The sequence below is a fragment of the Magnolia sinica genome, chromosome 15 (genome assembly GCF_029962835.1).
Source record: "Magnolia sinica isolate HGM2019 chromosome 15, MsV1, whole genome shotgun sequence".
In the NCBI taxonomy this organism is placed as follows: domain Eukaryota; kingdom Viridiplantae; phylum Streptophyta; class Magnoliopsida; order Magnoliales; family Magnoliaceae; genus Magnolia; species Magnolia sinica.
The window spans coordinates 71,372,925-71,445,013 of NC_080587.1; the positions used below are offsets into that span (position 1 = coordinate 71,372,925).

General features: G+C 41.1%; 2 protein-coding genes and 1 long non-coding RNA gene across 3 annotated transcripts; 2 read left to right on the top strand and 1 right to left on the bottom strand.

Moving 5' to 3' along the window:
- Positions 1 to 32,464: 32,464 nt before the first annotated feature.
- Positions 32,465 to 40,304, top strand: LOC131227501 (large ribosomal subunit protein eL21z/eL21y). Its single transcript, XM_058223286.1, has 2 exons — positions 32,465 to 32,773; positions 39,748 to 40,304. Exons 1-2 carry the CDS (start codon positions 32,537 to 32,539, stop codon positions 40,003 to 40,005), a joined length of 495 nt encoding a protein of 164 aa, XP_058079269.1. The 5' UTR covers positions 32,465 to 32,536; the 3' UTR covers positions 40,006 to 40,304.
- Positions 40,305 to 54,586: 14,282 nt separating this feature from the next.
- Positions 54,587 to 56,139, top strand: LOC131227351 (uncharacterized). Its single transcript, XR_009162222.1, has 3 exons — positions 54,587 to 54,700; positions 55,209 to 55,480; positions 56,046 to 56,139. It is a non-coding gene; the product is annotated as an uncharacterized LOC131227351 (long non-coding RNA).
- A 3,248-nt stretch (positions 56,140 to 59,387) lies between these two features.
- On the bottom strand, positions 59,388 to 60,598 carry LOC131226987 (putative defensin-like protein 157). Its single transcript, XM_058222675.1, has 2 exons — positions 60,541 to 60,598; positions 59,388 to 59,560 (listed from the first exon to the last, which is right to left on the bottom strand). The coding sequence occupies exons 1-2, from the start codon at positions 60,596 to 60,598 to the stop codon at positions 59,388 to 59,390; spliced, it is 231 nt and encodes a 76-aa protein (XP_058078658.1).
- Between the last annotated feature and the right edge of the window lie 11,491 nt (positions 60,599 to 72,089).

A 72,089-nucleotide genomic window follows, 5' to 3' on the forward strand; every position in this document is an offset into this window, starting at 1 on the left:
GTCTAGCTCTAATCACCGGTCCCAAAAGCGGACCCAAATTTCTTGCAACACTTGTTATAGGGAGGCCTTGCAACAGAAAGCTCTATGAGGCCCACCTGACGTTGGCATGACATCCACTCCAACCATCATTTGTGTTAGCTCATGTTAGGATTCGAGCCTAAATATCAGGCTCATCCAAATCTTAGGTGAGCCACATCACAGGAACAGTAGGGATGGAGACATCCACCATTTAATCGCTCTTCGGGCCATCATGATGTTAATATGCCATCCAGACGTTCATAAGGTGATTGCTACCAAGATGAATGGACATATAAGCCTAATCCAAAACTTCTGTGGGCCCAGGACGTTTTCGGTTGTGGGTGTCTCTGCTCTACTGTTTTCTGTGGTGTGGCCCACTTAGTATTGGATCGGCCTGACTTTCATGCTTAAAGCCTTACCATGAATTGACCGCCAGAGTCGATTTCGCACTGACTTCACGTTGGGCCCACCGAGTTTACTTTATCGCACGGGGCTTCCCATGACAAGAAAGTCAGATCACGACCCGCCTAATCTACAGGGTGTGGAGCTATATGGGGCCCACTGTGAAGAATGTGTTTTATCCGTGCCGTCCATCTGTTTTTATAACTCATTTTAGAGTATGAAGTCAAAATTGAAGTGTATCGAAAGCTCTTGTGTACAACACTATATGAAACATTAGGGATTGAACGGCTATGGTTGAAAATTTCCTGGGGGCCACGGTAGTTTTGATTCAAGTTAATATTTGCGTTTTCCTTCATCCAGGTCAGTATGACCTTATGAACAGGTTGGATTACAAATAAATATTACTGTGGGTCTTAGGAAGGTTTCAATGGTGGAGGTCATTATCTTACTGATTCCTGTGGTGTGGTCCACTTAATCTTTGGATATGTTTCAAATTTTGGTTCATGATATAAAATGCGATGGAAAAACGGATGAACAGCGTGGATACAATATATACATCACCATGGGCCCACAGAGTTCGTACGCCACCTAGCTACGTGGTGTTGGGTTCACCAGGCAATCCGTGTTCATCCGTCCGTCGCGAGAATAGAAAGAATGCAACAGGTTGTAACTGGTCAATCTCGTGCGAAGAAAAAGCTGTTGAAACGATGTACGACCCTCTATGCCTATCCACCGTACCAACGTGGCATTAGTTTGAGTCGCACATAATGTGGGCCCACCGTATGGATGAACCTTCCCTAGAATCTAGTCTGGTAGGCTAGTCAGGTGAATCACATGTAAAAAAAACCAGAAAAAGAAAAAACAAATGAGTGGTTTGAAGAAAACGCACCTGATCCCCTTCCATAGATTGCTAATTCCACACGCGTATAAGGTAGTATACAGGACCAATCCCAACCGTACCTTTGTTATGTGCATGCTCCAACTATCTCCAACTTTAAAGATGAACCCAGTAAAACATAACTTCAAAAATCACAAAAGGTTTTTTTTTTTTTTTTTAATTTCTTTTTTTTAAAAAATGAGATAGAGAGATAATTTGATGATTTGAAAAATTGAATAAATGAAGTCTATTTATAAACTGAATACCCATTAGAAATATGTTGGGTCCATTGGATTTAAATTCAACTAATGCAACCACCGGAACGGACACATCTATTTATTTAAAAAACAAAGGAAGGTAGAGTGCCAATACACTCGCAATACACCGTAGGTGCATGTATACTTGCACCCCCGTTTTGCACTACATCTCACTTATAACCTCTTCGTATTCTTTTTATACTTTTAATGTGAGATTATTTTTAATATAAAATACATGGGAGACAAAATTTAAAAGAAAATTTTGATGGAAGTTTTAGTAAAAATTTTAAAATACCATTTACAATTACATTAGTGCACGCGGTCACATATGCAAATATGAAATACATGGAAGATGTCTAGACTCCACTCGTGAAAATTTCTTCGAATTAAGAAAAATACTTGTATGGAATTTACATTTCAATACTTTTTTGAATTTTTTTTCCCAATGCCACCTCATTAATTTATAATTATCATTTCACTACCTTTGCATTTTGATGGCGGTTGGGTGGTCCCACCAGAAAATGGGTGTGTTGCTTCGTTAGGTGCCATCGTAATGTTTATGTAAAATCGACATCCATTGTCAAGTAAGTCACCTTGTATGATTATGATTAAGCACATGATTGGAAAATGTATAAAAGGCAATGATGACCCTCTAAATAGTTTCCCTTGGTATGTCTCACACGAATCACCAAGTATGAATATGTCTTTTGGGCCACATGCTTAAATTTTGGTCTGACATTTAATGGTTGGTGTAGATTTTATATAATCATCACAATATGCTTTGTAAAAATCATGGGTCGACATCTTTCTTAATAATTTTTTTTTTTGGTGTGGGCCACCTAAATCACAAGTCAGTTTGATTTTTTTGCTCTAATTCTAAAATGAGATTAGCATCTAATGGTCAAAGTACATTTCGCATGTACATCATGGTGGGCCTGCCAAAAATAACTCATCCATCCCTTCGCAACTATAGAGATCTCATCGGCTGCGCCACAAGTGAATTTTTTATGAGCCCACCTCTGTGTTTATGTAAGATCCACTTTGATGAGTAGATATTCAGTCACGTAGACACAAAATCAGGTTGAACTGTGATTTTGATGGGCCATATCAAAGAAAACATTTTGGAGAGAAAAGTACACCCTTAATTCTTACATAGAAACGGTTTGGAAGGTGAGTGTTGCTCTGTACACTAGTTTCAATCATATGCTCCACCTAAGTCAGGGATGAAGCTGATTTTTGGGCCGATGACGCATTTGTTTATCACGGTGGATTTACATGAACATCATACCCACCACTATTTGCTGGAACATGACTGTAACAACTGAAAAAATAATTATACCAATTAATGAGATAGCTTTTTGAAAACCATTATAAAAAATGTGCTAAAATATAAATATTAATTAGTTATAAACAATGTCGCAAGTCCAGCTGGTTGGATTATAAGTTACCATCCACTTGGAAATGTTTCAACCTACCTTTTTGGAAAAAATAGGCCCTATCTGCTCATCGAGTGGACCACACTTGTATTTTGCTATTTATTAATGGCTGCCCATTATTTTCAAGGTGTGGCATACCTTATTTGAATCACTTTTCTTGACTTTTTCTGACTCCCTGTGCATGATTCTAGTGGATGGTACAGGGAAACTTTTTGCAACGTTTTTTATACACAAAAATGGACGTCTTGATTTCAAATCCACCTGCTTAACTTTTCAAATCCTCCTGAGATGAGGGTTGGGTAGTACTTGGAAAACAAAGAAAATAAAAGGAAATTATTTATTACTCTATAAAAGAAGAAAAGAGAAAGCAGCCTTTTGTGACCCACCTAAGAGTCTTTTAATTTGACTGATTTTTTGGATCTTTGTGTGACTCACCTAAGTCTTAATTTAACTGATTTTTTGGATCCTTGTGGGACCCACCTAGGTCTTAATTTGACATTTTTAGGATCTATGGTGAAAATGTGACAGTGGACCTACCAAGGGATTTGGATTCGGTAGTGGAAATCGGATTGTCTACTCAGTTACTCAGTAGGCTTTTATTATACTGAGTAAACTTTGTTGGGCCCTGATGTAGAGCGGGACGCGGACAGTTACATGGCCAAGATGGATCAGAAAAGGCCCGGTCGACGACAGAAGTGATCCAGACCATCGAACCTTAAATCGAGCGTATCTTGCAATCCGGAATGAGTTATCTAACGTAAAATATATGATTTTGGGGTATAACGAGCTACTGAAGCCAACCAACCCGCTATGCCGGGTTGCGCAGCCCGGAATTGCGAAAAACCCCTAGATCGATGGTCGTTTCTCCATTTTAATTTCTTTTTTACTATAAATAGTAAGTTTTAGTTTGATTATAACTCTTCATCCGTCAGGCTTTAGGAGTTGCGCCCAATGTGAAAAGAGCTTAGAATAATTAGGAGAATGGTTTGGTGAAGCCAAATAGGACACTTACTATTTTTGGCCAAAAACCTTGCGCACTAGTAGACATCACGACCGTCTATAAATAGTAAGTTTACTATTTATAGTAAGTCGTGGATTCTAAGAGTTTGAGTTGTAGTTTGATTCTAATTTCTTTCTCATTGCTTGGTACCCCTATTTAAAGGGTTGTGAACTCGTTTTTATTCATCAATTACTCAATTTCAAATTTATTAGAATTTATTTCTATTTTCTGCTTTCTTTCCTCGTGGATTTGAGAAGTCTTTGTGAGGAGTCCAGAGAAGCTCCGTGGATTCGGAGTAGTTATCCTCATCACGTTCATCCCTGCGTCAGGCCTGCTGTGAATGTGTGTGGTTTATCTACACTGTTCATCTATGTTTCCAGCTTATTTTAGGGGTTGAGTTCAAAATTGAAGCATATTCAAAGGTCGTGTGGATCATATTCCTGTCATATAAAACAGAGGAAATAATGATTTCCACTATTCAAACCTTCCTAGGCCCACAGTGATGTTTATTTGTCATCCAACCTGTTCATAAGATCACACAGACATGTATGAAGGGAAAACAAAAATATCAGCTTGATCCAAAACTTTCGTGGGCCTTAAGAATTTTTAAACGGTAGACATTCAATTCAAACTGTTTTCTATGGTGTGGTCCACTTTAGCTTTGGATATGCTTCATTTTTGTGTTCCACTCATAAAATTATCCAGTAAAATGGATGGACGGAGTGGATAAAATACATAGATCACGGTTGGCCCCATAGAGTTTACTAAGCACGCATTCAGCTTCCTCGGTACTGACCCCTCCGGTACCCATGTTGGTGCTACTAGGTGCTGGAAGAGGTCGCTGAACCCTACCATGATGTATATGTCTCATCCATGCCATCTATCAATTTTCTCAGCTCATTTTAGGGTATGGGACTAAAACCAAAGGAGATCCAAATCTCAAGAGGACCACACCATAGGAAAGAATGGTGATTTAAGTCCCACCATTAAAAACTTCTTGGGACCACAAGTGTTGGATCAAGCTGATAGTTTGTTTTTTTCCCTTCACCTAAATCTGTGTAACCTAATTAACCTGTTGGATGACAAATAAACATTACAATAGACCCTAGGAAGTTTTTAATTGTGGTCATTCAATCATCATTCTTTCCTGTGGTGCGGCCCACCTGAGATTTATTCTGCCCCAGTAAAATTGATGGATAGAGTGGATAAAACACATACATCATGGTGGGGTCCACAGCACTTACCACAAGTAATGTTTTCGGTGTGCCGAACCAATTAGTCAGGCTAGCACAATCCTTTCAACCTGAGGATGGAAACTATTGGCCAATGATGCATTTTATATATGGTTTGTGTGGATCTAAAGGTCGCAAAATGGACTGTTTTTGTGACTCTACTGACTCTTTTCTATTCTTATGTGTGTAGTTTCTTCCGCGACTTTTGCATCATACATGTTTTGTAACTTGTTTTGATCCAAGGTTTAAATAGTAGTTGAATATGTTTTCATGTATTGTTGTTTAATGGTATGGTATTACAATTTATTAAAATGATTTTTTTAAAAAAAAACTATGGTTTATATTAGTGTGTGCATGGGTATGCATGAGGGGCACAGATTGGGTACTACCCCACTAGAGATGGACGGTCCTATCAGGGCTCCGTGGGCCCACCGTAATGTATGTATTTCATCCATGCCATTTATCAACTTTGACATATCATTTCAGGGCATGAATACGTACCTAAAGGAGCCAAATGAAAGGTTTGAGTGGACCACACTACCGGAAGGAGTGACCCGATGACATTCACTGTAATGTTTATTTGCCATGCAACCAGTTCATAAGGTCACACAGACATGGATGAATGGAAAAGATAAATATCAGCTTTATAAACTTATGTGGCCCTCGGGACGTTTTCAACTGTAGGTGTTTTTTAAGCTCATGTTTTAAAATGATTTGTCAAAATAGATGAACCCCACGGAGCCGTTGCCAGGATTGCCTGTGTCTAGCTAGTTCCTGGTGCAAGTAGTACCCAATGCGCGACTGCTTCCAGCCAATGGCTGCCATGTTTCCATCATGATATTGTACACCAAGGTTTAAAGTATACCTAACAAATTTTCTCGGATCTAATAGATATTGATATGTTTAGTATTTGTTGACATGAAGTATCCCGTGATCCCCACCATTGAGTTCGAGGTTGTTGGAGTTGCATTTGGTTTGGCAGTGGATCATGAAATCTTGAGGATCTTCTCCATTTAAAGAATGGGAAATTTGTTTTGAAATCGTCCACTTCTGGTATATGCTTCAACATGAATCACATCTCCATTTAAAGAATGAGAAATTTGTTTTTAAATTGTCTTCTTCTAGTATATGCTACAATAGAATCACACAAAGGTGTTGTTTGTTGCTTTTGACGGTTTGAATACAGGTGTACCAGAATTGAATTTGTGGCTCAATTCAAACCGAAGAACTACGACCTTGTGGGCCAAGATAGGCAGATATGGAATATATAACTGAGATCAAATGAGATTAGTTGCGTATTCAACCACTCGCTTAGTCTGTAAAATAGGATAAGGAGATATTCAGATGGTAGAGTGTAACGCCCCACAACTTTGGTACGCTGGTGTTACAATTTAAACTTGTGCTGGTATAATATAGAGCCTAATTAATAAATGATTTTAACTTAAACCAATATAGGAAGAAACTTTCAACCATCTGTTGAAACCGTCCATCAACGCCTAGACAAGTCACCAAAGTTCTCCTAAGAGCTAAGAGAGACCCTACACTAGCCATAAGGATAAGCCTAACTGACCATCTTAAGTTTAGAATAACCTTCACCAATGGATGAAAGATACCTCGTTTCAACACTGAGGTCTCGGCGTCGATTCCCTAGTGGGGGTGGCTAACAATGAACTGTGATCTGACAGTGGGTGTACTAATAAGCTAACAAAAAAAAAGAAAAAAAAACCTTCACCAATGGATAAATAATCCGGTTGTAAAGTAATAGGGACAAATATAATTATGATCATCCCACGGGAGCTAGTAAGTAGCTAACTAACCAACCCCCACCATTTAGGGTTTCGTGGGACCGTGGAATGATAATCTTAAACCAATCCAGCCATGGGATTGTTAGAACCTTACTATATAGAGTCTGGGATCTCGTAATGCAGCCCACCTGAGCCTTAGATATGACCAACCTCAAACCAAGGGCCCTGGTGGTGGCCCTTAAGGGTGATGATCAGATCAGATCTTCCACGGACCTCATGATGGGCCCCACATTCATGGCGAGTGTACACTGGAGATGTGCACCCACTTAACACCGAGCGCGGCATCGGGTCAAACTGCATTTGACCCAATGGAAATTGCAAAGAGTGGAGAATTTCTCTCCCGTTTTTCCCACCAACCTAGAAATTTGAACTGGATGAAGCCGTCCACCTAAATGAGGGCCCACCATCATGATCGGAACCGTCCATCTTGACCGGATGGCAGATCCGACCGAACCCAAGATGACCTACCGGGCCTATGCAAGTGTGCATGTACGCACAATGAAGATAGGATGGTTGTGCGCATCGGATTCTTTCTAAAAAGAAGATTAAGAGGGCTGCCACGTTGGCAATCCGACCCAGCGTTCCGCCTTTGATCTCGGCCGTCCACAGAGGGGGCATGCCAGCGTTCCCTTTAGTGCCAAAAATGGGCAGGCACTTGCCTACGGGATGAAAAGGACAGAGCAGGCATTCCGTTTCGGGAAATCCCACTGGTGCAAATTCGGGCCTCTCACTGTGCCACGTGGAACAATCTCTACCTTCCCCTCTAGGGCAGCGACCTCTTTTCTAGGGGAGAATTCCTCATCTCATAAGAAGGTGCAGCCGGCGGAAAATCTCATGAGATAGGTGAAATGGTGATGGATGCTGGGAAAAGTGGGCCCCGCAGTGATCATCGACACCATCTGACTCGTCTAAACAGACCAAATTGCCTAGTTAAACTGTAGACAAAAATCAGCCATTAATGACCACATCATCTTCTCCGTCTAACCCGATGACCCACCATCATGACATGGACCCTACTGGCTGATAAAAAGTGCTTTTCCAATGGGCCACCGTGGTGGAAATCCATTCCTTACAATGGATTGGTCCCATGCATCTGAGAAACTAGGATGTGAGCATGTGTACAGCTGCACCCATCTCGACCGTTCACTAGGACAGTTGGAGTGTGCTTCACATCTATCAATAAGACCTACTCACCTCGGGATCCCCACCAAAGCCAGTGAGAAAGAGAGGAGTGTCAGGAGTAGGATTGGACTGAGTGGACTCGGTGCCGCATTACACCAACTCGGACCGTTTTAGCTCGGGCCGAGTTGGCTCAGTACAGACTTGTAGCACCACTGCAAGAGAGAGAGAGAGAGAGAGAGAGAGAGAGAGAGAGAGAGAGAGAATAGGGGAAATGAGAGAGAGAGTGAGTGAGCAAACAAAGGGTAGGTGCAAACTCGGTGCCGCATTGAGTTGATCTGGTCTGTTCGGATTGAGCCGAACCAGTGCAGACCAGTAGCATCTTTGTAGAGAGTGAGAGAAAGCAGGAAAGAAGAGAGGGAGAGAGGGAGGCTGTTGAGCATTCACACCAGGTTGAACCGGTTGGAGCTACCATCATTGCTACCAGCATCCCTGACTGGTCCGGAGCTATTGCAGCAACTGTATGAGTCGTTGGTTCGGCTTAGCAGGCGTTGAGATTTAGGTAACATCGAGCACTCCACCTCCATTAGTTCACCACCTTGTGGAGGCCAATGACACCGGCTGTAATCGAGGTCAGTCGACTCTCCTGGTCGTGGCAGCAGCTGCCCGGAATCATGGCCGGAGTGCGACTCTTGCTGGGCCAAGCCAAGGCCGAAACTGAGTCAAACTCAAGCAGCCACAAATCTGGGCCGAGATCTGGACCAAACCTAGCTATAGATCTGGGCTGAACCCAGCCACCAATCTGGGCTGAGTCTGGACTAAACCCAGCCACAGATATAAGCTAAATTCAGCCCACAAATTTGCCACCAGCTGGGGTCGCTGACCTCCATTGCTCATGGGCCTGATAGATGGTCCGGCCCAGCTCAACGCATGAATGGCCAAGTGATCAAGGGCCCAGACCTCTAGCCACAAACATGCTCCATCCTATGTAGATGGCCTCAACTGAGTCACCTCGGCTAAGTCGACTCAGACTCGAAGCTAACCTAGTCAACTACTCATTTCATTGTGAGGATTAGCTGAGTTCCATTTGACGTACAAACCGTAGTGGGTGTGCACATAGGTAAAAGTCTAACCAGCTCATATGATGAGAGGTTTGTGGTATATATAGCTACTAACTCCATTATAGCCACGTGACCTTTTATCCCGAATCTCTATCAAATCAGGCACGACAGGAAGAGTTGGATTAATCAGGGCGAAACACAGTCAAAAGGCGAGATGTCACGCCCCAAACCCAGAAATCGGATTCACAGGAATTTCGATCGTCAAATCCGGTGCCGATAGCCTCTGTAGTACCCCATTCTCAGCTCCTAGCGTCCAAACGCCAAATTCTGATCCTAGGATCCTACAAGGAGGATTTTTCAACGTACATTTAACTCGTAATAAGCATAATCATAAGATTATCCAATCCACAAAAACAACATCATCATCACATATCCACTAATATAATCATTTGAGTACAATACTAAAAGGAAAATACATATATATATATATATATATAAATAAAATAAATCAAAGCTCCAGAAGACCGCTGCACGCCCCAGGCTCAATGCTGCTGCAACCTAACATCACCTGCACGCATCTATCGTGCATAAGCTTATAAAAAGCTTAGTGGGTGGTATAAGTGTGTGCACAAGATAAGTGTCAAGTAAGAAATATCAGAGTAATCAGAGTAAACGGAAATACTAATAAGCCCATAAATCATACAATATCAGAATGATGCGAAAACATGCTGATGGGCCCATAAATACCATCAACCTTATCCAAACTATGCGATGCAAAAATATAATAAAAACAATATCATATATTGATGAAGCAATGTAGATCAGCTATGCAAATAAGGAGTCATAGAGTCAAATATCAGATGTCGAGGCTACAATGCAATATGTAAATCCTGCCGAGTCCGTTTAGGCCATATAAGGGCAGAAACATAATAAATCTCAAAATGCCATATGCGTACGGATGTATGCAATATACGATGCGAATGAAATGACCAAGCTAGAGTGTGAAGTCGGGATGATAGTACGTAGTATCGCAGGCTATGGGGTCCACCACAAGGAACTTCTATCCAAACCAGTCCCATACTTAAATTTGGATAGTCTGAATTAATGTGGTAAACTCCTGATCTCAAGTTAGTCGCGCGCCCAACTGAAATTCTGGCCTTGCGAAGATACACAACAATTAGTTGCGCACCGCCAACCCGAGTGGATTGTAAATGAAATGAATGAACGAGCATATAACTCCTACTCAATAAGTCCACATATCAGTACGGTTCCTCTCTGAGAAATCACCGGGGTCTATTACACTCCAAACCAGGTTGCCGCCCCATCGCGTGCAATAAGGTGAGTGGAAGAGACCTCACTATCCGCCTGCCAATATCGGGCCCGGCTCATCGATAGCGGACCCATTCCTCGAGCTGGTCAGACTCAGCCTAGCATTGGCCCCTCCTCTCGGGCAGGTAAGGTCGTACCCCCTTCCAACTGACCACGACATAGTGGGAGACGCGACCTAATGGTATACGGCCCTCATGCGCTCATGCATTCACTCGGTCTAGACGTTGGAGCAACCTCTGGAACCAAGAGGGTTTAGGAACTTTCACTCAGGGATATCTATAGCACCCCATGTAGAACAGATTTTCGGTGTCCCCTCTGACCATCCACGAAATACCTGTGGAGGCTACGGCCCTGATGTCGCTAGGGCGTACAGTAATCACAACACAAATGCAAGATGCATGAGTCATACAATCCAGTCAGGCATCAATCCTACGCATACCATGTACTCATGGGAGACAATCTCCGCCTATCAGGGAGTCTCATAACAACATGCCCAATGACATATGTCACGCCCCAAACTCGGAAACCGGGCTCACAAAATTCCCGATCGTCGAATCCGGCGCCGACAGCCTCCGTAGAACCCCGTTCTCTGCTCCCAGCGCCCATTCGCCAGGTTCCGATCCTGGGATGCTACAAGGAGGGTTTTCAACATCAGTTTGATTCGTAATAAGCATAACCAAAGGCATAACCCACAAACAACAACCAAAAACTCCATCACATTTCCACTATAATCAAAAACTTTACAGGTACAATGAGCATAAGGGAAATACAATGAAGATAGACCAAAAACTCCAAAAGAAGATCAGCCACGCGTCCAAGCCTCAGCGCTGCTGCGATCCAACGTCACCTGCACGCAACGGTCGTGCATAAGCTTATAGAAAGCTTAGAGGGTGGTGAAAGTGTATGCTCAAGGTGATAATGTAGTCATGCAGTATCAGAGTAATGCGGAAAATGCTAATGAATGCTAAGAATCCCATTAGCCGTACCAAGGCCATGCGGTGTAAAGAATGATGTCGGCCATACCAAGGCCATGCAATGCGAAATGCAAGTCAAGCATACAAATCCTCATCTAAGTCCACATGTCAATACGGCTCAAATCTGGAATATCACCGGGGTCTAGTACACTCCAAGCCGATTGCCGCCCCATCGCGCGCAATAAGGTGAGTGGAAAAGACCTCACTATCCGCCCGCCAATATCGGGCTCGGCGACAATAGCGGACCCATTCCTCGAGCCGGTCGAACTCAGTCTAGCTTTGCCCCTCTAAGTGTAAGGCCGCACCCCTTCCAACCGACCACGACAGGGAGGGAGATGCCGCCTACTAGTATTCGGCACTCGCCATGTATCCACTTGGCCTAGACGTTGGAGCAACCTCCGGTACCATAAGGGTTTAGGGACTTTCACCCAGTGGATATCTATCGCACCCCATGTAGAACAAAATTTTGTTATCCAATCCCGCCAACCACGATACATCCGTGGAGGCTACGACCCGATGTCGCTAGGGCGTATAGTAACCATATCACACAATGCGAATGCATGAATCACACTATCCAGTCATACAACAATCCCGCGCGTATCACCCCCTGTACGGGAGCCCCTAAACAATCTGCCCAAAGGCATATGCTATGATCAATCATTCCTCATATCAAGCATACGTATGATGCATATGATCATGAATCATGGAATTAAACATGCTATATAGGATGGATGATGTACATAACAAAGGTGGGCCTAGACGGCCTACACATAACACGCACGAGCTTAACAATGGGCCTTAGGGAAAGTCATAATGCGGACATTTAACCACACTATACTTGCAATGTGGACGTCGAACCACCATTGCTCCCAAGGCATAGCCCTGACGTAAACATCATTACATAAATTGTGTAGGGATCGTACATTGCAATGGACCTCAGGCACGTCCCATTGGGCCTTAAATACGTCAAATGGGCCATATCATATGGGCCTTGTATTCATCAAGTGAGCCACATCATTGGGCCGCACCAATGGGCCTTATGTGCATTACAATGGACTATAAACTGTGGGCTTTAGAACGTATCAAATAGGCCTAAGCTTATGGGCCTTACATATGTCAGATGGGCCTCGACAGTTGGGTCCCATATATGCATCAATGGGCCTACTCACATGGGCCTTATATATATCAAATGGGCCCCGCCAATTGGGCCCCATACGTGCATCAAATGGACCTCAACCCATTAGTCCCATTACATTTTAATGGGCCTCGACCCATGGGCCTTATATATAAATCAAAGTGGGCCTCAACCATAGGCCACAAGTAATGAAATGGTCCTCCCACGCCAATAAAAAATATATATATATATATAATATACATACAGTACATATAATATTATATATCATATAATATTATATATATATGTATATATAAACACCACACCTGCACGCACCACACACGCACGTGCCCATGGAAAAACACAAACATCAAAGCTGGCCCCACCGTCTGCCTGGACGGCGGCCAAAACACATGCATCATTGTGGGCTCCATGTGGGGCCCACCATAACGTTTACATTCCATCCAATCCATTGATATTGACCCGCGGGCCCAAAAGAATTGGGAGAACGAATTTCGGCCGGATCCAAAACTTCTGTGGCCCGGAAAAAGCGCTCAACCTCACCGTTTCCTTTCGTGTGGGCCACCTAAGTTTGGAATGCTGATATTTTGAGCGGGCCTACATCGTGAGGGGCCCACCTCATGAATGGGTTGGATGACATGTAAACATTAAGGGGCCACCACAGCCTGGTGGTGGCGCGCCGTCCGCCGGGAGCGCAGGGGCCGCCGCTGACAAAAGAAGCAGGCCGTGGTTGAGCCTCCTTTTTTTTTATTTTTGTTTTTGATGGCAATGTGCAGGTGGGGTCCATATCCAAATAATCCACTCCATCCAATGGCCCTATGGCTCAAGACAAGCAAACCAAGCCCAATATTGGGCATATTTCAACGTATAAAAAGTTTAGGAAAGGTTTCAATGGCGTAAACCACCATTTGCTACGGTATGGCCCGCCTGAAGGTCTGATGGATCCCATCTTTCAGGTCAACGGCTAAAAAGAGCTTGGGAAGGGAATGGATGGTGTGGATTTAATACATGCATCAAGGTGGGGCCTACATGAGTGGACCATTCCAAGCTTAGGGAAAAAGCTTGCATTTGTGTTCCTTTTCCAGCAAACGCCCAGCGTCCCTGGACGCTGGACTTGGGCACAAATGTTGGAGGTGGGCCCTGCTTAGGTGGGCCACCAAGTCATAGGTACTACACATATAAGATGGGCCCCACTTATAAATGGTTTGGATAGTATACCTACCTCATGGTGGGGTCCATTCAAGTGGGCCACACAAACTCATTATCATTTCAAAAAAAAATAATAACTAAATAAAAGAAAATAAAATAAAAGAGAGAGGGATAGAGAGATAGAGGGTGGGATCCGCGTGATGGAGGGGCCCCGGCACTATGGGCCCTCCCTTGCACTAAATCGAGGTTAGTCGACTCTCCTGGTCATGACAGCAGCTGCCCGGAATCGCGGCCGGAGTGCGACATTTGTTGGGCCAAGCCAGGGCCGAAACTGAGTCAAACTCAAGCACCCACAAATCTGGGCCAAGATCTGGACCAAACCCAGCCACAGATCTGGGCCGAGCCCAGCCACCAATCTGGGCCGAGTCTGGACTAAACCCAACCACAGATATGGGCCGAACTCAGCCCACAAATTTGCCACCAGCTGGGGTCGCCAACCTCCATTGCTCATGGGCCTGATAGATGGTCTGGCCCAGCTCAACGCACGAATGGCCAAGTGATCAAGGGCCCAGACCTCTAGCCACAAACATGCTCCATCCCGTGTAGATGGCCTCAACCAAGTCACCTCGGCTAAGTCGACTCAGACTCGAAGCTAACCTAGTCAACTACTCATTTCAGGGTGAGGATTAGTTGAGTCCCATTTGACGTACAAACTGTAGTGAGTGTGCACACAGGTAAAAGTCTAACCAGCTCATATGATGAGATGTTTGTGGTATATGTAGCTGCTATCTCCATTATAGCTATAAGACCTTTTATCCCGAATCTCTATCAAATCAGGCATGGTAGGAAGAGTTGGGTTAATCAGGGCGAAACATAGTCAAAAGGTGAGATGTCACGCCCCAAACCCAGAAATCGGATTTATAGGAATTTCGATCGTCAAATCCGATGCTGACAGCCTCCGTAGTACCCCATTCTCGGATCTCAGTGCCCATATGCCAGATTTCGATCCTAGGATCCTACAAGGAGGATTTTTCAACGTACATTTAACTCGTAATAAGCATAATCATAAGATTATCCAATCCACAAAAACAACATCATCATCACATATCCACTAATATAATCATTTGAGTACAATACTAAAAGGAAAATACATATATATATATATATATATAAATAAAATAAATCAAAGCTCCAGAAGACCGCTGCACGCCCCAGGCTCAATGCTGCTGCAACCTAACATCACCTGCACGCATCTATCGTGCATAAGCTTATAAAAAGCTTAGTGGGTGGTATAAGTGTGTGCACAAGATAAGTGTCAAGTAAGAAATATCAGAGTAATCAGAGTAAACGGAAATACTAATAAGCCCATAAATCATACAATATCAGAATGATGCGAAAACATGTTGATAGGCCCATAAATATAATCAGCCTTATCCAAGCTATGCGATACAAAAATATAATAAAAACAATATCATATACTGATGAAGCAATGTAAATCAGTTATGCAAATGAGGAGTCATAGAGAGCCAAATATCAGATGTCGAGGGTACAATGCAATATGTAAATCCTGCTGAGTCCGTCTAGGCCATATAAGTGCAGAAACATAACAAATCCCAAAATGCTATATGCGTGCGGATGTATACAATATGTGATGCGAATGAAATGACCAAGTTGGAGTGTGAAGTCGGGATAATAGTACGTAGTATCGCAGGCTACGGGGTCCACCACAAGGGACTTCTATCCAAATCAGTCCCATACTTAAATTTGGATAGTCAGACTTAATGTGGTAAACTCCTGATCTCAAGTTAGTCGCGCGCCCAACTGAAATTCTGGCCTTGCGAAGATACACAACAATTAGTTGTGCACCACCAACCCGAGTGGATAGTGAATGAAATGAATGAATGAGCATGCAACTCCTACTCAGTAAGTCCACATATCAGTACGGTTCTTCTCTGAAAAATCACCGAAGTCTATTACACTCCAAACCAGATTACCGCCCCATCACTCGCAACAAGGTGAGTGGAAGAGACCTCACTATCCGCCTGCCAATATCGGGTTCGGCTCGTCAATAGCGGACTCATTCCTCGAGCTGGTCAGACTCAGCCTAGCATTGCCCCCTCCTCTCGGGCAGGTAAGGCCGTACCCCCTTCCAACTGACCACGACATAGTGGGAGACGCGACCTAATGGTATACGGCCCTCATGCGCTCATGCATTCACTCGGTCTAGACGTTGGAGCAACCTCTGGAACCAAGAGGGTTTAGGAACTTTCACTCAGGGATATCTATAGCACCCCATGTAGAACAGATTTTCGGTATCCCATCTGGTCATCCACAATATGCCTGTGGAGGCTATGGCCCTGATGTCGCTAGGGCGTATAGTAATCATAACACACAATGCAGGATGCATGAATCATACATCCAATCATGCATCAATCCTGCGCATACCGTGCACTCGTGTGAGATAACCTCCACCTATCAGGGAGTCTCATAAGCTGCCCAATTACATATGCAATGGTCAACCACGTTTCATAACAAACATGTAGATGATGCGTATGACATGTATCATGATGCTATGCTGTCACATACTCATAATCGGTATCAATAACCAGCCTCGGCAATCGGCCTTGACAACGTAGACATCTAACCAACATTGCCACCAAGAAGTGGCCCACATAAAGCCTAACATATAGTGGACCCTTGGCCTCACATGATGGCCTAATACACATCACAATGGGCCTCAAATACGGGCTGCATATACGTCATACTGGGCCTCAAACACGGGTCACATATACATCATATAGGTCTCGATAATTGGCCTCGACCATCGAAATGGGCCTTAACAATCGGAATCAGCCTCGATATTTGACCTATACAATCGGCCACGATAATCAGAATTAGCAAATCGGTCACGTCAATCGGAATCAGCAAATCGGTCACGACAATAGGAATCAATCGATAATAAGAATCGGCAAATCGGTCACGACAATCGAATCGGTCGATAATCAGAATCGGTAAATCGGTCACGACAATCGGGATCGATCGATAGTCAGAGTCAGCAAATCGGTCATGACAATCAGATCGATGGATAATCAGAATCGGCAAATCGGTCACGACAATCGGGATCGATCGATAATTAGAGTCGGCAAATCGGTCACGACAATCGGATCGATCGATAATCAGAATCGGTAAATCGGTCACGACAATTGGGATTGATCAATAATCAGAGTCGGCAAATCGGTCACGACAATCGGAATCGAACGATAATCAGAGTCGGCAAATCGGTCATGACAATCGGCACCGATAATCAGTAGATAAACAAAGCGGGATCCATAAATGATCAGTCGATCAACCATAGTATAAGAATTGACACCTGACTATGGTTATATCAAATCCGATAGCATGGAGTTATTCGTTTACGGCGAATGGGGCCACTTATTTGGGTTAATCCATGAAAAGAATGGGCCTAACAAGGCCTAAGGGAAGGTCATAATGAGGACATCTAACCATCATTGCCTATTAATGTGGACGTCAAACCAACATTGCTCCCAAGGGGTGACCTACATATGACTAAACATATAGTGGGCCCATGGCCTCACCTACAATCATGATGGGCCTCATTTACGTCACATAGGCCTCCTCATATGGACCAACATACATCTTATCGGGCCTCGAATACACAACAAGTGAGCCTCGCACCTGGGCCTCAAACATATCACAATGGGCCTCTTATGTCAAGCGGACCACAACACATAGGCCACACTATATGAGCCACACCAACAGGCTTCATTTACCTCAAATAGGCCGCACCGATGGGCCCATGTGTATCTAATCGGGCCCTCCCTTATGTATATTTGAGAGCCGACCTATTCACAAGTTAACATAGAGATGAAGTGGAAACATTATTGGGAACTAGGGTGACCCTTAGAAGTTTTGAACGGTGGATGTCACTGTCCACTATTTAAATGGTGGGGCCCACTTGAACTTTAGATCAGACTCACTCAATTTCCCATGCTGTAAAATGACCTCATAAATGGTTGGACGGCATGGATACAACACAGGCATCATGGTGGGCCCCACCGTCCACACAGTAGACGGTGTGGATAAAGCACATACATCATCAGGGCCCAAACCATGGGGATGAAGCACATACGTATGGAGTGGCTCCCACCGTCAGATGGACGGGGTGGGATACAAAATATACATCAAATATGGCCTGTGGGCTGTTGATGTCTAGAGGGCAGCTGTATATCTACAGCACGTGCAGCACTGCCTAAAATAGAGGAGAGGTGGGTCCCACTGACCCCACCATAATGTTATATATATATATATATATATATATATATATATATATATATATATATATATATAAAGCCACCTGTTTTATGCATAATTAGATAGAAGTAGGGCCCACCATCATGTATATATATAATATAATATATATATCTATATATTATAATATAATATATAATATATAAAATATAATATACTATAACATAACTAACGTCCAGGCCATGGCCTGGACGGTCACATACATCAAGGATGGGTCCCACACATGGGGTGTGCCCCATCGTCAGAGGGACGGTGGACACAATACATGCATCATGGTGGGGCCATTTTAAACGGATGGACGGCGTGGATGGGTCTATGGATCCAACCGTTAGTCTACACTTCCCTGTTAGCCACCACACTAGGGATAGATGCTAAGACCTCAACGCGAAACGAGGTATCTTTCACTCGGTCTGCCAGTGAGCTATGGATGTGGGTGTCCCACCGTTAAAACGATGTATCCCCACTCAGTCTGCCAGTGTGCTATGGATTTGGGCGTGGAAGTGGGCCCCACACGGACATGGTCCACCATCCAGAACGGTGGACGGTATGGATAAAGCACATACATCATGATGTGGCCCATTTGGAAGGGTGGAGGGCGGGGGTGGTTCCCATGGACCCCAGCGTTAGCTGACACTCTGTCAGTACAACCACTGCTGTTCACACTTCACTATCACACACGTCCAGCGTCCCTGGACGCTGGACAGTATGGATATAACGCAAGTCTCATGGTGGGTCCCTCATGGACGTGGCCCACCTGCTTTTGGATCAAGCTGCTATGTGTTTCTCATCATCCAGGCCCACTGGATGGCCTGGATAAAATAGATGGATGGCGCCGATTAAAAGGGGCATGATCAAGGTGGGTCACACCGTTTGGATGGGTGGACGGGGTGGATGACATCATGCATCAAGGTGGGCCACAAGTCATCATACATAAGAGAGAGAGAGAGATCGGAAAGGGTGGAGGGGCCCCGCCACTATGGGCCCCTCTTTAAAACAAGGCATACATCAAGGTTGGTCCCACGACAAGTGGGTCCTTAAATCACAAAACAAACTAAATAAGTGGAGATCCAAGATCACCCACATCAAGATCTCCTCTTCCTTTTTCCGCCTATAGCCTCTAGAGCTCCAAGGGAACGTTTTTAATGGTTGAGATGGACTTTGGATGGTGGGATTAGGTGGTAGGAAAGTGGGCCACACCAAGCTCTCTCATGGAGATTGGAGGAGCTTGGACGTTGGGTTGCTTGGGAGATAGATTTGAGAAATGAGATAGAGAGAGAGAGAGAGAGAGAGAGAGTTGTAAGAGAGAGAGATGTGTGAGTGATGGGTGAGGGATGGGTGAAAGGTGATGGAGTGATAAGTGTACTTGACATGTAAGGTTGCTTTGACTTTGGGGTTGCTTGGAGATAAGTGTTGTACTTGACATGTGAGGTGATTGATGAATTGATTGATGGGATGGGATGTGATTGATTTAAAAGATTGTCTTAGGTTTGCAAATGCGCAGCGTTTTCCTCGAACTGAACACGGGCCCACATCTCCTGGCTTGGGTATTGCTTCGGCGCGTAATACGCGGCGTTGGAACCGCGGCGACGACGCGATCGCAATGATACAAGTCTCGCATCGAGCCAACTCTGGAATACGGGATACGACTCAGGATCGGGCGCAAACGCCAGTTATAGATCGCGGGTCACCGGAATTCGACTGTGAGGACCGCGAAAGCTTATGAAACGGTACGGTCAAGGATTCGGGACTTACACGAGATAACCTACCACTAAATCAAGTTATCGGGTTAGGTGATGACTTTTTTCCTTAGGCTTTTCATCTCCAAGTTAGCCCAAACATAGTATTTATTTAGATTATGATTACAAGCTTAGGACTTTGATCATTTGTATTAAATTAACCAATTATATTAGTTGGCTTACATTGATCCATGATTAATATTTTGCAAACTATGTTCACATGGAATAAACACTAAACTACATGCTAGATTCCCATTTTAGTTGGTAGCTCATAAATTATGCTCATATGCAATGATCATTAAACCCTGCATTTTAAGTTTTACTTTAATTGTTAGTTCATGCTTTGGTTTCATAATCCTTTGTGACAAGTTCAAATTCTACTATCAACACATAACTTATACACCTCTACATGCCAAGGATTTCTTTGTAAGTCACTAGAATTCTAATTCATTACATTATATGTGGAAAAATGCACTATTGTATGTGAGCCACACTTGGGGTGTAACAAGAAAGATTGTGTTAGAAATAGACCCTCGACTTGGAGGTTATTTTAGTGGGAATTATTTAATGGGATTTACCATCCATGAGATGCTCTCGCCTACATGGCCGTGGGATGAATTATTTATCGATCTGATTTAACGTGGCCCACCATTCCGACTTAGCATTTATAACATACATCATTTTACCGCACCGATTTACCCTTAACCCAAGATTTTGTATTTGCCCTTACGGCTTCAACAGTTCATACCCATCCAACCATGCGGCGGTAAAATTTTCCTGTTTCAAATTGATTGATCACTTGTTGATGAGTTCTATTAAACATCGCAAGGTGGAAGACCTCATGAGCCTGGGATCGTGATAATGAGAAATTATGACTGAGCTGTCGGCCCACGTGGGGTGACGAGCCCCCCGTAATGACCATTGAGTTACTTAAATTGGCTAGTTGTAATTGGAATAATAATGGTTTGGCTAATCATGCATTCATAGCATACTGGCGATGGCGTGTGGCTAATTCTGAATGTTGTAGCACGTGCCCTTAGGTTTAGTGGGGTATCATTTCGCTAGCTCCCAGACTATCGACTATCAACCTACGTACGTGATGTACGATGGCTTAGTCATTATGCTGTACGTGATATACACACATGATGTGATGTGCTGGTAACCAGTTATATGCATGGGTGATGAGCCCAAGTCCGACTGGATGAGCATCCCCAAGTCGATGTGCATTCATGCATTTAAATAAGATTACGTCTTATTTATTTTGAATGTCTTATTGTTTTTAACTATGCTTAACTAAGGCTACAATGTGTAATCTTAAGAAAAATTCATACTGAGCTGGCCACTCATTCATCGAATATTCAACTGTACAGAGTATGCAGGTGTAGATGGAGGTAATTGCAGTATAGGCCCTGAGGCCGTGGCGGATGGATCAAAGGATGGATGCTATGAAAAAGAGCAGCAGTAGAAGGCTGCTGAATACTATGGACTTAACCAGTGGACGTAGTATTTCCTTTAGAATTTATCTTAATATTCTGAAACTTATGAGTTTTGTAATTAAGGTCCCCAATTGGATGGACCAGAATGTTGTTACTTGGTTACATGATATTATCTATGCTTGGTTATGTTATCGCACTTTGATTTTGCAATGATGTCAATTATCTGATCATTAACACTTGGGTTTTTGGGAAATGAGTTCTATACTCGGGTCCTGGAAACCCGGGTGTCACAAAGTTCGTCCTTTGATGATGGGTTACACTTTTGCCTTCCATATAAAAGGACTTTTCAATATAAATAGGAGAGACACAAGGAAGGGATTCTTATAGTCGATTGCAGAGAATGACTGCGGATCACCTTTTTGAGTGAAGAACTGAATCCAGTGTATGAGCGTAGACTTTAATTACAGCTAAGATTACTAGCTACTTGATTAACACTACAAATTGTACTGTGGAATGTAAACAACAAGCGTAAAGTAAAAGATTACACTAGGAAATGCAACTCACTTGGCTGAAAAGTAGAACAATTACACTAAGAAATGTAATTGGTTGGTAATTAAAAGAATAACATTTGGGTTTGATTGGGTTAATGTCAAACTAAATCCCCTTGCTGAATTCCTCTACTATTTATAGCCTTAATCTGGCCATCCGATCCTTCCTACGTTCTGATGGTTGCTATAACCATTCAACAATACTTGGCCTTTTGGATGTTTCTCACATTCTAACATTGTTATAACCGTTCAACACTTACATGACCTTCTAGAGACTTCCTTACCATATGTATTCCTTGCTGACTTAACCAAATTCCACTCGGCGCTCGATTAAGCTCCCAGATGACTAGTTGTCATTTGATTGACTTCTTGGAAGAATATCAGTTGCTTGCTCTACCTCCTGGATGGCTATTGGCCGCTTACTCGATTAGTTGTTTTGTCTTTGAATTTCTCTCAACTGCTCCCTTTCTTGTCGTCTTATTAGGTATGATTTCGTAAAAAGCACTCCAAGCATCCATAAATATTTTAGTCTGCAATATCTTTCATTTGTTATAACACATGTCATTTCCAATTGAATTTTCTAAGAACAGTCAGGATTACGGTACAACATTGCCCAAACCCCATCTCCCCCCTCGCTACGCTTTTGGTAAAAGGTGAATGCGATGTTAAATCATTATTTGCCACAATCAATATGATTTCTTAATGTTGAGGGTCAAATATTGCATATTAGAACCCATTTATTGCCTAGATTTACGAACATGATACTGTTTAATGGCCAATTTAACCGTGTTTGTGTTGCAAGGTGTATTTACGAGCTTGGACTAAAATAGGATGCCAAAAGTATGGATTTAATGTCCAGAATTCACCAAGGTAAGGGAAGGACCCCAGGGGACCAAGATTGACGAATTTACATGCCAGAGATCCGAGAAAATTGAGAAACTGAAGCTCCAGTGGCCTAAAAGTCAGCCAGAATGCAAGATCACAGGGTTTCCACCATCTGTTCAGCTTGAAACATCATACATGGCCTGAGGACCATAAATGAACAGTACATGTCAAATTTGGCCCACCAGATCCCTCTGGGAATGGCCCAACGGACAGATCATCCTACATATCAGTGATTTGGGGCCCACCTGGTTTCTGGATACGCTTCAATTTTGGAATGCCTTAAATGAGGCGAAAAAATGTATGGACGGCACAGATTTCTCATAAACATCATGACAGGACCCACTAGAGGGCGTACGCGTGCACAACACACGTGCACACGCGGTGCAGCAAAACAAGGAGACAGGTCAGCGAACTCCCTTCTTCTCTCCTGCGCAGGAACTAACAGCGAATGGCCCCGTCCACGTGGGTTTTTCCAGTGGGGCCCATTCATCATCCAAATCATCGATCTGGACCGTCCATTGTGTACAGAAGGGGGTATTAACTTCACCTAGGTGACCTTTTGACGCCATGCAAGTGATTGCAAGATCCTTGCCGTTAAACGCAGGATGGACGGTGGAGTGGACAACCTCGTGAGCCATACCGATTTCACTCAAAAAACACTCCTTCCCGGATGGTGTTTTGTCCTAAAACCAATGGACGGAGTGGATTTTCCACTTTGCTTCAATAAATAGGCCAACGCACGAAACAGAGTCGACTTGCGGCGACTCTGTTTCACAACAGGAAGCTGCGGACGCTGATCTGTATTGTGGGCCATTTGAGGAGCATGGAGAGGATTGTCCCGGGCATCTAGACTATCCATCAGGCTTAAAAGGGCCATATAAACATGGCCTAAGTGTCGGAATGACGGAATGAAGCGAAGGCGACTGTTGATATTCCAAACGCAGAATAGATGGTGTAACAAAATAAACTGTGGGCCACCACGGTTTTTCCCTAAATCGATCAGGTCTGAATAGTTTTTCATAAGTAATCCAATGAACGGATTGGATTTTTTCGTGTAACATCATCTGTGGCCCCACCGACGTCGCAGCGGAAGACTATAGCTGTCGCTGCGTATCTTGCGTAAAGCTTTACGCAATCCAGCTGTCCTCGCACCACCAGGAAGCCCTCCAGCTGATTCTTTCCGTGGCCTATATAAGAAAGAGAGAGCAGGGAGCAAGGGGTAATTAGGGGGATCCAAGAGGGAAGGGGAACGTGGAGCCGAGAAAGAAGTGGAGCACGGGCAAGCTTCAAAGAGTTCTTTTTCTTCTCTTTTCTTAGTTTCTGCTTATGTTTATCTGAGATGTTTAGCCTCATCATGTTCATGAGTAGCTAAACCTCTTAGCTAGAGCTAAGAGGTGAAGCTTGAAGTGTAATGGGAGAACTTTTTGCTTGTGCCTTTTGTTTATACTGAATTGATGTTGATTTTAGTTTAATTAAGAGAATGTTTTTAGTTTTTAATGGTCTGTTGTGACTAAAATTACAATGGGTCTCGATAGCTTTGAGCATATTCCTTCCCTTTTTATATTTTTGATGTCAAGAAGCCCTGTTCTTCACCATCGTCTCCTGGGCATGGTCGGATGACGGTACCCTTCCTAACCTTCATACATCATTGATTGGTTAGTAATTAGTTTAATTCTGTTGTTTACTTTGTCTCCTGGGCATGGTTTGGTGATGGAATCCATTCTAATTCATATACCTTTCATCTCTTCAAAACTATATTAAAGGAAGATCAGTTTAATTTTCATGGTTTCACCCTTCAACTGGATGAAGATGGACTCTAAGTTCAGTTGAGTTTTTGATGCAGGCATAAGATCTCCCTGATCTCTATAAGTGGATCCTCTGAATCCCTAATTTGTTTTTCCTAAATTCTTTAAGTTTTAAATAATTATTTCATCATTATTCCTCAATTTACACTCAATTTAGATTTCATCTCAGTCTAGTTCTAGTTCTCCTTAATTTCAGATTACGTACAGGTTTCAATCCCTTGGGATTCGACCTTGGTCTCACCGAGTTTATTACTACATCACAACCCTATACTTGGGGAGTGAACACTTAACCATGTAAAAATATCAATTTCGGCCATCTTAGTCGATTTTGACCATCTTGATAAAAAAATATTAAAGTCGGTTAACTTAGTCGAACTTCTTCATCTCGATCGAAAAATGACAAAATCAACCGTCTTATTCGAACTCGGCTGTCTTAGTTAAGCTCAGCCATTGTGATCGAGAGATAACAAATTCGACCATCCTAGTCGAACTCAAACATCATGATCGAAAAATGATAAATTCAGTCTTCTCGATCGAACTCAGCCATCATGATCGAAAAACGACAAATTCAATCATTCTAGTCAAACTCAGCCATCTTGATTGGAAAATGGTAAAAATTGACCATGACAATGGAAACTGTTGGTCAATCCATTCTAAAATAGAGTTTATGGCTGGGCAAGTTAGTAATATGGCCGTAAACTTGGCCTGCTACTTTCTAAACCATTTGAATAATTTGGTCATGATTCAAATAGCGTGATTCGACCATTAGAGGTGATTCATGGCTTACTTGATTTTGTCTTATACGGTGGATTCATAAGGAATGATTGCCCCTAGATATATCCTGGTCTTTCTTTTCAGGGATAAAATTCCTTACCTCCCACTCTAGTTGCCTGAACTCGGCGAACAATGGAGCGTTCCATATCTCCTAAATTGGAGCTGGATGAATATTTTGTTATGGAAGAGATATCTGCAGTACTGGTGGCACTGACACCAGATTTTCGACATAACAAATATCAACAGTTGGATGATGCTCATTTTGCTACGACACAATAGGTGTTCTTTCAGAAAACATCATATTCAAGCTTTTGGCCTGACTGGCTATCCATCTGTTGAGGGTCTCAACTTGAATTCACAGCTGCTCGGCCTGAGCTCGTAACTGCTCTTCTATATGTTGATTCACCATTCGCATGTCACGTACACAAGAAACCATTATCTTAGAAAGATCTGTAGGCCATTTCACTTTCTCATTACTTTCATACTAAGTCATGTTATGTTGTCCCACCAAGCGTGCCAAAAACTTGTTGCTAGTTGTTATCTGTAGTTTGAATGCGGGTATGCCAAAATTGAATTTGTGGCTCAATTCAAACCGAACAACTATCACCCTGTGAACGCTGGGGGATTGGCGCCGACGTAGATTTTTGTTCATTGTGGGGTGATTGGGCTAATTTGGATTGTTGACGCAGACTTGGAGTCGTCACTAGCCACTTAACTCAAAATCCCGCAATCGACTAGAACCTGCGAAATATGTAAAGCTAGAGAATTTGAAGACTCTCTAGCTTTAAGTTGACTCCTGGTCTGCGATTCGGGATTCCGAGTAAGGGACTTCGGTTACAAAGAGAGAAGGTGTTAGGTACCCTCTTTGCTTGTACAAATGTACGGTCTCTAGTTGGTGTGGTAAGAAATCTCAAGGGATGAATGAAATGGTTGAAGTAGAACTAAGCATATGCAGATTTCTGATGCGCAAGATCCAGGGTTTCGGCAAGTCACGGAGCATACGTCCAGGGATGTGTTTAGAAAGGCAGATATGATGATGCTTATGTAAAAATAAAGAAAAGTGGACTAGATTACTAGGAGTTTCTGGTGTGACAGGATCCGATGTATGGCAAGTCACAGAGTATACATTCGCTAGAGATCTAGAGAAGGAAGGGGATTGAGAAGAGAGAAGATGTTATGATGAATGCTTGAATAGAAAATGAAATGATTTTTGGCTTGCTCTCAAGTTAGTTAGAACATGGACTATACCATGATCAATTCGGGTTAGACTGTGGGGTTGAGATGGTTAGGAGGAGGCTAAGGGGTAGCCGAAAAATTAGATCTTGGAGGCTTAGAGCTCCTTCTCACCCTCACTTTCTTCCTCTCTTTCCCTCTCTCTCACTTGGAATTTTTTGGAATGAGATGTTGTTGTTGCTCACTCTCTCCCTTTCTTTCCCTCTCTCTCACTTGGAATTTTTTGGAATGAGATGTTGTTGTTGTGAAATGTGAAGAGGAGTGGGCTATTTATAGCCTTTTCTGATGACAATGTGGTAATTATTGGGCTTATGAAGGGTAAAAGCTGTAAAAGCTGGCATGACAGCTTGAGATTGGTTGAGGAGAGAGGAATGCTATGTGGCATGCTCTCATTTGCTCTTGGGGGTTGGTAAAAAGGTAAATAAGATAGGTTGAGGGGGGTAAATCCATATGAAAGTTAACTTTGGGACAAGAGACAACTGTTACTTGGAGTAGACATCTGTCCGTTCTGGAGCGGTAGTTGAATTACCGCCCGCGATAGTCCGATTATCGCCCGGGCTTAGTTTGGTTCGGGTTTTAGTCAATGGGTTTTGTTTGGTGCTCTGGCTCGTTCGCAAGTCCTTTTTCGGGCTTTTGGCCTCAAATGGGTGTGTTTTTAAGGTTTGTACTGATTTGCATGTACGCTTTGGCTTGGGTGATGGTTTAAGGTTCAGATTATGGTTTAAGCTAGAGTTAGGCTGGGTTTAAGGTTTAGGCTAGGGTTTGGGTTAGGATATGATCATGGTTCTCGGATTGTCTTAGCTCTCTCAAGATACTAGACTGAGTGGGGTGTTTACACACCCCAAGCGCTGAGATGTGCATATACGCAATATATGGCAGAGATCGGATGAGATCGGCCACCTCTTCAGCCACACACTCAGTGTGTAAAATAGGATTAGGTAATATTCAGCAGGAAGGGTTCATCCTCTGATAATGAGTTACACATTTGCTTTATGTACGAAAGGACTTTTCAGTACATATAAAAAAGAATGAGGAAGGGATTCTTACAATCGATCGCAGAGAATGGCTACAAAACACATTTCCGAGTGAAGAATTGAATCCAGCGTATGAGCGTAGACTCAAATTACAGCTAAGATTACCAGCTATTCGATTAATGTTACAATTTACACCATGGAATGTAAACAACAGGCTTAAAGTAAAGCATTACATTAGAAATTGGAATTCACTTGGCAAAAAAGTAGAGCAAATATACTAAATGTAATCAATTGGTATATGAAAGATAATGTTTGGGTTTTATTGGGTTAGCGTCACTCAAAATCTTCCTGCTGAATTCCTCTACTATTACGGCCTTAATCCGGATATCTAGATCATTCCCACGTTCTAATGGTTGCTATAACCATTCAACAGTACGTGGCCTTCTAGATGCTTCCCATGTTCTAACTGCTGTTAACCGTTCAGCAATTACATGACCTTCCGAAAACTTTCTTGCCACTTGTCATAGTAACCGATCTAAGCTTCCTTGTTGACTTGATTACTCGATTGAGCTCCTGGATGACTATCGGTCCTTCATCAAGCTCCTGGATGACCATCGGCCACTTAAATGACCTCCTGAATGAATATCGGCCGCTTGCTCGACCTCTTAGATGGCCATTGGCCGCTTGGTCGATTGCTTGGTTTGCTTTTCAATTTTTCTTAACAGTTCACTGTTTTGTCATCCTATTAGCAATGAGCACTCCAAGCATTTTTTACAATCTTTAGCCTATAATATCTTTCTTTTGAAATAATACATTTTTCAAAAATGTTCAGAAATTATATACAACAAAATATAGTGTACTGACTACTTATCAGCTTAAAAAGCCCGTGACATGGGGTGGTATTGGCGGCGAAAGATGAAATTGGATTAGGTGTGGCCCGACCTCACCCAATACTGCGTGGCCCTTATTATGGGGTCCACAATGATGTATGTATGTATTTTATATTCACATTGTCCATCTATTTTGCCAAATCATTCTATGGTATAAAATGAGCCCGAAAATAAAACAAATCCAATTGTCAGGTAGACCATTCCTTAAGGAATATTGGTGATAGAGCATTAAAAAAATTCTTTGAGATAAAAGTTTTGAATCAAGCTGATATTTTCCCCCTTCACCCGTACTTATATGACCTTATCAACAGTTTGTATTGAAAATAAATGTCACAGAAGCATTACGGTGGGCCGTATGAAGATTTTAATGGTGTGGCGTTCAGTCACCACTGTTTCCTACGATAGAGTCCATCTGAGATTTGGATCTATTTCATGTCTATCAACATGCCCTAAAATGATATGGCAAAATGGATGGACGGCATAGATATAGAATACATTCATCAAGGTGGGCCCTATAAGGGCTACACCTAAACCGCTTCCATGAAAGATTTGTCATGTACCAATCCGATTTCAAACCATGTCTTCGTTTTTTTTTCACTTGGCTGGTGCTTATCATGTGAAACCGAAGCCATGTCTTCTTTTTAACTCGGAATAGTTTGGTGAAATTATGTTGAGAGACCAAAATCATCTTCTTTTGAAATTGAGTTAATTGATTGGATGCTATTCTATGGTTAGTAATAAAATGTTAAATGAATTCACTTGTTATTTCAGTTGTTCAATTGTCACATATGGTAGAGATGGTTGGCTCGTTCACTTGTTATTTTATCTATTATAGGTAATAGACTAATTCAGTTGTTATATATGTGATGTAGGAAAAACTTGGACAACTTAAGGGAGGGCCAGGATCGCATGAATTCATGTTGTAAGGGCCAAGATTGGGAAAAAATGGCCTAACATGCTCTATAGCTTCGGATCGTTATTTACATTGCGAATCTAGTTCACACGTGTTATGTATCGTTGGAAAGCTATTGACGAAGCAAATGATATGACGAAGTCGACTAATCCTAGCAAATTTTTATTTTTAATTGTTTTTAGGATCAAAGTTCTGTTTTATTTGAAAACTAGCTACTTTTAGAACGGTAGGTTTGCTGCTTTTCATTAAAAGTGTTTGTTTGAGTTTTTTAAGAATGGTTTGCAAATTTGGGTAGATGTAAGTATTTAATTTTTAGTCCATTTTCGAATCTAGGCTTATTTAGGCATATATAGGGTTATGTATTGAATAATTCATTCAGGGCAGTCGTTCTAATATTCAGCTAAGATCAACCATTGAACCAATGGGCCGCACCTTCAGATCATCGTAATGAGACACGGTTTGGCTGGTGACCACAACACCAGTCAGCTAGCTGGTGGCAAAGCTCTATGGTCCCACCATGATGTATGTGTTTTATTCACATCATTAGATCCATTTTGCCAATTCATTTGAAGTAATGAGCACAAAAAATGAGATTGATACAAGGCTCAGGTAGACCACAACAAGGAAAAAGTGGTTTGAACTATTTTGGGCCAGGCCATAAGGCCAGCCCTATTCAAAATTCTGTTTTTCAGGCCTGAGCCTGGCCCATTTAAATGCCCTTGCTCACTTAGGGCATCAACCCAAACATAAGGGAATGCGCCATACTACAAGAAATGGTGAGAATTGAATGTCAATGATTAGAAATTTCTTAGTGCCCATTGAAATTTTGGGCAATGTTAGTATTTGTGTTTCCCTTCAACTAAGTGGGAATCAACTTATAAAAGGGCTAGAAAGAACGTAAACATCCTCTAGCCCAAGAAAGTTCTAACAATCCTACCATTTCCTCTCATGTGGTCTACTCGAGTTTTAGATATTTCTCATATACAATGTACGCCCGTAAAGCTAGGGCTAATCAGGTCATGTACTAATCCAATGGTGTAGACCGCTTGGGATTTTGGTATTGGCACATAAACCCATCAAAACCCAAGTAGTAGAAGGGTGAGAGAACAAAATTGTTGCATTTCAATCCATCTATTATGGCTTAGCACTCAGTGGGGTTAGTTGGATGTTGTTTATAAGATGGCCTTATCAAGATTAAAACTAGCCTTCACCCAAACATCCAATAGGTGGCCTTCACTTAGACATTAATCAGTTAACCTTCAATCCAAACAGGCATTAATATTAGAAATTGTCAATCATCGACATTGAGCCGTTGAGACGATAAAGAGCCATTACTTAATATGACAGCGGTTCATACAATCCAATCCCTCCATCTTGGATTTGTGGCCTTCTAACAAATGCTGATTGAAAAAATTAATGGAATGAATTGTTCACCCAAAAATGCACCCTCATCTTGATCATCCTGTCGTGGGCCTACATGCCAATTTCTTAGATGATCCCTGCCCACATTAATCATGTGGTCCATTGATGGGATGGTTAGTAGGAGGAGTCTACAATAGCTCGTGGTGATGATTTTCTAGCCGTAGAGTATTATAATTTGGTCATCAAGTAGAGTATATATATATATATATATATATATATATATAAGAAATTTTACTATAAAACTTCTCAGGAATTAATATTTTACCAAATAATAGTGAAAGTGGAGACTTGTAGGTCCCATGTGATACATGTACGACATCCAATTCATCCAAAAACAGGGCCAATCATATCATTAGGTGAGTTGCACTTGAATTTGGATGTTGAGTGTTGTATATTATCTTTTAAGAATTGGCCCACATTATGATTGGATCTTTAATATTTTTGGTCTACTAGTAGTCATGTTGGTGCACATTTGTTGGACATCAAGAATGTTAGATCGTCTGCTGGCCTAAATATGCAAATCCACCATATCCATTTAGGGCTGTCAATGGGCTGGGTTAGGTCCGAGCTGAGCTCTATTCAAGCCCAGTATGTAATTCTGAACCTAAACTCAAATCCAACTTGGACATGCGATGAGTTGAAATAGTCTAGCCCGTTTCAAAGCTCGACCTGAGTTCCCGTGAGCCCGAGAACTGAATATTTCTGTGGATAAATGATATTTTAGTGTGCCTCGTGTGTGAAAGAGAGGGAGAGAATGAAAGAAAACGAAAAAAAAAAAAGAAACATTTAAAAATGACTTCTCCATCAGGCTAGGTTTACAGGTTTTTAGGGAGCTAAGCGTGAGTCTGGCCCAATTTACAATCAGGCTCCCGATTTAAACCCGAGCTCAACCTTCGACGCTAATGCATCACCCCAAACCCGACCTAATACGGGCCAAGCCTGAAAGCCCGTCTGGACTACCCGGCCCATTGACAGCCCTCTCTCCATTGATGCCATGACCACTGCCTGAACTACATATAGAAGTTATGAGGCCTCACCAGCAAGATTAATATAAAATAGGTGAGCGTATTAGGTGAGGGATTGACCATGGGGCTCACCTTGATGCATGTGTTGTATATCTATGAGCTTATGTGGCCCATTTTAGTGCATGTCCTGAAAATAAAAATGAAGTCATTCAAATCTCAAGTGGACTATACATCGGCGATTTAATGTCTCTTGTTAAAAACCTTGTAGGGCCACAAAAGTTTTAGATGAAACTGATATTTGTGTTTTTCTTCACTCATGTGTCCTTATCAACATGTTAGATTTCAAATGGTGAGCAGTAGGAAATTTTTAACGGTGGGCGTTCAGAAACCACAATTTCCTGTTGTGTGGTCCACTTGATATTTCGATCTGCCCTAAATTGATATTGATGGATGGACGGTGTGGATATAACACATACATCATGGTGGGGTTCACAGAACATTGCCACGTCAACACATTTAATTGTTTCCCCTTGTGTGGCCCACTTGAATCGTGGATCTGGCTGACTTTTATCCTCAGGACCTAGAATCAAGGATGGAACCTGATGGACGGAGCGCACTTTACACATGAAAGTGCTGGGCTCCACAGAGCTCGAGTGTCACAGAGGATTCTACTCCATTTTAAAGTGCCTGCGTATCAAGCATCAAACTCAGCCAGAGTATCAAATATCCCGTCCCTCCTATAAAAAAAGAAAAACCCTAAACCTGATCTCCTTCGTCCCGCCGAGTCGACTCGTTGCAAAGAGATAGAGAGAGAGAGAGAGAAAAGGAGAGAATGCCAGCAGGCCATGGAGTCAGATCGCGGACTCGGGACCTGTTCTCGAGGCCATTCAGGAAGAAGGGTTACATAGCTCTGACGACGTACCTGAGGACGTACAGAGTAGGGGAGTACGTGGACGTTAAGGTGAATGGTGCCATACACAAAGGCATGCCCCACAAGTTCTACCATGGCCGTACTGGCAAGGTCTGGAATGTCACAAAACGTGCCATCGGCGTCGAAATCAACAAGCAGGTCCATCTCCTTCTTCATTTGCATTTCATTCTCTTTTCACTTCGTGTTATTACAGTTTTCTTTTTTGCTTTTATGATTCTGGATTGCGATTTCCCTCCATTTTTTATGATTTGGGGGTCTGTTTATTTGTTTGGTTGTTTTATTTGACGGTTTGGATTTCTTAAATTGAGGACGGATTGGCTGCTTAGCTTGCATAGGTTAATGTTAACCTACAACGCGATGGGTGGGGCCCACCGTGATTTGTGTATGGTAACTGATCCGTACACCATGTGTGCACTCTCGTGTTCTCCAGATGCTTGAAAATGAGGCTGATCCAATACTTGGGTGGGGCACACCACATGTAACATTGGGATTGGGGCACACAGTTAAAAAGCTTCTAGATTGTGGGGCCTAGCGTGATTTGGGCATGGCATCCAATACGTCTATCATGCCCGCACCCTTGTGTTCTCCTTGGTGCCTGAAATTCAGGCATATCCAAAACTTAGGTGTGCCACACCACAGTTAACTGTTGCAATGGGAACACTCAGTAGTGAAAAACTACTGGATTGTGGAGGGCACACCTAAGTTTGGATGGCATATATACAACATGGTTGGCCCTACACAATTCAAAACTCAGGTGGGCCACACCACATGATTTTGGAGGTTTTTAGGCATGATTTTACATGGTGTGGCCCACATATTTGTTGGATCGGCCCGATTTTTGTACGCCAAGGAGAAGATGCGGGGGTCCACATAATGGACAGATTGGATGTCATGGAAACATCACCGTCGGTCACATTACATTGCATTTTAGGTTATGCTTAACCTTACAAAGCTTTGTAGTGTATCAGGCCGCTTGTGAGATTTGGGTTCTAACTATTTGTTTTGTAATGTGGTTTAGATTTCTTGATTCTTTTGTTCCGTGATTTGTTGGTTGTTGTGTTGAATATATGCGTAGCAATTCAGTTGATACCTAGACACATGGTATGGGTGTCTAGTGCCAAAGTGTCTAGCCTGGCAAACTTAAAGAATCTAGGCATGAGGCCGCTTGCACATATAAGTAATAATTTAAGTAAATAAGTAAAATTAAATAAAGCAATGCAAGCAAAGGAAATTAGGAAGAAAATTCACATAGTTCTAAGAGGAATTTTTTTTTACTAGTAGTTCAAACTAACAAAAAATTGGTTAGCAATACATAAAAAATCACGGATATTCATCTTAGGAAATAGTAGATCTTATGAACATCACTCGTTCTGTTAGAGTATTAGAACTGAAACGAAAGGGGAAAAAAAACACCAAAGTATGTATTTTTACTTATATTGTTCATGAAACCTATAATGGAAAATGAATTGGAATATATATATATATATATATATATATATATATATATATATATATATATATATATATATATATATATGAGAGAGAGAGAGAGAGAGAGAGAGAGAGAGAGAGAGAGAGAGAGAGCGAGGAAGCCCTGATAGGTAATTTTCTAGAGTAAGAGAATGGAGGCAAGCTTGAGGGCTAACAGTGATGGACCTTTGGCTTGACAAAAGACATGTACATAAAAAAAAGGAAAAAAAATCGAGGAAGGTGAAACGAGATCTTTGTGCAGAAAAATATTTGGACACCTCACTTAAAGTGTCTGGCACATGGCACTTTTTGATGACATCAATAGGGAACTTGTCTGTGCAGATTTGACATGTCATGTCATGTCTAGGAGTGTCCATGTGTCCCTAAGTGTTGGCATGACTAGTCCTAGAAAGTTGAAGTGTCCAGTTAACACTGTAGCATCCTCAAGCTTTGAGGTTGTACATGCATGGGCCTATGGATTGGTGACTTGGGCGGTTGATCTGATGGGCCTCACACTAGTGATTTCTCCAGTGATTCCTCCAGATGGAATAATCGTAACTAATCTTTACTTTCCAATCCTTGCAAATATATAGTTAAGAAAAATTCCCACTATTGATAATATCCAACAAAGAAAAATGTATCTGCCAAATGTTTGTTTTCTCTGTTGTGATGACGAAGAGATGGCTGACCACTGTTATCTTCCTTTTTTTTTATAATGGTGATTGACTTGTTCTTCGTTGCAAGATGGCCCAGGAAGAATTCTAAGCCTAGAATTTGGCCTGGGTCAGTGTCTGACCTTTGTATATGGTGGGGGACCCAACTATTTCAAACCTAGAGGAAGAATTTCTTTGGACAATGCTTCCCCACTCAATTCTTTGGAGCATCTAGAAAGAAATGTGATAGAAACTTCGAGAATGCAATGCCATTTGCTGTTTAGCAGTGATGAGAATATTGAATTTCCTCTGTTTGGGTTGAGTTGGCTGCAATCAATGCTCTTTCGAGCCAGAGGGAACATTCCTGTGGGGCCTTTGGGAAGGAGAATAACTGGAAGAACTTCATTAGTAAAGTAGGTCCACCACATGGGTGATTAAAACAATCACATCTTTGGTTATTGGATGGGCCCTCATCACTGCAGAGTTCTGTGGTGTTTCTTACTTGGATCTGCTTAGGAATTTTAGAGCGGGGATTCAAGGAGTGCCTCCAAGGAATGTTTAGGCCCTAGAGCTTAATTTTGATGGGTTTTCTCTTGGCAATCTGGGCTCTTCCAGTTGTGGTGGTGTGGTGAGAAATGAGAGAAGATATGTCATTGTGGCTTTCTTCGGGCAGTGCGGGGACATAGCTGAGGTTGTGGCACTGAGGTGAGAATTGAGATTTTTGTTGGCTTCTCGCTCCACGATAATAGTTGAGGGAGATTCCTCTAATGTCATCCATTGGGCTACATGCAAGGTTAAACATCTCCGTGACTTGGACTGACTTGTTTTTGTCCTGAGTTGAGTCAGGACTTGCCAGTGTCAAGGGCAACTCATGAGGTTGACTCTTGTAGTGAACCAGATCGGGTCTAATTGAGTCTGAGTCGACTTGGACAACTCACATTAGATTCGTCCGATTCTTAAGACCATGGCTGCAGGAGATTAATTGGGCCTTTAGATGCTCAGTGCTTATGCTTTAGAGTAGGAAGTGATCTAGTGACATGGTCAGCAGTCAGCACGTTGGCAAAAAAGAGGGATATGATGAGGTCTAATCTCTTTATTGGGGACTACCCGATTGGGACCCGTTCTCTCTCAAAGTTACATAGCTTGCTTGAGCAGATCTCGAACTGCAAACTAGTTCAATCAAACACATTCACAGTTCGATTCATCCCAAATTGATGGGCTGGGTCATAGCCAGTTCGGTTAAGTTCGAAGTCGATATTCAATTCAATCCTATCTGTGGATTGATTCAACCTGATTCCGTTGAAGAAGAAGATATGACAGTGGTGGTGGTGGTAGGGGTGATGAAGTTGATGATGGTGAAAACCAAAATGGTAGAAGTATTAATCATCAACTGCTGTCAAGTGATGGGAGTTTTGGGGTTGGTTTGTCTGTTAGTGCAGATGCAACAGAGGAGACAAGAAGCTACCTGCGCTTGCATCTCATATTGACTCAAAGAAGAGGTTTGATACTCAAGCATAGTGTGATGGTTGATACACCATCGCTCACAAATATTACACGTCATATATTAACTCAAATTAAACTGTATTTTGGTACCATGTATGGATAAGTTGTCATCCAAATTTTAGTTTGATTAAGTGAAAATAAGGTTTGATTAAGGACATTTGTTTTGTTGAATTCGGACAGATGAATCCTTTTGGTTTCAACCGCCCATTAAATGTCTACCAATCATCTAGTTTGAAAAGATAATCAATGGATATTTCTATACACTGTCAATCTACGTTGAGCCCCAAGGTTTGGACAGTTTAATTTTGTTTATCTGCCACATGTGCGACATCCTATGTGGGGCTTGCTGCAGATGAATCATGATTCGAAAATCAGATTATTTGAACAATCCTGAACTCTGATTCATGGGCTACCATTAGATGTTTTTCATTTTCAACGATCCAACACATGTCCACCAATCTGAGAGTCAGAAAGCCAACTAAGCATAAATTTTTTTATTATGTAAATGGTACATCTAGACTGGGATTGGTAATCTGGACAGTTTAACATGAATTTATTGTATTCAACTTAGGCAATTTCTAAGTAATTTCTAGGTGCCTGTGTATTATCCTTACACTCAACCAGAGTATCAAAGTTTCTCTGCCCAAAATAGAGGACATAATTATTCCCCAGTCCTTTGGGAGGGTACGGCTGTCTGCACTCACTTATACAACCACTGTGCAATGGAGCAGATTTACCCTGATCCTAGTCATTGGGTTCCATCTTAAATGGGTCATGACCCAAAAATCATATTGAAATAATGATCTTGAATATCTTCAAGATTGCAAGTTACAACCGTCCCACTCTCATGCCTCATTTTACTAACCAGTTAGTTTATTTGAACTAGAGCATTGTACAAGTCCATGCAACTAAGTGAACTCAAACTGTGAATCGACCTGTGACTACCATCTCCATCATCAACATATCATTGTCCCAGCTATTTGGGGTCTTATCTGATTGCTTGGTGGAGATTCAACTACTGGCTGCCTACCTGTCATCAACCTTCCTTTACCCGGGGTAGGAACCTACTAGCATATTGCCACGAAGCAGAGTTGAAGTATGTTAATGTCGGCCTTTGTCGTATGAAGAACAAAGAATCTATTGATCATCTGCTTCTTTTCTGTCCTTTTATCACTCGGATTTGATCAGAATTTCACAACTGCTTCAATATAAAATGGTGTTTTCCTGGTTCGGTGAGTCATCTCTTTAAAGCTTGGCATGGGGTTAGATTGTGCAAGCAAAAGACGCGCTTATGGAGAATGGCTATTATTGTGATATGGTGGTCGGTATGGGAAGAAAGAAATGGTAGATGCTTCAGGGACATTTCAAACTCGGAAGCAGTTATAGCTAGTAAGGCTAAGTGGTTAATGATTGAATGGGCTGTTTATGTAGTGGGCCTTAAGGATTGTGATTTTCTTTTTTGTGGAGTCTAGTAGAGATTGCTCACTCGGCGATCTCTCTCATCTCCTCCGCATTGTATTTCCTTTTCTTTCCTAATATATATCGTGACTTTTCAAAAAAAGAAAAGAAAAAAGAAGTATGTTAAAATTTGCCAATTGCAATAAAAATGCTATATTCTGAGAGCAGATTCCTATGAAGGTGAGAATTGGGACTTTGCATTCGTATACTTGTTTTCAAGATGAAGCGTTACAGAACTTCTCTGTTCTGTTGTTGGGATAGGACTTCATTGCATTGGGATTCTAGACCTGAAGAGTGAGGGCGTTCCTGCTTTTGCATCATGGGTACATGTCTGTGGGTGTGATTGTGATCCACCCGAATAATTGGTTTTTTGTTTTTCAGATGAGGTTCTTGTTACTCAAGCTGCTACAGATGTAGCTAGTTGGGGTGGCGCAAGGGTTGCCTCTCAGTGCCCATTTGTGCTCACTGCTACCTGGGGTTGCAACTCAGCTCAGTTAGGTTGGGTCAGGTTGAGGGTCGGTCAACCCAAGCCCAATTGACCTCAAGAGGAGTCAGCCTGAGGTCCTACCCAAACCGAGCTACCCGATGAAAGGTATTGAATATTCAACCCCAACCAACTTGGATTGGCTCAGGTTAGCACGAGAACCTCAACGACATGTTGATAACCACATTGCTGGCATCAACTTGAAATGACCAAAATACCCTTTTGCCTTGGGTTTAAAACCTTCTGTCTTTTAAGAACAAAAAGTTTAAGCCCCTGAGAAAGCAATTGTATGGAAAATTATACCCCTGGCTACTCACGGGTCAGGTTTGGGTTGTCCTTGCCTTAACCATCTTAAGTTTGCCTTGGGCTGGTTAAGTTTGGGTTGGAGCCTGAGCCCGCGATATCTTTGCGGGAAATAACCTGAACGAAATTGTCGCCATAATATCATGGGATTTTCAAATTTTTAGTGTGATTGAATATTCCACAATTGTTTTTTGAAAATTATCCCTATATTAGTTTAAAATTTTAAATGATTCATGTATAATAACATAAATTTAAAATTATTTATTAATGTATAAATAAAAAATTGTAATTACTTATTTTTAGTGAAAATTTCCCAATAATATCTCTAGAGAAACCTCAAAATTTAAATACCTCTCGCGAAATTTCCCGAGCAGGATTTGTTTGAATATTCCACAATTGTTTTTTCAAAATTATCCCTATATTAGTTTAAAATTTATTTAAAATTTTAAATGATTCACGTATAATAACATATTAAAATTTAAAATTATTTATTAATGTATAAATAAAAAATTGTAATTACTTATTTTTAGTGAAAATTTCCCAATAATATCTCTAGAGAAACCTCAAAATTTAAAAACCTCCCGAGAAATTTCCCGAGCAGGATTTGTTTGAATATTCCACAATTGTTTTTTCAAAATTATCCCTATATTAGTTTAAAATTTTAAATTATTTATTAATGTATAATTAAGAAATTGTAATTACTTCTTTTTAGTGAAAATTTCCCAATAATATCTCTAGAGAAACCTCAAAATTTAAAAACCTCCCGAGAAATTTCCCGAGCAGGATTTGTTTGAATATTCCACAATTGTTTTTTCAAAATTATCCCTATATTAGTTTAAAATTTATTTAAATTTTAAATGATTCATGTATAATAACATATTAAAATTTAAAATTATTTATTAATGTATAAATAAAAAATTGTAATTACTTATTTTTAGTGAAAATTTCCCAATAATATCTCTAGAGAAACCTCAAATTTTAAAAACCTCTCGAGAAATTCCCCTGAGCAGGATTTGTTTGTATGGTTGCACCCTTCGTGCAAGTGTCTGGTTCTTGCATTTATTCTCTTCATCTCATTGGCTCTCAACTGATGTGTACCTTGATGCTTGTTGTTATGGTTATGTGACGGGAAGAAATTCATCTTTCTTCATCTTTTCTTTGGTGCTGACTCCATGTTGAGTTATTGCTAAGAATCCACATCCATTGAATAATGATCAGTGGCATTCAAACATTGTGTCTAGGTGGGAAACCGGATTATCAAGAAGAGGATCCACGTACGGGTGGAGCACGTGCAGCCTTCTAGATGCACGGAGGAGTTCCGGCTGAGGAAGTTGAAGAACGACCAGCTGAAGGTGGAGGCGAAGGCCCGAGGGGAGGTGATCAGCACGAAACGGCAGCCAGAGGGCCCCAAACCAGGTTTCATGGTGGAGGGTGCCACCTTAGAGACAGTCACTCCAATTCCATATGATGTCGTAAATGATCTCAAGGGCGGGTACTGATTCTTTCAATGCTTGATTTCTCTGTGATGTTTCCTTTTGGCAGTTTGTCGCTTTGAGGGCTTGTTTCCGTAGTCAGATTGAGATTTGCAATTTTACTCTCTTTTTTTTAATTTTTAATTTTTTAACAAGAGAACATCTCATTTAGTCTATTCAAATCAGCGGTGGATATTCCATAAATGTCAAGGGGCCACCATTAGTGGTGGTAGTTTTGTTAATTTTATTTTTCAATATAATTTTTTTGAATGTTGGCATTATTTGGTATTTATGGTAATTACAATGAGAGATGATTGCACAGCGTACTGAGTAAACCGTGGGGCGCACTGTGATGTACGGGTCTTATCCAGTGTCCATACGTTTTACCATATCATTTTAGGGCATGAACCCAAAATTGAAGCATATCCAAAGCTCAAGTGGGCCACACCAGAGAAAACAGTGGGAATTGGATGCCTACCGTGAAAGGTTCTTGGGGAGGGGGCCAGAGTTTTAGATCAAGCTGATATTTGTGTTTTCCCTTAATCCGTGTCTATGTGAACAGGTTGGATGTCAAATAAACATCACTGTGGGCCCTATGAAGGTCTCGATGGTGGCAGTGGGTGTCATTATTTCCACTGTTTTCTTGTGATGTGACTCACTTGAGCCTTGGACATGCTTCAATTTTTGGGCTCATGCCTTAAAATGAGCTGGTAAAACGGAATCCCTAGTTACTCAAATGCGCAATCCGCTTTCAATTACAATGCCATAGGGTGTTGTGGGTCCAACCGGGATGTATGTGTTTTATATCCATGCTGTCCAGCCATTTTAGGGCATGAACCCAAAAATGAAGTAGATCTGAAGCTCAAGTGGACCACAAAGTGGCGATAATGGTGTGGGCCCACTGCAATGTTTATTTGCCATCCAACATGTTGATAAGCTCACAAAGACTGAGGTCTTGGTATCCATTCCCTAGTGGGGGTGGCTAACAGTGAAGTGCGAACTGACAGTGGGTGTACTAACAAGCTAACGGGAAAAAAAAAACGTGACAAAGACTGCAATGTTTATCTGCCATCCAACCTGTTGATAATGTCAGGGAAAACACATATCGGGTCGATCCACTTGTGACCCCTAACAAGTTTTTAACGGTGGGCATTCAATCTCCACTCTTTCCTATTGTGTGGTCCACTTGAGCTTTATATCTGCTTTATTATTATTATTTTTTTTTTGGTTTATGCCCTAAAATGAGCTGGCAAAATGGATGGACTGCGTGCATATATAACACATACATCACAGTGAGCCCCACAGCGCCCTACCCATCACACACCAAGGCCTGGGCACACCACCTGATCTTGGTGGGGCATCTCTTTTTCACCATACATTGCAGATCCAAAATGCAGGTGGGACACCACACCCCAGGGAACAATTTACAATCGCCTAAATCCTGTATATTTACTTGGTGTGGCCGGTTTGTCCCATGATTCTGGGTGGGTGCACCCAATGACTGGATCCTACTTTCTACGGTGGGAATCACCTTCCTCAATGTCCCTCATTGTTCCCGTTGGTGTGGTCCACCAGAGGAATGGATCTGGCTGTGATGATGGGATCCAGTCCAGGCCTAACATGGGAACCCATCCAATGAAAGAATTGGATGGAGCTTGAACGTATGGTAAATTACCAGTGGGTGGATCCCTGACTGTGGGGCCCACCTTGAGGTACGTGCATTCAATCTGTTCGGTTCATCCGTTTTGACAGCTCATTTTGGGGCACCGTCCTAAAAATGAAGATCCAAATCTCAGGTGGACCACACCACAGGAAACAATGGTGATTGATCATTAAAAACTCCCTCTGAGCCACAAGTTTTGGAACGAGCTGATATTTGTGAGGTTCCTTCATCCAGGTCTTTGTGACCTTATCAATAGGCTGGATAGCAAAATCACCTGTGTCAAAATGGATGGATGGTGTGGATTTAACTTACATGATGATGGTGGGCCCTACAGTCGGATCCAACGAAGCTGGCCAGGTGATTACTATATGTTTGGACGTACATGATCATTCCCCTTGATACTTTTAGCACCTTTAAATGATTATATGCCTCGTAGATGATCATTCCCCTATAACTTTTTAGCACCTTTAAATGATTATATGCCGCCCCAAGCTTATCCGGTCAATGCCGTATGCGACACATGGCATCCTTGCAAAATGTTGGACCTATCATATGAAGATGTTCTGGCTCAAAAATCAGGCTGATCTGGTCCACTTATCAGCTCGACCACACCATGGAAGCCTATGAACGGCTATTGGTTCCTGACCAATAATCTACGACCGTGGCTTCGGTGGATTCCCGGTTACACTGAGCTGGGTCTCCCTGATTGTGGGGCTTACTGAGATATATGTGCCTTAAATCCACATCGTACATCCATTTTCATTTTCAAAGCTCATTTTAGACATGATCCAGAAAATGAAGCAGATCCAAATCTTTGGCGGACCATACCACAGGAAAGAGTGGTGATTGATTACGCACCATTAAAAACATTTTGGCGGCTACCAGAATGTTTATTTTCCATCCAACCTGTTGATAAGGTCAAAAAGGCCTGGATGAAAGGACCACACAAATATCAGCTTGATACAAAACTTTTATGGCTCACAAGAAGTTTTTAATCGTCACTCACCACTGTTTCCTATGGTGTGGTCCACCTGAGATTTGGATCTGCTTCATCTATTTATCCTTCGCTAAAATGAGCTTTCAAAACGGATGGACAGCATGGATTTTAGTAACATCCATCAAGGTGGGCCACACAGTCAGGGATCCACCCACATGGAAGGACGCAGTGTCGCCCACCGTGATGTATGTGTTTTATCCATCTTGCCCCGTCATTTTAGGTAATGATCCTAAAATTGAAGCATATACAAAGTTCAAGTGGACCACACCACATGAAACATTGGGAATAATGACATCTACCATTGTAACATTCAATGAAGGGAAAGACAAAAATATCCGTTTGATCCAAAACTTGTGGCCCCTAAAAAAATTTTCAATCGTTGGTGTTCAAATCCCTAATATTTCCTTTGGTGTGGTCCGCTTGAACTTTGGATACGCTTCAACTTTCGGCTCATTCCCTAAAATGAGCTGGCAGAATGGATGGACGGCGTGGATAAAGCACATACTTCACGGTAGGCCCCACAAACTTCTTACACCACGAAGCTCTTGGGGTTGGGTTCACCACGAAATCCGCATCCGTTGTTTCCACACCTGATCTAATATCAAGCGTTGGGCACCCATTCTTTCGAGTCATCATCACAGCCAAGAGGGGTTTTTTTTTTTTTTTTTTTCTCTTCTTTATTTGGTCCATTTAAAGCTTTTAACAATCTGATCGAGCAATGATGTGATTGTGGTGGGCCTCATGACAATGGCGTTTGCATAAACCACCAAAATAATGAGAATTGTACGGTTCTGATTGTACATCGAGCAAATCTACCTGCCCGAGAATGGACGGGTTGGATCTGACCTGAACATCAAGTGGGTCCCGTTGTTCATTCGCCGTTGGTAGGAAATCACAGTGAATGATTTGATCTCTCTGTAGTGGGTTCGGACGGTCAATGTTGCTTGGTAGAAAATCATATTCAACGGATGATCCTAGCCATCAATTTCTCCTGTTAAATCTGTTTTCATGATATTTGTCCATTGTAAAGGCCATTGTCTGTTAATGTGGTTCAGATCGTTCATTTGGTTTTACTGAACTCTAAGCCATTAATCGAAATGCCTTACAAGATGAACGATCTGGATTCTCCGCATCACATCCAAGTTGTCAATGATTGGGCGTCGGACGAAGATCATAACCATTCACCGTGGTACCGTGGCTGGTGAATCTAATTCATCCATCAGATGGGCCCTATTAAAATTGAATACACTTGCATGGCTACAGAAGGCCAAAGAGACACCTCGGAGGTACGTGCCAATGTGACACGTGTGAGATCTGGACCATTCATCAGGTTGCTACAGTCAAGATCATCACCATTCGCCACTGTACAGTGGCTACATGATTGGTGAATCCGGTTCATCCATCTGATGGGCCCTATTACAATTGCACACGCTTTCATGTCACCAGAATGCCAAAAAGAAAGTCCTTCGAGGTACATATCATATGTGCAAGATCTGAACCGTTCATCAGGTTGTTGCGGGGAAGATCATCACCATTCACCACTGTATTGTGGACACATGGTGAATCCAGTTCATCCATCAGATGGGCTCCATTAAAATTGTACGAACCCCTCAGAGATACTTACCCGTACAAATGTGTGGGAGATCTGGGCCATTCATCATGTGCAGCTCGGTGTGTCCAAAAAATCAGCCCTACAAGTGCGGATCCTCTATTTCGTGGAAACAGCGAGCACCTGAATCCAGCTTTATTATTGGTCCACGTCACTGTAAGTGTCACGTCATCAGATTTTTTAAATATATTTAAAAAAAAATACATTTAAGGAGAAGTCTAACGGAAACGTTAGAACTTAGACGGTTTTCATTTGGAAATCGGATTGCATACTAGGTACACTACGCTCTTATCCTACACAGTAAACTCAGTTGGGCCCACCTTGTATGTATGTGGTTTATCCACGCCGTCCATCGGTTTTTCCATCTAATTTAAGGGGTTGACCCCAAACTTGAAGTATATCCAAATATCAAGTGGATCATAGTACAGTAAACAGTGGGGATAATGATTTCCACCGTTGAAACCTTTCTAGGCCCCACAGTGATGTTTATTTGTCATCAAACCTGTTCATAAGATCATACAGAAATGGATGAAGGTAAAAAACAAATATAAGCTCAATCCCAAAACTTTTGTACCCCAAAGAATTTTTCAACGGTAAACATTCAATTCAACTATTTCCTATGGTGTGGTCCATTTGAACATTTTATATGCTTCATTTTTTGTATCAAGCTCTAGAATTATCTAGTAAAATTGATGGACGGAGAGGATAAAATACATAAATCATGGTAGACCCCACAGAGTTTACTCAGTATGCTAAGCACACTGAATAACACGCAATCCGCTTGATTCAGCGGCCGAGTTGAGTAGCGACTCCTAAAGTGACGTCACCTAGTTATGTGGGTCCCACCATGATATGTTTTGTATCCACACCGTACATCTATTTGGAGAGATCAGTTTAAGGCATGAGCCAAAGAATGAATCAGATCCAAAACTCGAGTGGACCCCACCATGGGAAAAAAGTGGAGAGAGACACCCGCCATTAAAAACTTTAAAGGGTCACAAAAGTTTTGATATTTATGTTTTCCCTTATTTAACCTTGGTGTTAACTTAAGGTCCAGCATGATTTTTATTTAAGTCTCCATTTAAGGAGGAGACTCACTACTAAAGTACCGTCACCTAGTTATGTCGATCCCACCATGTAACGCCCTAAAAATTGGGGGTCGTGTACACGCTGGACTCCCAAGTTTTTAGGTATCACTTATAACTGATTTTTATTAATTTACGTTTAATAAGTTTTAAATGCGCAGCATAGAATTACTCGGAATATGAAACACAATCACAACTAGTCTACTGAAATGAAAAGGGCAAATATATACAAGTCCAAAAGAATATAAGCGGGTCGCACAAGGCGTTGCCCAATAAAATCACCGAAAAGAATCACATGTCCCAAAAGAATAATATGTTAAGACCAACACCCAACAATTCAAAAATCCGTCTGCTAGTCCGATGGAGAACCGCCCATCAACTGGAAGTAGGACAGCTTGTCCTCCTCGTCAAGACTTGTGCCGTCAGGCTCCTCGTGATCTGCTTCACTTGCATATACAGGAGAGTCTGGTTGGTATTTTAAAATACAGTCCCAAAGTAGGAGTGAGTGATCAACTTAGTAGGTACTATTAATCTTAAGTTGTAACAGGCATTAATTATATTATGAACTTAATGAAAAATAATCATTCATAAATACCTAACTAATCTTATTAATGCATATGCATGATAGATGATATGATGCATGCCCTCGCCACAACACTCCCTCGAGCGACCTCGACTGCAGAGTCGCCAACCTAACTAGTACGATGTAATGATAATGTTAGCCAAGTTCTTAGTTAATTTCATTCATCCAGCAAGTTGGAAAAACTGATACACCCCATGTATCAATGCCCTCAACTAGTTGCGATGTCAAGGCTCCTCAACGCGCGAGGTCAGGGCACCGCGATCCTTGATCCTGTCGGGTTCCTCATCCCCGACTTCAAGCATATGGGGAGTGCTAAGAACTGGGATTGCTCACGGTCACTACGGGGAGGCTTGTTACCCCAGCGTAGGCCAACAGCTCAGACATAGTGTCCCATTCCACCATGCCCGGTCATGAGTCGGTGGATCGACTTCAATTTGGTACATAAGTGAGCAGACAAGGTTAACAAATAAGGTGGGTCAATAAGTGGGCTAGACCGCACGGGTTCAAGTAAGCATGTGACAGACGACATCAGGTACGAGTGACCCATGTAGTCTAACTACTGTCGTCCACACTTACCCACCCAAATCCATGGGTTTAGCCTCAGGATAGCCCTACCAACGGGGCCACCTTCACTCTCCTCATTTTCCTGACCAACCCAAGGGTTGAGGGTAATTTCATAACATGCCACAATCGGGGTTATCATCCGATACAAGTAGAAGCATACGCTCATATCCTCCAACATAGAATCTCGAATTTCTCTACCAAGCAAAGCTAATCATGATGTGAATTAAGGGTGTAAGTGTGTGGTGTGGGTTAGTGAGGAAGCTAAGCACTTCCCACACTTTATGGAATCAATTAGCACAAGAATTAAGAAATTGTATATGTTATAAAGCAATACCTTATGAGAACAACAACAAAACATGAACATGTAATCAACCATTGTAACAATTCATGTGAGAGGTAAGAACAACATCATGTGAGTACTAAACAAAACATACCATTCCGTGCAATTCCAAGCAAAATTCTCTAGAATTTCCAAATACATTATTCAAGCAATCAAAATCATTAGGCTCATAGTATAGCTGGTGCTAGGTCACCTAAGAAGAATAGTCTGTACCTACAGATCGTTGAAGACTTGAAAAACGGCCTAGGAGCGCCGAACTTGGAGTCGATTTGCCAGAATTCTCCCCAATCGGTTGGGAATCGAGTTTAGAGTGTGAATGTGGGAGCAAGGAAGGAGATTACCAAAGTTCCAAGTTTCCTTAGGCTCCTCCACCAACAACACCCTCCTTCACTCTCTTCTTTCTCACTTCTTTCTCCTCTTTCTCTTCTCCCTTTTCCCTTTTCCTCCCAGGGAAAATTCATATGGGGAGAGGGGTGCCCTCAAAGAAGCCCCTTTTATAATGCTAGATTTGGTCAAATGACCCCAAGTGTTGGATTTTTACTATACTAGCCCTATGGGAGAGTTTTTTAGCCTTTAGGGCCCACTATGGGGTATACATATTGATATACACGGCAGAATAGTTAGCCCTAATGATGATCTACGTATGGACATGTTCGGCCCGCCATTTGAATGCGCCGATCGACAGATATGATGAGAAGTCTGTTCAACGGTCACCGATAGTCGATCAGGGCCGCGGCTATACGAATATGAGCAGGAAAATATCCTTACTCCACTGTAAAGTTTGGTCATAAACTGACGGTCCGAAATCCTCAACTTTGCCTAAGAGTGGATGACTCAATTCACTTAAGTTTTAGCTTCTTCCCTTAGGGTATTTGCACTTATCATGCACTCGTCCTTTGGCTCAAGTTGAGTGGTTCTGGAAAGTACCTAGGTTTGACTCTCGCGATGGACGTCTAGCCTAGTAAGACGGATATTATTCTATAATTTTGGTACTAGTGGCCCACTAACAAGCGGTCTAGAGCTTGGTCAGAAAATCGGGGCATTTCTGGAATGAATTTGGTAGTGAGATTCTCGTGGGCAATGATTAGGGTTTGGATTAACTATGTTCATAGTGTAGCCTATTTATAACCAGTGAAAGTGGAGATTTGGTCATGATTGCTTGAAACCGTTGGTTTTAGGCTAAAAGAGTAATGGGGTTGATTTGGTCTATTAGTCAAGATCCAGGCCTTATCTGACTCAGATTCGGTTAGATCTTTAATTTAGTTATGATTGTCTTGATCACTTAGCGATGAGTCTGTTAGATTTGGGCCCTATGTGAGTAAATCATGGAGTTAAAGTTAATGTTCAAGTAATCGGGCGGATTCGTTGGCTTCCTACGGTTAATTAATAGGACTTGTGCGGTTCTTTACTGGTTCTACCCGTGTATAAACTATCATTGAGTGTTAATGGTCAGTAAGCGATAATACAAGTTAATTACATTAAAAAAAAATTTAAGGATTTTTTTGAAATCCAAAACAATGAAAATCTAGGATGTTACACACCACGATATATGTTTTGTATTCACACCGTCCATCCAATTGGAGAGCTCATTTTAGGGCATGAGCCAAAGAATGAATCAGATCCAGAACTCAAGTGGACCCCACCACAGAAAACAATGAAGAGAGTACGCTCACAATTAAAAACTTCTAAGGGCCACAAAAGGTTTCAATCAAGCTGATATATATGTTTCCGCTTCCTTAATGGCTGTGTTAACTTATGAATCTACCTCATTATTTTGATCATGCCGTAAAATGATCTCTCCAAGTGGATGGACAGTGTGGATACAACACATACATCATGGTGGGCCCACAGAACTTGGTGGCGTCACTTCAGTAGCGAGTCTAGCTACTCAACCTGTCGGTAGCTAATCCGCCTCCAATTTCTTTCTTCTAAAATTTAATTAAGCCATGTCATCTCATGGCAATTTTATAAGATAAAAAAAAAATTACAAATTTTACTTGATTAACAAGGAATATTAGTTGCGACCCAGGATGAGTAATATCTGTAGGATCCTCACCGTGGGCCCACCTCGATCTATGCATTGTATATCTACTCCATCCATTCATTTTCTCATATTATTTTAAGACTCGACCCGAATCAGTACTTGTGATCAGGCCAGACTCAGTCCGGATTAGTCCAGGCCAGACCCGGACTCGGATCAGGTTAGGCATGCTGGACTCGGTACCGAGTCGGGTCGAGTTCGAGTCAGGCCTATTTCAAAACCGAATCAAGTCGGGTTAGGCCTAACTCGGTTTGAATAGACTCGATGCCCACCTCCAACCATAATGGTTGTTTTTTAATCCACAATGTTTATCCATTTTTCCCACTTACATCAAGGCATGAGTTTAAAAATAGATAGATCAATATCTCAAGTGGACCACACCACAAGAAAAGTGGTGATTGAAGACATATCATTATAAACTTCATAGAGCCCAATGTAATGTTTATTTTCCATCCAACCAACTGATAACGTCACAAAGACATGGATGAAGAGAAAATACAAATATCAGCTTGATCCAAAACTTTTGTAGCCCCCAATAAGTTTTTAATCTTCTAGTCATCCATGTTTCTTGTGGTGTGGTCTACCTGAGGTTTGGATCTTTCTCAATTTTGTGCTCATAAACTACAATGATCTGTAAAAATGGATGGACGGTGTGGATAAAATACATACATCATGGTGGAGCTAATAGAGCTTTTCCAATAACACATAATACTGCAATTAGTGGTATATGGTACCAGTGTCCTCTTTGTCAAAGCTACTTGTATAAGCAAATAGTCAGTGGCTCAGGTGGGCCATACTATGATGTTTTCTAAAAAATCAACCTGGACCACAAGGTGCCTCATGCCATTTTAGGCCGCAGGCCAAAAAAAACAATTCTATCTATAATTCGGGTTGACCACATGATTGTAGATAGTGTATAGACAATCATCGCCTTTCAAATTATTTCCATTAGTCTGGCCCAAGTGATTCATGTATCACTATAATTTTTGACAAAAAATTATTTATTTATTTATTTAAAAATCTAATGTTAAAGTGGATTTTGATGTAAGTATAATGTTTGACCTTTTAAAATAAAGGGTGGACATCTCTTTCCCAACTATTTCTTTTAATGTGTATCTCTAGGCTCAATATGAGACTTAATAGCCGATGGTTATAGTGGATATTACATAAACATCGCAGTGGGCTCCGAAAAAATCAAGAGTCACGCCCTATATATATATATATATATATATATATATATATATATATATATATATATATATATATATATATATATATATATATATATAAACTTTCGGAGCCCACGGAAAGTTTTTAATAATCGGTCACCATCATTTCATATGCAAAATCCATTCTGACAATTAAATACATAGTCATTTAGGCCCGAATACAAAAAAAATAGGTTAACACAAGATTCATGTGAGCCACACCAAAGAAAAAATTTGGAAGAGAGACATCTACTCTTGAAATTTATAGGACCCACCATGATGATTATATAAAATGGACACATTAGTTTATCTAATGAAACCCCATCGTTTTGTCTAATGGAACCCTATCACTTTATCAAATGAACCCGTCACTTTGTTTATTGAAATCCTGTCATTTTATTTGACAATCTGCTACTTTATCTAGTGAAATCCCATCACTTTGCACAGTAACATCGTTACTTTGTCTAATGGAACCCCGTTATTTTGTCCAATAATCACGTCATTCTGTCTAGTAGAACTTTGTCACTTTGTCTAGCACCCCTTTCACTTTCTCTAGTGAAATCCTGTCACTTTGTCAGTAACCTCGCCACTCTCTGTCTAGTAGAACCCCATCACTTGATATAATAGAACTTTATTACTTTGTCCTACTACATAGTCTCTTTATCTAGTAGAACCTTATCACTTTGTCTAGTGAACCCCGTTACTTCATTCAGCAACCTCGTCACTTTGTCCAGCAACCTCATCACTTTGTCTAGTGAAACCCAGTCACCGTCTTCCAGCCTCGTCACTTCGTTTAGTGGAACCGGGTTACTTTGTCCAGCAACCCATCACTTTTTCCGATAATCTGTAACTTTGTCTAATGGAACCCTATTTGCTTTGTCTTGTTTAACTTTGTTACTTTGTTTAGTAGAATCGTGTTACTTTGTTAGGTAACCTCGTCACTTTGTTTAGTATAATTCTGTCAGTTCATCTAATAACCCCGTCACTTTGTCTAATGACTAAGAAAAAATTATCGGCAATGGATGGTCTATATTGTTGGTGGCCCCACATGATTTAAGGCCCATATTGAATTGTGCCCTATATAATGTAGGGTCCACATCAAAGGTTGCCCTCACATAAATAGAGGTTGGGGTCTCCAAATCATGGACATTGTATTGCTAACTAGTATAATGTGTTGAGTAAACTCTGCAGGGGAAGTAGATTCCATCTTGCCCCCACATATACCATATGTGGGGGCAAGATATTCCCTCTAGGCAAAGGCTATGTTGGGCCCACCGTAATGTATGGATTTTATCTATGCTGTGCATCCATTTTTTGCAAATGATTTTAGGGTTTTAGCCCAAAAATAGGTAGATCTAAAGCTCAAATGGGCCACACTAGAAGAAGTAGTGGTGATAATTATTTAAAACCCTAAGATGGGTGTCATTATCACCACTACTTCTTCTAGCGTGGCCTAAGGAGTTTAGAAGAAGAAGAAAGGGGAGAGAGAGAGAGAGAGAGAGAGAGAGAGAGAGAGAGAGAGAAGATGAAAGGGATTTCCGGTCTACTAAGTCGACTCAATCATCCATTTTGGCGCTAAATTTTCAGTGTTGTTGTTGGATTGTTTAGGTTAAATCGTTTTAATCTGGAAGAGGAAGGAAGAAAAATGAAAAAGGAGAGATGTTGTTCTTAAAGTATGAACATCCGACTCTAACAACATTGAGAGATAATTCAACTCTAAGGTAAGGATCACCCTTCAAGCTTTCCTACATTTTGATAGCTATCTTTGTTTATTCATCATCGTTCATTACCTCATTAATTGCTTAATATGGTTGATTTCTCTTATTGATTTTGATTCTTTATAAATGATTGATGAATTAGATTTAAATTCAAATATTTGAACATGCGATGAAATTAATACCTCTATTCTGCTTTTAAATGAATGCTTTATATATGTATGTGCTATCGATATTATACGTAATCTAATTTGTCAAAGTAACGAGGTTCCATTAGACAAAGTGACGATATTCCACCAGATAAAGTGATGGGGTTGTCGGACAGATTAATAAGGTTTTGCTTGATAATATGTCGAGTTTTCGAATAAAATAACTTGGTTCTACTAGACAAAGTAACAATGTTATTCCACAATGTGATAAGATTTCACTAGATAAAGTGGTAGCTTGTCAAATAAAATGACGGGATTTCAATAGACAAAGTGACGGGTTCATTCGATAAAGTGATAGGGTTTCATTAGACGAAATGATGGGGTTTCATTAGATAAACTAATGTGTCCATTTTATATAACCATCATGGTGGGTCCTATAAGTTTCAATGATGAATGTCTCTCTTCCAAATATTTTCTTTGGTATGGTTCACATGAATCTTGTGTTAACCTAATTTTTTTGGATTCGGGCCTAAATGATTACGCATGTGTTAACCTAGATCAAGGTGGGCCCATGGTGAGGATCCTACGCACATCACTCGTCCTGGGTCGCAGCTAATATTCCTTACTAATCGGGTAGATTTTGTAAATAATTTTTTTATCTTATAAAATTGACATAAAATCAGTTGAAAAAAAAAAAAAATAGACAGCAGAGACGGACACGGATTAGCTACTGACCGGTTGAGTAGCTAAACTCGCTACTGAAGTGACGTCACCAAGTTATGTGGGGCCCACCATGATGTATGTATTGTATCCACACTGTCCATCCATTTGGAGAGATCATTTTAGGGTATGATCGAAAGAATGAGGCAGATCCAAAGCTCGAGTGGACCCTACCATAGAAAATAGTGAGGAGAGTGATGTCCATTGTTGAAGCCTTCCGAAGGTCCACTGTGATTTTTATTTGAGATACAACCTATTCATAAGTTAACACAGACATTAAAGAAGTGAAAACATAAATATAAGCTTGATCGAAAACGTTTGTAACCCTTAGAAGTTTTTAATGGTGGGCGTGACTCTCTCTACTGTTTTCTATGGTGGGGTTCACTCAAGTTCAAGTTTTGGATCTGATTCATTCTTTGGCTCATGCCCTAAAATGATCTCTCCAAATGGATGGATGGGGTGGATACAAAACATATATCATGGTAGGACCCACATAACTAGGTGACATCACTTTAGCAGCAGGTCATGCTACTCAACCTATGTGCTGAATCCTCAAATGGAAGGAAGCCGATTGTGTAGCGAGTAACTTAGTGTGCTGAGTAAACTCCATGGGTCCGCCATGATTTATGTATTTTATCCACTTCGTCCATCAATTTTACCGGATAATTTTCAAATGAAGCATATACAATGTTCAAATGGACCACACCATAGGAAATAGTTGAATTGAACGTGTACCGTTGACACTTTCTTGGGGGCTACAAAAGTTTTGGATCAATCTTATATTTGTGTTTTCCCTCCATCCATGTCTGTATGATCTTATGTACAGGTTGGATGATAAATAAATATCACTGTGGAGCCTAGCAAGGTTTCAACGGTGGAAATCATTATCCTTACTGTGGTATGATCCACTTGATATTTGGATATACTTCAATTTTGGGCTCAACCCCTTAAATCATATGGAAAAACGGATGGACGGCATGCATAGACCACATACATACAAGGTAGGCCCAACTGAGTTTACTCAGTACGATAAGAGCGTACTTTACACAGTACGCAATCCGATTTCCAAATGGAAACCGTCTACCGTTTCCGTTAGGCTTTCCGTGAAATGTAATTTTTTTAATATATTTAATAAAACCAGTGAGTGCGGATCCTCTGTCTCGTGCAAAACAGCGAGCGGCTGAATCCAGCTTTATTATTAAAATAGGCCTCAGATATGAAAAGTAGATGGCTAAAGAATAGAGACGCGTGTGAAAAAAAATGAATGGTTGAGAAAGTGACAACTGATACCCGTATGTGTGGCCCACCTGATGAGCCGCGTTTGGCTGACTAAACAAGAAATGTACGAACAGAATTCAAACAAAATGTGGTGGGTTTGATTAAACAATACAAAGTTCTTGTTGGCATGGATTCATAGGCTGATACAAAGAAAGGAATCTATTCTCCAACAAAAGAGTGGTCATGATCTTCTAAAGGACATAAAGTGGGCCATTAGGATACTTTGATTGAAAAACACTTTGTCATTTCCTCCTGCACATGTCACACGTGGACGAAATCCAAACCATCCATTCACTGCTTCAAATCACAAAAGACCCATAAACAAAGAAACCCACATCATTCAAACAATCCTAACCCTTGAGCAGTTACATATGGTGGACCCCAACAAAAAATCCACAATCTCTCACATTTAGTAGAAAAAGAACATCAATTAGATAGTTAGAATGGTCCAATCAAGACAATATTCGGTTAGTGGACAACCAAGGTCAGATTCCCAGGGTTGGATGGTTCAGATCAGCAAGAACATGTTCCATGAGTATGGTACACGTGCGGATGCACTGGAGTTCCGTGCCTCTACGGTGCACTGTATCTCTTCCCTCCACTAGATTCCCTATATTAACATGTAATTAAGAGTCCCTATAAATAGATAGCGCTGCACGAGCTATAATCTCATACACAAGAAATCAGAGATAGAAAATCCCAGATCAGAAATTGAAAGATGAAGATGGTCCACTCTCTATATCTCATCCTCTTCCTTGTTTTCATATCAGGTATCCCATTTCTATTAATTCTTAGTTGTTTAAGGTGTGGTTGAAAAATCATTGCATGTATCAATGTCTGATCTTGATTGAATGGTTGATCTGAAATGGGGCCCATTAATATCCAATCATCTAAAAAAATACAATGATGAAATGGACCCCACTAATATCACAGTCCAATCAAGATGAATTAAGGTTCAACCACATTAGTATTTCGTTGTACATGTTTACACCAAATCATTTCTCTTTCACTTATTCCGACATAAGTAATGATGCTAACATCCTGGGAAACACCCTTAACGGAAGTTCACTGTGGTCAGCAAAGTAACCGATGTAGTTGTTTCACAATGGATAGCAAACCACTCTTCACCGACAATGAAAGATAGCAAACTTCTGCTATAGGTGGTTTAAATTGGATTACACACTAGACCAATAGCAAAGATTGCACACTTCTGCTATAGGTGTTTCACATTGGGTCATTTACCTTACTAAATATATCTAAAGTTTAATGTTGCTACAGTGGGGGTGATTGTGTCTGTAGCTGACGGGGCGAATGGGGTCAGGCCACCAGAGCACACGTGTCATAAGGCGATTGGCTCTGGCAAGTGTGACAAGATAAAATGCACACAGGACTGCTCTAAAGAAGCCAATGGTGTTGGAGAATGCAAAGATGTCATGTGTATGTGCACGTACTATTGCCAGCAGCCACCACTGTAGTTGTCCCACTTTCGTTTTTCGTTGTGGGTGTTGTGGGGGGTGATGTTTTGTTTCATACCGAGGATATAAGGGCCTGTTTGGATTCGCATATAGTATTGTGTTGTATTGTATTTGGGTATTGTTTATATATACATTGGATGGTTTTCAGAATGCATCTGAATCAAACAGATATTAATCAATGTTTGGATAGGAGGTATTGTTTCGCATAGTATACAATACATTATACAGATCAATGTTTGGATATGATGTATTATGCCTTCGTATTGTACAATCTTAATTGGGTCGAGTGGCCTGTTTGATGTATGGAACTTTCTGATTTCTAGTTACGATTTTCACATTGAAATGTACCAAATGAACGGTCCCGATTTTACACTACATAGGTACCAGATATCTTGTAATTGTACAAATTTCAAACTTTCATCCGGTGCCAAATACAGCACAATGAATACGAAGTATTGACAGCAACAGAACCCACTGACAATATTCTACCGTCGGTTTGAAAATTTGGCTGGAGTTTGTATTCGCACGCATGGGATTCAACTCCTATTCACTCCAATCTAAACGCAGTAAACGTGAAATCATAACTTCTAATATGATACAATACATCCCAAAATGCGTATCCAAACAGCCCTAAATAAAGAAGGTTCAAGGCTATAGTGATAGTTTACCATATCTTTTTAAGTTGTGGTGTACGTACACGTCCTTACACTTGAGTTCGTGGCTATCAAATGAATGGATGAAAAAAAAAGAAGAAGAAGAAGAAGAAGAGAGATTAACGGTCCAAATTGAACAAGCAACTTTAAATGGTTAAGATTGTTCGATTAGTTGATAGGCTTGCATTGGGATATTTAGACATTCCAATCCATTGATCTAGACTTTTCATTAGGTCCAACAGGGCATTTTATGGGCATTCTGAAAAATCACACTGATCTAAAAGATATAACCAGTTGATCAAGTTCTTGAATATGGACGGTGAAGATTATTTACACAACAATAGGTGGAATAACAACTTGGTCCATCTATTTGTTAGAGAACCCTCATGGATTACTTACATTTTAAAGAATCACATTTGTTAGGCAATTGTAACCATCCATCCATTTCTTGGAAAAAGGATGGATTGGATCATTAGAGATCAATGCAATTTTTTCATGGAAGATCATGAGATGACTTCCGGACATGATGGACGTTTCAGATCAATTGGTTGGACTTTTCTAGTAAATTGATGCAAGTAGGAGCACTATAACTTAAAGTATTCTCAGAGCACTGTATCATTTCTCCATGCATGGTGTGACACTAAGACTTAAAAATGGTGGCGGACAATCACAATAGTGTATACGTAAAGAAGGATGCGATATGTAGTTCCAAGGGTGCGCAATACGCATCCTTTTGCTTATGTATCTGCCAAAGCACCACAAACTAGTGGAGTTGGAATTTTGGCAATAAACTAAATATGGCATGCTTGATTTGTAGTTGCTTGGCCATCGATAATGGGTCCACGTGGCTGCATGGTCTGATCTAATGATCCCCACCGTTCATTTGGTGGGCCCTCTGTAATCACTTCTATCGTTTGGTGCTATTGATACTTGAATGTGATGGGTTCATGATGAATGTTTAAGTAGTATCGACTATACCACATAGATGGCCTGCTGTGGAGCTATATGATGTGTGTCTGACATCTAATCCGGTCCATTTTGAATACCTATTAAGCCTAAAAAATCAGCCAATATCTGAAACTCTGGTGGGCCACTTGTGAAGAGAGATGGGCATGTGGTATATATTATGAGAATGGTGTGGATTTATATGTGGGGCCCATCTGGTCCACTTGTGATCATTCTGGATAGTAGGACTAGGGACTCCAGATGGCTTCAGTTGAGACCTGATTGGGTAATCTCAGCCATCTTAATAAAGAGACTAACACAATGGGCGATGCTGATTTCATATTCCATTAATTTGATGGCTGTGACTCGAATTATGAATATTTTTGGGCCATGTTATACCTATTTTAGGTTCCTCCTACCATATAGTTTACCCCTATAAAGTTGTTTACATCTATTTTTGACGCCCTTAGGTGGACCAACGAGAAGATTACACATTTTGTCATTGTGGTCATGATTGACACGCCAATTAATGAGAGACGTACTTATATTCCTTAAAGGACCTGCCGAGTGAACATGTGGTATCCTGTAACGAGATATAATATCATCCATAAGGCTGTCTCTTATAATCTTTAAAATTAATGGAAATTTTTTCTAAAATCGCTTGGAGGACCGACAGTGATCTAAAAGGTTCAAAAGACCAAGGGAGTAAATCAATGCCCAAGCTAACTTTGTCGTGGCCCCAGGTCTGAACCTAAAGGGAATCGCTGAACCTATGCCAGGTCCCATTCTACACGGTGATCAGAATAAAGAAAATGAGAGATGCGATCCATTCAAATGAGAGATCATTATTGGGGTTGAATCCCTCCAACACTCCAAGCCATCACCATTTAAGGTGATTAAATGAAGGAGGTGGTTTGATCTGGACCGTCCAACATCTGAAAGTTGACAAGGTGAGCCATTAAGAGATGATGGGTGGCTATGTTTGATAGAGATCTGCTCCTTGAGGTTCTCGAATCTTCTTCTAGTTGTTTTTATTAGAGGAACTTTGGTGGTCCTAAATAGATCATTAGCAGCCATAAAGATCTTAGTAACAGATTAGCTATGAGAAGAAGATCCAAAAAGTCAATGAGTTCGGAGTTCTTTCTTTCTAATGCAAGTCTCATTTAGCTAAGGAGATTGCATGCTTGGAAAGCTTGCACGAAGAATCCCGAAGGATCTAAAAGCCCATAACTATGGGCTTTCAACGTCTTAAGAAAGCTATAAAAGGATTTACATTCACATTTATTTTACATATTCTAGCCTAACCTAATTCACTACTGTCTAATGACTCATGTTGTAATACGTTTATCTTATGAGTAAATTAAATATTTGCAATTTTAAGTTGTCAAATTTCTATGTCCACGTGAGGGCTAATCTCTTCCTCAGCTCAAATCGCCTAAGTACGACGCACACCAAATCAACAACTTGGTAATAGAGATGACTTTAGGTTCCGATCTAGTCTCTAATATATGTCCATCCGGATGTAGGAATGCTGGTCAATTCAGTCAATATCCTTGAATTGAGTAGACTCTAGCATGCCTGCACAATTATACATGCACACATGGTTTCTATCCAAGCTGTCGATCACACAAGTATCCACGACTGATTGAATTAAGAGCAACAAATTAAAGGTATCATGCCGGATCACAGCCTATTGGCTTTATTTGAGCTTCATATTTTTTGTTGTATTTACTGCGATAACCATTTCCCGGACTACCTGTTCAAGGGTTAGAATATTTGAGTCCAGGAGATTTTCAAAAGACGGGACAATGACAATGAACCTCTAAACATAAAATGCTTGGATTTCAGTAAAACTCCACCGATTTGTGATCTTTGTGCTTCACCATAGGCCTCACTTGTACTGCCCATGTGATGCATATGAATTGTTGAACCTTCTTGTGGGCCACACCATGAAGATCACCACCAGCCCAAAAAATAATAATATTATTAATAATAATAAATCTATTCATTAGTTGGGCCACAAGTGTACACTGAGATGGACGGATGAGATAGAACGCCTAATGAACAGCCCCACTGGTTTTTTTATCCAGCAGTATCTTTGTGATGTGTCCCACCATTTTGCATTGTTCGGATGTTATGAGTAACAGACTAGCCCAAATGTAAGATCTGCCTTGTAGGCTTTCGATTGGCCTACCTAATCAACTGAACGGATGAATAGAACCATTCAATTTAGAAAATTTTCAAGAAATGCTAATGAGGCCCATCGTATCAGCAGTCTAGATCACTTAAATAGATTAAAGATATAAAAAGGAGAATTTTATTAATTTATTGAAAATGACATTGGACGACTGGAGCAATGTCATACATATTAAGAAAAATGTAACTTAGCAGTTGTAGACGCACTGGCAGAAGTAGCCCCCTCCAGCTTTTTGAATGCATATCCCATTGCCGTCGTACTCTTGATAGCATTGCTTCCTGCATCCGTTGAGGTCGCAGCTGACCGGATTCAACACTGCAGTACACCTTCCTGCATCTGCCTTTGGTACCATATTCTCAACTGCACACCACCACACAATGTCAGCAAAACACGTGTGAAGATAGATTGGACATGTGGGGCCCACAAGGCCCACATATGATGATGCTGGATGATTGGAGAAGGGATTCTACAAGGACCCAAAAAGAGATCTGATCGGATGATCACAGCCATCTGAATAAAGACATGGAAAATGGATGGTGTCGATTTCACATTACCTTAATCCAACGGATGTGATTATCGATTATAATTGTTTTTGGCCCATGTACAAACCATTTCTATGGAACGGATTTTCTGAACTTCTTTTTGTTGAACGTCAACCAATGGTTTTGTTGGGCCACCTAATGAAGGGTTAGGATCTTCACATTGTGGATCGAACATCCACAGCGGATCAATAAAACAAATGGTTCAGATCGAATAAACATGGGCCCCACTTGTATAAATTGAATGCCCTTGCGGTACTATTGAACCCCTTAAGGATCCTACGGTAGCATTCAATCTATATGTGCCCAACAGTGGATGGGCCATCCACCAGAAAGTCACATTAGTCAGATGATCCTAGCCAACAATCTGAGGACTTCCGTTAATGGATGTTCACCGTCGATTAAAACCCTTTTCTAACTGCTCAATCCCATCCCTAAGAAGCCATCCAATCAACGGCTAGGATCATCTTGCTGCAAATTTTGCGTCAAACACCAAATGATCATACAATGTATGCCCCCTTCACCAAGATGGGCCACAGATAGAAAAACTGAAACGTGGGAGATTCTCAACATTCATCAGTGGGTCCCACCTATATATATATATATATATATATATATATATATATATATATATATATATATAAAATAATGGGTCACTTTCCTGACTGCCCACTTTTCCAATGAATGTATATGCCTCACTTGATCAATGAAGTGGCCTATTTTTGGACGGTGAATGTTCAATGTAGGACCACCACCTGATGAATGGTCAGGATCTCCTTGTTTAAAGGAGTAAGAAAAAACCTGAGGAGAAAACAAAGAGGACGAGTAGAAAGTAGTGAGTGAAGGAAAGCCTGGCCATCTTTACTGCAACTGATTTTCAGTGTGGGTGGATGTGTATGGTTTGTGTAAAGCTCGTGTATTTATAGAGTGAGAGAATTAATATGATGACGCGTCGAATCTTTTGATTCATTCAAAGTCGGATAAAAATATTTTTGATGCATTAAACCGACGCGGATTGGGTACTACCCACCTGTTCGGACAGGTTGGGGCTCTGAGGGGCCACTGTAATGTAAGGATTTTGTCCACACCGTCCATACATATTTGTATGCTATTTTAGGTGATATTTAAAAAAATTAGACAGATCAACATATCAAGTGGACCACAACACAAGAAGCAGTCGTGCTAATGATGCCCACCATTGAAATAGTAATTTTTATTTTCCATCCAAACTGTTCATAAGGTCATATATACCTTGATGAAGGGAAAAAACAAATTTCAGCTTGATCCAAAACTTCTGTGGCCCACAAGAATTTTTCAACGGTAAAAATTTAATCCCCACTTTATGGCCCACTTGACCCTTGGTTCTGCCTCATTTTCTGGATTATAAAATAAACTGACATGGAAAAATGGATGAACGGTGTGGATAGAATCCAGACATCACTTTGGCCCTCAAAGACCCATCTTGTCCCGAGCTCGAGAGAGGTGGGGGTGGTACCGATACCGGGTCCGTAGAACGATGCTATGGCCTATGGCTACCCGGAAAGTAATTGGCTACTCCCCCTGCCACCAGCCATTGGCTGGTGGTCGGTGCTCATTGTGGCCCCCACAATGATGTATGTATTTCATCCATTCCATCCATCTATTTTTCTAGATCATTTTGGGAATATGAGACTAAAAAATAGGTATATTCCAATCTTAAGTGGGCCACATTATATGAAATTTTTTTGAATGAAGGTTGACCATTAAAAACTTTTCAGGAGCATAAAAGTTTTGGATCAAGCTTATATTTGTTTTTTTATCTTCATTTAGGTTTGTATGACCTAATCAAAAGATTGGATGTCAAATAAACAGTACAGTGCGCTTTAGGAGGATTTTAATGGTGGATATACAATCACTATTGTTTTCCTACGGTGTAGTTGACTTTAGATTTATAACCCTTTCCGTCTTGGTGCCAAGCGATAAGATGATATGTAAAAATGGATGAATGGCATGGATGAAGCAACTACATCATGGTGGAGCCAACAGAGCACCGACCACCAGCCACGGGCTAATGACAGGGAAGCGGATCGCGTACTGAGTAACTCAGTACCCTTAGGGGTCGTTTGGCACCTTGGATTGGAGGGGATTGAAGGGGATTAGAGGGGGTTTCAAATCCCCTTGGTTGTTTGGCAGCATAAAGCAAATGGGAATTGGCCAATCCAGGGGGTTCCCAATCTCCTCTTTGAGGGGGTTTGTAATCCAAGGTGAGAGCTTTAGTGGTATGTGTAATGTGATGATTCGCATGTGTAACATGGGCACATGGCCCACTAACGATGATTAGCTCAAACATTGTTCATGTAGATTAGCACCGTCCAAATATTGTCCAGCACCATCCAAACATTGTCCATATTAATCAACGGTTAAAAATTGTTGGTTAGTCACTCGGACATGATCTTGTGCTTGCGGTCCATCTGAGACTTGGAATTTCATCATTTTTAGGCAAAGCATATATTTTAGCGGGCTTATCATAACCATAGTGTCAAAAATTATATATCTCACTAATTGGGGATATTAAAGTTGATTTAGTAATTAAATTCAAACCCCCGTAAATATACCATGTATAGGTATTTTTGAATTAAAGTTGATTCACACTCCAGGGTGCCAAACACACAGAGAGGATTGCCAATACAGGGGGTTTCCAATCCTGGGGGTTGCAAATCCAGGGGGTTCCAAATCCACGCTCCCAAACAGGCCCTTAGGGTTTGTTTGGGCAGTCGGATTAGAAGGGATTAGGCGGGATGGGATTCATCTGGCCCGTGCCAATTCCACTCCATGTTTGGGAAGAGTGAAAAAGCTTAGAATTACATTAAATGGAATTGCATTGGGTCTCGTGCCAATTTCACTCAATGTTTGGGAAGTTGTGTGGGTCCTACCATGATGTGTGGGCTATATCCACACCGTCCACCCATTTCTCGAGATTATTTTAGAGCATGGGCCAAACAATCAAGTAAATCTAAAGCTCAAGTGGACCCCACCATAGAAAGCAATGGGAATTGAATATTTACAATTGAAAACTTCTTTGGGGCCATGTAAGTTTTGGTTCTACCTCATTTTTAGGCCTATGCCATAAAATGAGATTACAAAATAAATGAACAGCTTAGATATAACACATATATATTATTCTAAGTAATTTCAAATGATAGTGGGTATATCCATTCAATGCACCATCGTATTATCAACAAAGCATGACATTAATTTTATCGCATGGCAATAGGGGCAATCCCTGCCATGGGTAATAATTATATCTTCTGAATCCCATCCCACCTAATCCCTTCTAATCTCACTGCCAAAACAGTGGGCGGTGGGATTAGGTGGGATGGGATTCATCTGGTTCCGTGGCAATTCCACTCCATGTTTGGGAAGAAATGGAAAAGCTTGGAATTACATTGCATTGGGTCCGTGCCAATTTCACTCAATGTTAGCAAGTTGTGTAGGTCTCACCATGATGTGTGGGCTATATCCACACCGTCCACCCATTTATCGAGATTATTTTAGAGCATGGGCCAAAAAATCAGGTAAATCTAAAGCTCAAGTGGACCCCACCATAGAAAGCAATAGGGAGTGAATACTTACCATTGAAAACTTCTTTAGGGCCACATAAGTTTTGGATCTACCTCATTTTTAGGCCCATGCCATAAAATGAGGTTACAAAACAAATGAATAGTTTAGATACAACACATGTGTATTATTCCCAGTAATTTTAAATAATAGTGGGTACATCCATTCAATATACCACCGTATTATTAACCAAGCATGGCATTAATCTCATCCCATGGCAAGAGGGGACAATACCTGCCATGGGTAATAATTATGTTTTTTTAATCCCATCCCACCTAATCCCACCGCCCAAACAGGCCCTTAGCGTACTGAGTAAACTGTGTGGGGTCCACTGTTATTTATTTATTTTATCCACTCCGTTAATCCATCTTAAAAGATAATTTTAGGATTTGATCCCAAAAAAGAAGCAAATTAAAATCTCAATCGTCCATTTCGCAGAAATTGTTTGATTGAACCTCTACCATTGAAAATTTTTTGGAGGCCAAAGAAGTTTTGGATCAAGCCGATGTTTGTGGTTTCTCTTCATCCATGTCTTTGTGATCTTATGAACAGGTTGGATGACAAATAAAAATTACTTTAGACCCTAGGAAGGTTTCAACGGTGGAAATCATTATTCCACACTGTTTCCTGTGTAATGGTCCACCGACCACCAGCCACGGGCTAGTGGCAGGGGAGTAGCCGATCTGTTTCCCAAAGTAGCCATTTGAATCCCACTCTCCCCACACGTGCATGAGATACCTGGGTCGTTCATCTGTTGAGGCCTCTTGTTTCCGTCAGTTGGCCCAACAATCAGGTCAGTCAGTTCATCAGAACGGTTCATTGATCAAGTGATCAAGTGATAACAAAATCGACGGTGATAAGAAAATCGATGGTGATAAGAAAAAATTACCACAGCCAATCTTTATCATACAACTATTATTCAATTGGTTAATGGAATGGCATGTGTTTCCGTGCATAGGATAAATATTGTGGTCCCCACATGATTAACGGATGAGATCTTTCACATAGTTAACAGATTGGCACGTGTTGTATAGAAGGAACTATGATTTCTTTCATTAGGATTTGGCCACCCCTGTTGGACGAGAAATGTTCACGTACACCGTAACGTTAACGTTTTTGCTGTGGAAGCGGATTGGCTGGTGTACCACACACCATGGATGTGGTTGGTGTGTTGACGTCACCAAATTCTGTGGGTCCCATCATGAAGTATGAGTTATATCCAAACCGTCTGTCAACTTGGTGAGCTCATTGTAATGTTTAATAAGAAAATTAAGACGGATCCAAAAATCAAGTGGACCACACTATAAAAAGTAGTAGGAGATAGAGCGCCTGTGCACCTGCCACTTAAACCCTTTTTGGGTCACAGAAATTTTGGATCAATATAATATTTGTTTCTTATCTTCATCCAGATTTGTTTCTTATCTTCATCCAGGTCTTTGTCACCTTATGAACAGATTGGATGGAAAGAAAATATTACGGTGAGCCCTACGAATGTTTTAACAATGACAATGACTCATTTTTGGGATAGAGATCTAAAATTATCTTGAAAAATGGATGAACGCTGTAGATATGATAAATACATCATTGTGGGCCCATGTAACTTTGATCTCGTTTGAACGGTTCGTACAACTCAGAGCTCGTACAACTCGGAGCTTGAAGAGCACCAACGCCCGTCTTCACACGACACTTACGCCACACCTGCTAGGTTGATGGTGCGTGGTACACCAGCCAATCCGCTTCGTTTGTTGTTTGCTGATGTGTCACTTCCTTGAGGCATCCACGTGGTGAAAATGGTGGGATACCGGCCACACCATGAATATCACCTGGAGCTATAAAATGAAAAAAAGAAGGAAAAGAACAATCTAATGGCATAGACCCAACATACTACTTACCTTTTCTCATTCCACCCGAAAAGCTTAATTTATTAAATTAAACTTTTAATAGTACGGATGATCCAAGAAAGATGAAAATATCCGTATTTCTTCCCGTTGCTTTATCTTAATTTTATAAAAAAATATAACTCCGTATTCTAAAAATTTACTTTGGTGAGATAGTTTTTGAGAGCATCTATAATACTAATTTTTTCCAATCCAATCATTCATTGGGTTATTGATGTACTTTGAGCTAAATCATAAGCTGTCCATTGATTTTAATGGCATGGTCCGACTGATTGATAGAATTACGTGGCCTTCACCCCAGGTGATCTTTTTGTTGGTCCCACCATTTACACGGTCAGGATGTTATAAACAATATGTTGGCACATGAAAACAAAGCTTTGTTTACTAAGATCCCCCTAATTAATAGGTCCACCTGGTCATTTCACGTGGGGTGCGGCTTGGGTGGATCCTAGAATACACAGAAGTCGGTGCATCCCTGACTGTGGGACCTACTATGATGTATGTGATTTACATTCAGGCCTTCAATTTGTTTTGGCAGCTCATTTTAAGTCATGGTACAGAAAATACAGCACATCTAAATTTCAGGTGAACTGCAGGAAACTGTGGCAATGGAATGCCCACCCATTAAAAGCTTCTCATGGACCACCGGAATGTTTATTAGTCATCCACCCTGCCTGTTGATAAGGTTACAGAAACTTTGATGAAGGACCACGCAAATATCAGCTTGATCCAAAACTTTTGTGACTCATGTGAAGTTTTTAATGGTCAATCACCACTGTTTTTTGTGGTGTGGTCTACCTGAGATTTAGAACTGCCTTATGTTTTTGGATTATGCTTTAAAATAAGCTATAAAAGTAGATGGACAGCATGGATGTAAGATAACATTATTCATCATGGTGGGTCCTATAGTCGAGGATCCACCCAAGCTATGCCCAGTCACATGTCCGACATCAGAGGCTGCAATAGGCATGTTGCAGGATGAAGATCATTGACGCAATCTCATTCACCAGGGGATTAGGTGTTGGAAGACAATTTAATCAAATAACGCCACATATGTGATCAAGGGTCTGTATTTAAATTTTATGTGTGATTATGATACATGAGTATGCTAGAGTCCTATATATTTGAATCAATGTTTAATTGAATGCTATTGCACCTTGATAAGTCAAATTAATTAGAGATAGGACACGGGATTCAATTATTCTCCCAATCACCAATTGTGATAACAATCATGCGACTTATGAAAAGAGAGGAATTAGTCATTTCCAACGAATTTTTTTGCCTTGTATGCTAAGGGTTTTTTTGTTATTATTATTATTATTATTATTTTTTAACTAGTGATTTTATTTTAAAATTTCAAAATAATGAAGACAAAAAAAAAAGAAAAAAAAAAAAAAACTAAACAATGATAATTTTATTAATATTTAAATATATGACTTATTGTAATTGACAAATGTCAAAATAACTAAAGAAATAAATAAATGAGAGATAAATATCTAATCTGCTTGTAAAAAATGAACAAAGCGAATGGTATAAGCGAAAACATCAAAGTAATGTAAAATGTGTAGATTTTGTGTTTGACGTAAGCCCCAAACTCTTCATCGGATGATGTTGTTGAGGCAGCAAAACACTCGCATCTGATCAGGGTGCGTCGTCGGCCTCCATTCGCTTCCCTCCCAATAATTTTAAACACTTTTAAAATCTCTTTTTAAAATCTTTTTTATATTTCACCTTGAGGTACTTGATCTAGCATGCATTTCGAATATGAATGCTTACGAATAGATTCAAAATTACTAGCATCTCAATTCTTCTTCTCATTGTGGCCCACTAACCGGATTTGAGATCAATTAGAAATTAGGAGATCACAGATCCCAAACTGTAAATTGATGATGGCCACTTATCTAGTGTCCTAAATCAAATCACATCAGGCATTTAACTTAAACACTTACTCCCTGATGGTTAGGAGTAGAGGGATTAGACCAACTGTACCCACTTGATACTAATTTATTATCCGGCGGGTTGGGCGAGATCTTTCATCGATCTTTACTATTCTCCGAATTCCCATTAATATATGGAATTGGATCCAAACCGTCCAATATTCACTCTCTCTTGATTTAGACAGAATCGTAACCGAATTTGCTTGGATATTGATTCAATCTTTAGATATTTAGAATCTCCGTAATTACAAGGAACTTTAAATGTCTGTGAGAAGATTTCCAATGCATGATCCTTCACCGTCAATTGTTGCAAAAAACAAAGAAGATGTACAACAAAGACATGCCACATATACAGGCATCAAAACCCACCATCACGAAGGTCTTCCTGATACTCTAGACTACAGTACGTTAGATAACAAAATGCACACACATCATGAAGATCCTAGTGGATCAACCATGAACTTTTGAACCACATGTGTACATTAAGACCGTTCATCACTTGTCCATTATTTTGGACGGCTTAGACCGCCTAACGACTAGAACCACTGGTTTTTCACCCCAAGAGATCTTTGCAATGGGTCCCACTATTTGCAAGGTCAGGATATTATAAATAAATAATAGATTGGCACAAGAGCAAGAACAGCGTGCTAGGCTCCCATTTGGCCCACCTAAATGTGTATGCATAGAATCATACAATCCGGAAAGTTTTCATGGAATATGCTACATCAACAATGAGGCCCATCATATCAACGGTCTAGATCACCTAAATAGCAACGCGAATCTCAAAGATTAAAGATATGAAAAGGAAATTTTTATTAATTTATTGCAATTACAGCATTTATTGAAGATGACATTGGACGACTGTACCAATATCATACATGTTAACAAAGATGCAAGTTAGCAGATGTATTCACACTCGCAGAAATAGGCCCCTCCAGGTTTTTCTATGCACGACGCATTTCCACTGTACTTTTTATGGCACTGCTCCTGGCATGCGGTGAGATGGCAGCTGTGCGGATTTAACACTATAATGCACATTGCTGCATCTACCTTTGGTACCATCTTCTCAACTGCACACCACCACACAATGTCAGCAAAACAAGTGTGAAGATAGAATGGACATGTGGGACCCACAAGGCCCACCTATGATGATGTTGGATGATTGGAGAGGGGATTCTACAAGGACCGAAAAGAGATCTTGTCGGATGATCATAGCCATCTGAATAAAGACATGGAAAATGGACAGTGTCGAATTGATTTTGATTATAATTGTTTTTGGCCCATGTACTAGCTATTTTAGGATTGATCCTTTTATTGGATAGCTTTTTTGAGCTTCTTTTGGTTGAACACCGACCATCAGTTTTAGGGTTAGGATCTTCAAATTGTGGATCGATAAAACAAATGGTTCAGATCGAATAAACATGGCCCCACTTGTATAAATTGAATGCCCTTGCTGTACCATTGAAGTCCTAAGGGCCTGTTTGGCCGGACCGATCCGACGGTATTAGGAGGGATGGGATCGAGATATCCTGGGATATGCATGACGAGCCAAACAGACCTGGGATATGAGCAATTCCATGGATCTTAAAACAATCCACTAACATCACCATCATTACTTTAAATTTGATCCCATCCCTTGGTTGAATGGATTGGAAGGTAAAATCCCGGGATATACCGGGCGTGCCAAACAGACCCATGAACTTGTCCCGGGATATAACAATCCCATGGATCTTAAACCAATCCACTGACACCACCATCATTACCTTAAAATCCATCCCATCCCTCCTAATCCCATGGGATTCGCCTGGCCTGTTTGGCTGGGTGGATTGAATGGTTTTAGGGTGGATGGCATGGATTTCAAGGTGATGATGGTGTTGGCAGTGGATTGTTCTTAAGATCCATGGGATTGCTATATCGAGTCTGTTTGGCACGCCCGGCCAATCCTAAGATTTAACCTTCTCATCCCTCAAACCAAACACGTCTGAGGCAAATTTAAATGGATTAGGGTGGATTGGATGGGATTTAAAGGTAATGATGATGTTGTCAGTGGATTGTCTTAAGGTCCATGGGATTGCTATATCCCGGGATTAGATCACCCAATCTGTTTAGCACACTGGCCAATCTCAAGATTTAACTTCCAATCCCTTCCAATCCCTTCCAATCCGCCCGGCCAAACGGGACCTAAGGGCGTGTTTGGGCAGTGGGTTTAGAAGGGGTTAGGTGGGACGGGATTCATGTGGTCCTGTGCCAATTCCACTCCATGTTTGGGAAGAATGGGAAAGCTTGGAATTAGATTCGGTGGAATTGCATTGGGTCCCGTGCCAATTTCACTTAGGGCCCGTTTGGCCGGCCGGATTGGAAGGGCTTGGATGGTATTGGAAGGGATTGAAAGTCAAATCCTAGGATTGGCCTGGCATGCCAAACAGAGTCGGTGATCTGATCCCAATCCCATGGATCTTAAGACAATCCACTGACAACACCATCATTACCTTTAAATCCCATCCAATCCAACCTAATCCTTTCAAATTTGCCTGGGACGTGGTTGGTTGGAGGGATTGGAAGGGATGAGAAGGTTTAATCCCAGGATTGGCCGGGCGCGCCAAACAGATTGGATATAGCAATCCAGGGATATTGCAATCCCATGGATCTCCAGACAATCCACTGGCAGCATCATAATTACTTAGAAATCCGTGCCGGAATCGGATTGTGTAGTGAGTTACTCAGTACCTCAAGGGATACTGAGTAAATGTGGAAAGAGGCTATTGGCTGTAAGATGTGGGGCCCGATCCCTCCTCCAAACGGCGACAGAAACACCGTTACCCTCTCTCTCTTTTTCTCTCTTCCGTAAAAGGAAACGTTGACGTAAATGCTCATCTCTCTCCGGTGGAAATCGGATTGCGCTGGTGCTTACTTATCATACTGTAAACTTAGTTGGGCCCACCTTGAATGTATGTGATCTATCCACACCGTCCATCCATTTTTACAGCAAATTTAAGGCGTTGAGCTCAAAATTTAAGCATATCCAAAGATCAAGTGAATCATACCACAGGAAAACATTATGAGTAATGATTTCCACCGTTGAAACCTTTCTAGGCCCCGCTAGGCCCTACAGTGATTTTTATTTGCAATCCCTTCCAATCCACCCGACCAAATGGGCCCTAAGGGCGTGTTTGGGCAGTGGGATTAGAAGGGATTAGGTGGGATGGGATTCATCTGGTTATGTGCCAATTCCCCTCCATGTTTGGGAAGAATGGGAAAGCTTGGAATTAGATTCGGTGGAATTGCATTGGGTCCCGTGCCAATTTCACTTAGGGCCCGTTTGGCCGGCCGGATTGGAAGGGCTTGGATGGTATTGGAAGGGATTGAAAGTCAAATCCTGGGATTGGCCTGGCATGCCAAACAGAGTCGGTGATCTGAAACAGAGCCGGTGATCTTAAGACAATCCACCGACAACACCATCATTACCTTTAAATCCCATCCAATCCAACCTAATCCTTTCAAATTTGCCTGGGACGTGTTTGGTTTGAGGGATTGGAAGGGATGAGAAGGTTTAATCCCAAGATTGGATATAGCAATCCAGGGATATTGCAATCCCATGGATCTCCAGACAATCCACTGACAGCAACTTCATTACTTAGAAATCCGTGCCATCCACCCTAATACCATTCAATCCCTCCCAATCCATCCGGCCAAACGGGTCCTTAATTTTAGCAAGTTGTAGGTCTCACCATGATGCTTGGGCTATATCCACACCATCCACCCAATTCTCAAGATTATTTTAGAGCATGGGCTAAAAAATCAGGTAAATCTAAAGCTCAAGTGGACCCCACCATAGAAAGCAATGGGGATTGAATACTTACCGTTGAAAACTTCTTTGGGGCCACATAAGTTTTAGATCTGCCTCATTTTTAAGCTCATGCCATAAAATGAGGTTACAAAACAAATGAACGGTTTAAATATAACACATGTGTGTTATTCTCAGTAATTTCTAATGATGGTGGGTATATCCATTCAATGTACCACTGTATTACCAGCAAAGCATGGAGTTAATCTTATCCCACGGGAAAGGGGACAATCCCTGCCATGGGTAATAATTATGTTTTTTAAATCCCATCTCACCTAATCCCTTCTAATCCGACCGCCCAAACACGCCCTAAGGATCCAACAGTAGCACTCAATCTATTTGTGCCCAACAGGGGGTGGACTATACACCAAAAAGTCACATTAATCGGATGATCCTAGCCAACGATAAGAGGACTTCCGCCAATGAATGCTCACCGTCAGCTAAGCCCTTTCTAACAGCTCGATCATAAACCTGGAAAGTAATGCAGTCAACGGCTAGGATCATCTGACTTGTAATTTTGTAAAACCCCAACAGTCACAAAAAGATGAGCGAAATAATCATGACAATGGGCCACAGATAGTAAAACTAACACGTGGGAGATTCTAAACATTCATCACTAGGGTCACACCTAGAAAATGTCACAAAATCATTCTCCTCTACTCATTAAGTGGGCCACATGTGTGTGTGTGTGTCTATATATATATATATATATATATATATATATATATATATATATATATATATATATATATATATAGGATATAAACAGTGGGTCACTTTCCTGACTGCCCACTTTTTCCAAGCGTGTGTGAGCCACTTGATCAATGGAGTGGCCTCTTTTTGGACAATTAACGTTCAAAGTAGGGTCACCACCTGATGAATGGCCAGGATCTCTTTCTTCAAAGATAGAGCAAAAGAAAACCTGAGGAGAAAACAAAGAGGACGAAGAAGTAGTCTGTGAAAGAAAGCCTGGCCATCTTTACTACAACGGATTTCCAGTGTGGGTGGATGTGTATGTTTTGTGGAAATCTCATGTATTTATAGAGTGAGAGAGTATTAATATGGTAACGTGTT

Excerpts from the sequence above, each read along its gene's own strand:
- LOC131226987 (XM_058222675.1), bottom strand. The coding sequence starts at position 60,598 with ATGGCCAGGCTTTCCTTCACTCACTACTTTCTACTCGTCCTCTTTGTT. Across the intron at positions 59,561-60,540 it reads CCTCTTTGTTTTCTCCTCAG|TTGAGAATATGGTACCAAAG; the intron begins GTTTTTTCTTAC and ends GGTGGTGTGCAG.
- LOC131227501 (XM_058223286.1), top strand. The coding sequence starts at position 32,537 with ATGCCAGCAGGCCATGGAGTCAGATCGCGGACTCGGGACCTGTTCTCG. Across the intron at positions 32,774-39,747 it reads GCGTCGAAATCAACAAGCAG|GTGGGAAACCGGATTATCAA; the intron begins GTCCATCTCCTT and ends CATTGTGTCTAG.